The sequence below is a fragment of the Cryptomeria japonica genome, chromosome 11, assembly GCF_030272615.1.
Source record: "Cryptomeria japonica chromosome 11, Sugi_1.0, whole genome shotgun sequence".
In the NCBI taxonomy this organism is placed as follows: domain Eukaryota; kingdom Viridiplantae; phylum Streptophyta; class Pinopsida; order Cupressales; family Cupressaceae; genus Cryptomeria; species Cryptomeria japonica.
Window position 1 is genome coordinate 525,857,723 of NC_081415.1, and position 72,089 is coordinate 525,929,811.

At 34.8% G+C, this 72,089-nt stretch overlaps 1 protein-coding gene across 1 annotated transcript; it reads left to right on the top strand.

Moving 5' to 3' along the window:
* The first annotated feature begins 21,802 nt into the window (after positions 1–21,802).
* On the top strand, positions 21,803–47,098 carry LOC131860287 (uncharacterized). The gene is made up of 3 exons (XM_059214675.1): positions 21,803–22,194; positions 35,389–35,570; positions 46,773–47,098. Exons 1-3 carry the CDS (start codon positions 21,803–21,805, stop codon positions 47,096–47,098), a joined length of 900 nt encoding a protein of 299 aa, XP_059070658.1.
* Positions 47,099–72,089: the final 24,991 nt, after the last annotated feature.

Here is a 72,089-nt window from a genome sequence, read left to right on the forward strand (position 1 = left end):
AAAGTTGAAAAAGAGGCCTGAACCAATCCAACTCCAAGCATATAAGCTTAACAAAGATCTCCACCTCTATAGGAGAAAAGGGATAGGAGCTCAACAACAAGGAGAGAGCAGCAGTCAACCATCCTGCCTCGAAAAACAGGGCATCCAAAGTCCCCAATAGGTTTTATCCCACCAAACTCAATCCACAACTCTTCCCCTCAATAGAAGAATGATCCACCTCAATAGGACAGACTGAGAAAGGCTATACAAAGAAACCTTGAATAAAACCAGAGAGACATACCTTTAAAATCATTCTCCAATGAAGCATAAGGTCCAAAATCCAGACCCAAGAGAACACTATCTTAAGGCCCAGAGATATTCTTAAACGGTCCCAAAGGGTCTCAACCCTAACATGGCAACCACAAAAAGAGGGGACCGAGCAATAAAAGAAAATCCTAGACAAAAAAAATGCCCCCCAAAAAGCAAAAAGCCAAAACAAAGCCCATACTAGAGAGATTGCCAACTGAAAGAATATCCAAACCACAAACAAGAAGCCACCACTAGAGACAAACTTAGAATAAAAATTTGAGCCAACTAGAGCAACGATAAGCCAAATAGGAATATTGCTACTGGTAGGAGAACCATATTCCCCATCATTAGCAAGATTTCCCACAACCCAAACCCCTCCTTTACACACACACTCTGATTTCCCTTTGCATGCCAAGCATCCACAAACAACAGAGGCCACTGAGGTAGACCCATGAGTAGCCTCCCCAAAGATCTGTGCAACCTCAAAATCTCTATCCGCTCCATCTTCAAACCCTCTAATCACAACCCAAATTCCACTCCCACCATCACCCAAATGAAAAAATTTGGGATGGAAGAAAAGAGAGAAAGCATAATGAACACATGCCAGAGGAAGGGCGACAAAAAATAATGATTAACTTACACCACGCTCGATCCCAAAGAGATCACTGGCAACACCTTCACCATCAAAATCTCCTAAAGCCCTAGCTGGAAACACCTCCATCTGAGACCTCCAGCTACAAGAGACGCAAAAAAAAAAAAAAGACTCCGAGCCCATACTCCCCCACAGCTCACGCACATGAACCATGCATAGCCACAACTTAGAAAAAGACATCAATCCAAAAAACCAACGATGTCCAAAGAGTAGGCTTCTAGACAAAACAAGTGGGCATACGACAGTGAGCAGGCACCCCCATAAAACCAAGGCAACTTAAAGAAAGTGTGAGCCACACCAACCACAACCCCAAAGCTTCCATCATCTTCATCATCTGCTTCCTCTGCGTCTTCATCTTTAGTTGAAACCCTAGCCCCCATGCTCTTGATCCCGTTCCCGCTCATTCTGCTTTCGATTTATGTTAACTGCACCATTTAGTTATTTCTAATTTTTTTTAATATTTTTTATTTCCAGTTGTCTTTTAAAATTATTTTTTAATATTGTTTATTGCCAGTTGTCTTTTAAGATTATTTTTAAATATTATCGTGAAAGTCTAGCCCACTACGTTAGTATATAAATTCTTTGATTCAGTCATTCTTTGTAACAAATAGAGTGAGAGTGAAGAGAGAGAAGCATAAAATAGAATAGAATAGAATGGTTTGAAGAAAGCTTATACCCATTTACAGGGAAAACCAAGGCAAGCAACGAAAAACATTTCTAAAGTGGATGGAAGGATTGTTGAAGAAAACTCGTGAGCTATCTGTACTTTGCGGCTCTAGAGTTTTCATGAGAATCCATTCTAAAGAAGGGGAGAAGTTTGAAGAGGATTTCATTGGCATTCCACTTGTAGTTGCAAATGGGTCATCTTTTCTTCCTCAACAGAATCCAGTTGTTCGATTTGTATGTACTTTACTTGTTTGTAAGTTTATTTCCATGATTTTTTTTGGGTGAGCGGTTTGTATGCGCTAATTTAGTAAATGCACTATTGTCTATTGTATATGCGCTATACTATTCAATAAATGTGCCAACCTATGTATCAAATGCCCTACCCAGTCTAGGGTATGCACCACTTTGCCTTTTGTATGCACTATCTGCAAGGCTCTATAAACTGTTATTCTTAGAAAATGTGCTAATCTATGCCACCGAGGAACTATAGGGTTTTTCATATGCGCTACAGGATTTTATGTATGTGTTGTAGAACTGTCCATAAGCATTGATCCATCTGGCATATTGCTAGACTACTGTCAATTGTATTTGATCATTTTGGCTTTTTGTGATGGCTTTTCGATTTTATCTTTTGTACCAGAGGCTATAATTGATCCCCTTGAGAATTTTGAGATGGTTTACTTGCTTTGTTATGGGTTTCAGTAGTATTTGATGGTATTTTATGACATAGAAAGATATAATGCCTTGCTTGAGAGTTTATATATCTTTATGATTTTGGCAAGATGATGATGCCTTGCTGAGGGTACTTATGATTTGGTTGAGAAAGAAGGATCACACCTTGCTCATGTTTGCAGATTTGTCTTGAGGCTCTTGGTTTCCTTTATATGATTTGACATTTAGATATTATTTCATTGTTGGAAGTTTCTTATGGATGTGGTATTGTGGTTGATTTTTGAGCCTCCTTATTGTTGTTATGGCCATTATTCTATTGTTGTTGTTTACCCTAAGGTCTTGGAGCATGGTTAGGGGGAGTGAGATTTCACATGTCAGCCAAGGTCACATGAGAATAGGCCACCAAGAGGTTCCTTGTAAGGATTCTTGTCGGTCTAGACTTCCAGGAGTTCAAGAAATTTTTCCTTTTGTAGTCAAGTGATAACATTAATAATTAATTAGATGGGTTGGGTGAATAGGATTCACCCAATCAATATAATTAATTGATGTGTTGTGCATGCGCCATCTCATAACCCTCGAGGGATGACTCAAGATGAGTTTGGGAAGGCCATAGAGATGGCAAGTTGAACCCTTTGATTCTCACATAGGTAGAGATGGCTCTGCATTTCTATCAGGGGTGTGGATCACCCTTCTTGTGAGGGTAACATGTGATGACACTCTGCCCTACGTCTTTCCTTGTTACTTATACCATGGTTGTTGATATGCCTCTTGGAGTTTTATATCTTTGTTTCTAAAGCTTGTGATATGTCTTAGTTTTATGATTATTATGGTTGGTTTTCAATTATGATTGTCCAAGGTTAAGCTCCTTTGGTTGCTAGGTGTTAGCCTAGGTCTAGAGTGTGTGTGGGAACTTTGTGTCATCTCCTAGAACGGGGTTTGGTTCCTTATTGGTTCCACATGGTTGGGTGGTTTGATGCCTCTTTCTATTGGGATGTTCTTCGTTGGATTCTCTTTTGCATGGATGTGTATTATTACCTCTTCTTCTATGGATAGAATCTTGGAGCAGATTGATGTAATACTATTCATGTGGCATTTATTGATGTAATACGATTCATGTGGCATTTATGTTGGTAGTTTCATAAGATAGATGTATTCATAGATTGAATTCTATGTACCTCTAAAGTAAGAAAGATTGGATGACTTGTCTCATGCAAAAGGTGTGTTCTTTCTCCTCTCCTAGAGTGCAAAATTGTTTTGAGCATTTTGTACACTAAAAATACCTAATTTAGATGAATACCAATATGCATATGTCCAATGGGTTGTATTGTATTACATTTATATTTCTAATGTAGTTCTTTGCTAGTCTAAACAATTTAAATCTTCCATCACAAGTCAATCAAATATGTACGATAGCTTTGCACGTTGAAAAATATTAAATTCTCTTCCAAGGGAGAGTTGATTGTAAAGCATTGACGTTTAAAAATATTAAATCTTGGGTGGAAAAGATTGAAAAGAAAAAAATGAAACAATCCTAATTTGTATGGTTACAGTAGGAAACATTAAGACACAATCTGATCAAACCTGCATACTCATCCCAAAAAAATATAAAAATTGAAGCAACAAGCAAGCTGCAGTTCGACTATGGTATCCTCTTACATGCAGGTTATTTTCACTTCCTCTTTCTTTTTAAAATTTTATTTTAAAGATGTTTTTCTAATATTTATCTTGTTTTAGGAATATATAAATTTTTAAATTTTGTCATTCTTTTGTAAAAACGATCATTTATTCCAACCTCATTTATCAAAGATAATAGTTTTAAAAGAATTTAATAAAAAAATATTTTAATCCATGTACATGCATGCACTTGGGTAAATCTTTAATTGTCTTTATAATTTTGTTATCTTTAATTTACTTATCTTTTACTTCCAGTTATCAATAAGACATTTTTTTTCCTTGTCTTGAATTATTTTTTTATATCTTACTCTTAAGATTATTTTTTTAATATTGTTTATTTCCAGTTGTATTTTAAGAAAATTTTCTAATTTTATCACAAGAGTTCAGCCCAGTACGTTAAGTATATAAATTCTCAGATGCGGTCATTCTCTGCAATAAGTCGAGCGAGAGTGAGAGCAGAGAAGGAGAATAAATTCAGCCCACTACGTTAAGTATATAAATTCTCAGAATAGAGTAGAGTAGAATAGAATAGAATAGAATGGGTCGAAGAAAGCTTCTGGCCATTTACAGGGCAGACAAGAAGAAGCAGCGACAGACATTTTTGAAGCGGAAGAAAGGACTGTTGAAGAAAGCTCATGAGCTCTCTCTACTGTGCGGCTCAAGAGTTATCATCATAATCTACTCTGAAGACGGGCAGAAATTTGAAGAGGATTTCATTGGCTCATCTTTTCTTCCTCCAATTGTCCCTGTGCAGATGGATCCTCCAACACCAACACCAACACCAACACCTCTTCCATCCAACAATCTCACTCCACAAGATGCAGCAATTTTCAATGCTCTTCCTGATATTGTCGCTCTCCCCAAAATTGGTGCTCATCCTTTCTTTCAAATGGAAATGGATCCGATTCTTGATTTCTCCAATATCAATATGCAAGCACTCCACAGATGATGTTGGAAGATCTAAGCTTTCCACAGATGGATCTTTGGATCCCAGAATAAATTCTATATATATATTTTTTCAAATAAAAAGCAAGACAATTGTCTTGAATTGTTCTTATATTTAGTCCCCACGTCTTATAGTCAGTGACTACTAAATGATGCAAATTCCATAAAACACAGAACTATAAAAACTGGAATTAAAATAGAGATGGTCAGAGGTTTAGTGGTTGAAAAAAGCCAATAGAGGAAAGTAAGAAAATAAGGCTGAAGTCTTATGGAAGTGGCTTCCTAAAAAATAGAGTGGGTGTTGGAGATATTTTTTTAGAATGTTTTTTTAAGCTGGTGGTCACATTAATGTGTAGCACAGTTCTCCTTAAAAATTTAAGCCCCTAAATTGAAGGAAGCTAGTGGCAGTAGTGAAAAATGAAATAATATTTTTTTTCTATTTTCTTTCTAAAATGTTTGGTGAAACTAATCTCAACTCTTTTCTGATTCCAACCACCTCTTTCTTAAAAATAGAGCTTAGGCCCCTCCTATAAGACCCCTGCCTAACCAAATAATGTAAGTCCAGATAACACGGAAGTTGTAGGAGAATAAGATAGCTCAAATGAGAAGAGTGGCTGCTGATCAGAACTAGAAGCAACTGTTGACTAGCTAAGGCACATAGAACATCATCAAACGTGTCTATTAAAGATGCATGCTCTTGGGAAAATCTTTAATTGTCTTTATAATTTTAAGCATCTTCGTTATTTTGCTTCCCGTTGTCTTTGAAATATTGAAATATTACTTCTTTTACTTCTAGTTATCAATAAGACATGTTTTTTTATTATATATCTTGTGTTGAATCATTTTTAATATTTTACTCTAAGATATTTCTTGCTTAATATTGGACCAGTATATAAATTGTTAGTATTTACAGAGTGAGAGCAAGAGCATGGTTAATACTGTCATTTCGGGGGTTCCTTCCTCTGCAATGTTATTATACCCGATTTTAAATTGAAGATATTGGAGGTTGAGGGATTTTCTATTCGAACTTGTTATTTTGTTAGCCGCTGTCCAAAATTGAAGATATTGGAGGTTGAGGGATAAATCTCTATATTCACTCAAAAAAGAATGCTAAATGCAGATGAAGAGGTGTTCACACTGATAATTTGGAATGGAAGTCAAGGCAATAATCTAGTCTAGTTCGGGGATACAAGTAGAGATGAGAGACCATGGCTGGACTTCTCATGGTCTCTTCCCTTCACACCAACAACAAAGACCCCTTCATCAAAGCAGACAGAGGATCCAAAACCCGTCGAGGTCTCAAACCTTGGCTAATCGTCATCCTTCTAAGTTTTTTCCGAGGCACCAGAATAATCTCAATCTCAGAGGTAGCCTCCCTTTCCAGAGTTCCCTTTAGCAGGCAAAATTTCAGAGTTTTTGGCCAAACTTTTCTACGAAGTTTTAAAGCTTAGACTCCTGGGCAAAGAAAGTTGCGACTGGTTCAAACTGCATCCCTATTGCAACCTGCAACAAGAGCTTTGTTCCTAACAAACAACCCCTCTTTTCCAAACAGCAGGCCCATCGCCAAAGATTGCAAAATCGTCCTTCCCTTGCAACTGGGCTGCCCTACAGGGGTTCGTGTGCCACGGGTTTGCCCAATAGGGGTTTGCGTGCCACGGGCCTCAGAGATGCCTTCTCTTCATGGCCTACTCCTACCTTTGAGCGCAAGGATCAGAAATGGACTAGGAAATCTATGGGAAGCAAACTGTTTGTGCTCCCATCGGATTCTTTGAATCCCTCACTCGACCACCTCAAGGATAATGCCTTATTTGCAAAATGGTGTGGCACTAGTGGGACAAGCAAAGACATTCTTGATTGGTGGAAATCTTCCTTCCCAGACCTTATAGCAGTTAGACAAATGCAGAATGATTTCTTGTTCATAGAATGTGTGGATGCGACACTAAAAAAAGCAATCACAAAGGGCAGCCCTATGTTTTTTCAAGGCTCCACCTTCCACTTCCTTGACTAGAAACTAGGGTTTGATCCAGTTCAGCACAGATTTGAGAAAACCCCTATTTGGCTATCTTTAGTAGGCCTTCCATTTGAGTTCTGGTGCTCGGAATCACTCCTGAAAATTGGTGATGCTCTTGGTTTTCTGGTAGGGGTTCAAGCGGATTTCTTTGATGGTCGAAATGGGGATATAGAAAATATCTATGTAGAGATTGATATCTCCAAAGGCTTCTACAGTGAGCTGGAGAACATTTTGGAGTTGGGTAGATGGAAACAAAAGGTGATAAGATTGGGTAATGGAGTACCTGACAAATGCTTGTTAAGGAACCAAATAGTGAACAATAGCTCCTTGGTAGCGTCTTTGGGAGCCCCAATCCCAAAAGGCAGTCAGAAGTCTATTTGGGCAAAAAAAACCCCCTGCCCTGAGCAGAGGAGCCTTCAATATTTTTTCACAACCTCCAACTAAGGCTTCCAAAAGGAAAAGTTGTGTTAAGTGTAAGAACCCAAGGGGTTCCTTCTAGACAACAAAATCCACTAAATGCAAAAATGTTCATCTTTCAAAAATTTTACAAGAAGAGGAAGTTATTGAAGAGGATCTTAAAGCAGACATGGAGGAGAATATTGAGCCTTTCTTATCTAAGGGAGAGATTTCTCCTTCTTCAGACCACCCCCTCTCCAATCATCATTTTAACCTCTCTGCGGAAATTCCTTTCCCCTTTCTCCTCTCCCCGCCTTTTGAGTCCAATAGCCTAGATTTGCCTATTGATCACAATGCTTAGAATCTTTTGCAGAATCTCATGATAGGAGAGGAAGACTAGGATGCAATATTGGACACCCCCCTAGCAGTTCTCTACTCACAGATTAAGGAAAAAAGGAAGCTAGGGTTTCATTAGAACCAGAAGGGCCTAGAGAAGCCGGACTTTGGTTCATCCCCTCCAAAAAAAGGGCTGCAAATCTTTCATAGAGGCCAGATCTCAGGGTGGAGTGACGGAGAATCAAACTAAACTATTGGATCTTTGGAAAGTAGGGAAGGGGAATCCCCTTCCTGAATAACAATGAAAATCCTTTCTTGGAATGTTAGGAGTCTCAATGCCCCTAACAAATAGAGGGTGATCAAAAGACCGATTCTTTTGGTCAGTGCAGACATAATCCTATTGCAAGAAACTAAATTGGAGGAAAAGCTAGCAGTTGCCTTTGGAAATGGGATTAGCTCTTCATTCCAAGCTTCTCTCCAAATGACAGTAGCCTCAAAAGGTGCCTCTGGAGGACTAATGATAATCTGGAAACCTTCTCAAAGTAAAGTTGAAGGCAATACATATAGTAGGGATTGGATGCTTGCTAAAATCACTCATCTTCAGTCAAACACTTCTTTCTTCATTATCAATGTATATGGCCCAGTGTCCCCATTCAAAAAGAGACTCACATGGTCCTCTTTAGATGGAGTTTTGTCCACCTTATCTGAGGAACAAGTCTTTATCGGGGCTGACTTTAATGCTATCAGGAGTGCTTCAGATAAGAGGGGAGGAATCATTCGCTTAGGGAGTGCTCAACATGATTTCAGTAATTGGATTGAAAGGAATGGCCTTCTGGAAATAGACTCAGGAGACACCTTCACATGGACAAACAGAAGGAAAGGTTTTAGCAATATAGCATAAAAAATAGATAGATTTTTCTGGCGAGGGGATTTGACTCTTTTCCCTTTTACTCCCTCCTGCAATGTCCTCTCTTGCTTAGGGTCGGATCACTATCCCATTTTGCTCTCTTTGCAAGGCACTTAGGGATCATCCAGGGCTCCTTTCAGGTTTGAAAATATGTGGATGAAAGAGAAAAATTTCCTTACATTGATAGAAAATTGGTGGAAGGAAGGATCATTTGAGGGCTCAAAACTTTTCTGCTTCATTGCAAAGCTAAAACTAGTGAAACAAAAACTGCTTCAATAGAACTCCTAGCATTTTAAAAACATCTTCTCAACAAAAAAACTTATAGAAGAGCAATTAGCAGCCCTAAATGATAGGATTATCTTGGTTGGAATGGATCAAGAATGTTTTCAATAGGAAAGGTCCCTCTTATTGGAATATGAAGACATTCTCTCTAAAGAAGAAATCTTTTGGAAGCAAAAATTGAGAGAGAATTGGCTCAGAATGGGGGACAAAAACACTAAGTTTTTCTATAACGTAACAAAAATTAGAAGAAGCAAGAATTTGATATCTAAATTGCAAACTAGGCATAACCAAACCTCAGAGGATCCGGAGGAAATAAAGGAAGAGATTATATCCTTTTATTCCAATCTTCTGAACAGCAATGAAGGATCTCATCTACTGGATCAAAAAAAGTTGCTGTCAGGGATCCCCAAGATTATATCAGATGAACAAAATCAGATGCTAAATGAGAAAATAAAAGTGGAAGAAGTATTCCAAGCTCTAAACCAGTTCCCCTCTGGTAAGGCCCCAGGTCCGGATGGCTTTCTTGCGGATTTCTATAAGAAATGTTGGCATATAATAGGCTACGAACTCTCGGAAGCCTTAGAGTGCTCAAGAAGATCAGGGAAAATTCTCAAAGAAGTAAATAACACCTTCATAGCTCTCATTCCAAAGAAGGAGAAGGTAGAAAATCTTGGAGATTACAGGCCTATTTCCCTATGCAACACAATTTATAAAATCCTCTCAAAAGTGATGACTAACAGATTGAAGCCTCTCATGAACAACATCATCTCAAAAGAACAGACTGGGTTTGTTCCTGGCTGCTCAATCATTGATGGAGTGATCGTAGCGCAAGAAGCAATCCACACCCTCCAAAGTACAAATAGGCCAAGTATGATAATAAAATTAGATATATCAAAAGCTTATGATAGTGTAGATTGGTTTTTTCTTTGTAAAACCATGCAAGCTTTTGGCTTTGACAATCAATGGATAAATTGGATATTTGAGTGCATCTCAATGCCCAAATTTTCAATTCTAGTTAATGGAAAACCAGCGGGTTTTTTCTCTTCATCAAGGGGTATTAGGCAAGGGGATCCTCTTTCTCCCTTTCTTTACATTATTATGGGGGAGGCTCTGGGAAGGGCAATCAAAGCTAGTCATGTCAACCATAAGATAGAGGGAATTAAAATAACCAAAGACTTTGTAGTTACTCACCAACAATTTGTAGATGACAATCTTCTCCTGGGGACAACAAATGTAAAGGAAGTCACCCATCTCAACCAGATTTTAGAGACGTATGGAAGGGCCTCAGGCCAATTTAGAAATAAGGACATACCAGAATTCTCAAAATTTTAAACTGCAAAGAAGGATGTCTTCCATGCACTTACTTGGGTATTCCAATAGATCAAGGCCTAAGGAACTCTAAATTCTGGGATCCCTTAAAACTCAAAGTTGAACAAAGAGAAAATTCCTGGAAGGGCAAATGGCTTTCTTGGATGGGGAGATTAGTGATGATCCAAGCATTGATCTCAGCCCTTCCAATTTATCTCTTATCTATATTATCCCTAACATCTAGTGCCAATGCCTTCATAATCAAGAAGATGAGAAATTTCTTCTGGCAAAACATTGAAGAGAAGCATAAAATTGCTTGAATAGCTTGGGACAAAATTATCAAGCCCAGATCAATGGGTGGTCTAGGCATTAAGGACTTTAAATTGCAAAATATAGCCCTAGGGGCTAAACTAGTATGGAAATTCATAAAAAACCCTAATGCTTCATGGGTGAGAATGTTGGCAACAAAGTATCTCGCAAATCAGAATTACCTTAACATCCTCAGATCAGGCAACTTCCCCAAGGGGTCCAAAACCTGGAACTTCATCATCTCCTGTAGAAATCTGGTTTCAAATTCAATTTCTTGGGACATACATGAGGGCTCATCTAGTCTATTTTGGGAGGACTCTTGGGGTGGTAATCCACCTCTGGAAAATCTAATCCACATCCCTATTGCAGAATACTGGTTCAAACAGAATTGGTGCTCTCGAGTTAGAGACTATTTGGAAATGGTTGATGTGTCGAACCCACAAAGCTGGAGATGAAAATCAATGGAGGGCTTGCCAATCCCAAGGGAGGATCTAGTTGAGCTTCTAGGACATCTAGCAGCAAGAAACATCAGCCCTAGAAGAGGAGAAGACTCTCTTATCTGGGCGCCCTCCAAAACAAGATAGTATAACTCAAAAGATGGATACGGAATTCTAGTCAGCCCTACAGAGTAGAGTAACCATGATATCCCTTCGAAAATGTTTTGGAGTTCCAAATTCACTCTAAAAGTGGGCATCTTTGCATGGTTGGCAGTCCGGAAAAAAATTCTAACTGTAGATAAGTTTACAAGAATGGGCTATGAGGGTCCATCAAGATGCATTTTGTGTAAAACCCAATCAGAGTCAGTGGACCACCTCCTCTTGAATTGTCCTTTTGCTTCCAACTATTGGAGATGGCTCTGTGCCAAATTGGATTTGATCATAGCCTTGCCATATGAAATCAAATCTCTATTCCAAAGTTGGCCCCTTCCTATTAAGGAGAGCTCCCTGAGCCAAATTTTGGAAGTGTCCCCATCATGCTTAATATGGGAAGTATGGAAAGAAAGGAACCACAGGCTATTTGAAGGTAAAGCTAGGAGACAGGAATCAATTTTGAACTCAATTGAATCGGCAATAGTGGACTCAGTTAACTACAAAACAATTTTTTCTTTAGATCAGTCCAAAGTTTTTACTTCATGGGATGAAAAAATCAGTCTAAAGTGGCAAGGCATTACTATCCCCTCATCCTCTCACCAAAAAACCAAGGCAATAAAAGATGCAACCTGGTCTCCCCCAAAGCCAGATTGGGTTAAATTGAACTTTGATGGGGCCTCTAGAGGCAATCCTGGCCCTTCCAGAATAGGCTATGTTATCAGAGATCAAATAGGAGCAGTTATTGGAAAAATGACAAAGCCAATTCCTCCAAACACTAATAACATAGCAGGGTTCATTGCTCTGCTACTTGGCTTGAAGGACTGCATCGACCATGGCCTTAGAAATGTCTTAGTGGAAGGAGACTCGGAGATAGAAATAAATGCTATAAGGAAAAAGAAAACCCCCAACTGGAGACTCCAAGCATTATTGGAAAAAATCCTAGGAAGTTTGAACATACTTAACATTTTGAGGCTAAACATATCTATAGGGAAGCGAATGAAGTGGCGAATGCCCTATCAAAATCAGCAGCTCAAGGCTCGTTCACCCATTGGTGGTCCCAGGGAATTCAACTTACTAGTAATGCAAATCGGACAAGCTAATAAGTTTTGTCCATACAGTTCTTTGGGGCCGCTCTCTGTTAGCAGGATGGTGGATTGCAGAATTCAAATTTGAACTTTTTTGACCTACTCTGTTTTGGCGATTTATCCTAACAGCTATTTCCTTTCTTCAAATTTAAGTGCTCACTTAAAACTGGGGCTTATGGTGGGGCCAAGTTAGCCATGCTACCAATCCGCTAAATCTAACTTTGCCTCCACATATATGGGATTCTCGAAGCTCCAGTTGGTTTGCAGCATCACCCAGTACCTTTTGCATGAGTTGTCTGCAGGTTAATCCTTTTATCCACAATTAAGTAGATTTGGCTCGATCTGGGCATTTATTCTTTGCCACCTTCGTGAGAGCCTTTATTGCCCCTCTTTTCTTCATTATTACTTGTTGAGACGTGCGCCCGATTTTCTTACCGAAGCGTCCTCTTCTTGCTTCCATCTCTTCTCCTTGCATATTCTGGTTTTTTCTCTCTGGTTCGCCTTCTCGCATGCCCTTTTTTCCCTCCGGCCACCATGTCTTATGAACCTCTATTTGGTTTTATCATGAGTGTTTACTCGAGGCCTTCTTCTTGCTTCGGTGCAAACACCCCCATTTCACTCGCCGCCTCCACTCATCAGGTCTCTTTCAGAAGGATCACAGATCTGAGACTCAAGTGACTCCTCATCCATGCAGACCCTCTAGTTCTTCTTGCAGTAAAAATGATCTTGGGTAGTACCCATTTGAGCAGGGATGAATACCCACGAGACAACACCAACATCTCCTCCAGGTTTGTGGCTTCTCTATTGGACCACAAGCTACCTAAGCAATCTGTTTGGAATCTTACCAAGGAGCTCTTTCCTGAGGAAATTCTCTATGAATTTCAAGAAATTTTGAATAAGACCCTCCATGATTTTGGTGCCAATGCACACAGAGAGCTCATCAAATACTATCCATTTCTACTTGATCTAAAGGGTAAAGATCTGGATAGATATAGAGTCTTTGCCAGTGTGGGTCTGAGCTGTCTCAACTGGAGGTTCTTGGGCAATGACCCAAAGGTTCAAGGAAAGGAGAAGGATCTCTTTCAGTTTGCAAAGATGAACATAATCCTGCCTATGAATGTAGTAGAGGTAGAAGCAAAACCAGAGTAGAGTTGCAGAGGTGGCTCGAGCAGAGGCCATAGGAGCGCGGGTCATGGCCGAGGTTGTCCAATAGGTAGAGGTCGTGGAAGAGCAAGAATGGAACCGCCGCAACCTAACCTTCCTACTACAAGCTAGGCCCTCTCCTATTGATATTTCATTTTCCCTACCTGATACTTAGTCATTAATTTGTATATATTTTATTTTAGTTTCATACTTTCATGCTTAAAAAATCTGTTCTAGGCAGTTGGAAATCTGCCATTATCGTTTATAGTCCTATTTTCTACAAACTATTATATTTTTTGATGGCTTTGATAAAAGTTCCCAGCCCTTTACGGGAACCATGTTATGCTAGATTCTCTGAGAACAGGTTTTTTGATTGTCATGAATCTCAACGAAGAAATCTCTATATTTAACCTAAATCAATACAAATTTTGGCTCTGCCTTTACCGATCAAAAAAGCAAAATCTAGTCTAGTTCAGTTCAATTATGCAACAACATACATTGAAATTTGAATGTCTTTATGCTCACCTTTACTTTGTCATGTGTTAATTCTCAATTTTCTAGAGAATCTCAACTAGTTAAAACATAAAAAAGAGGACATTATGGAGAATTAAATTTAGATATTCGATTAAGATTATGATTAAGATTATTGTATCACAATGGCATCAAAGCTAATGTTTCTTGGCATAATCATATAGATTAAGATTAATTTAGTCTATATTTTCATCCTTTTAGTTTTCATTTTTATAGACTATTATGTCCATCAAGAGTGAAAAGTGATTTTTTTGTGTCATGGAAAAGTAATTTTTTTTTACAACATGGCACAAAGTTGAACATTAATGCTTTACAATCAATTGTCCCTCAAACAAATTTGAACTTTTTTTTATCAAGCAAAGCTATCTCACATATTCCATTGAGTTGTGTTGAATTTTTTTTAAGCTCATACACTCTAAATAGTAATTAGATTATAAAATTAAATGTGCAAAAAATCTCATTCAACATTATGTATATTGGCATTGTCTAAATTCACCATTGGGGGTGGTTTGAAGAACATAACCCCTGCCAAAGGGCATTGTGTGCACACTTAGGTGTTCATGGGGAACTAGATTTATGTCATGCATTCAATATTTCACTTTTTGCATGATTTTAATCAAATGCACCAATCCTTAACAATGTAGTTGAGTTTTCTATCATTAAAAAAGTTTGAAGGTATTATTATAAAATTGAGTCTCATACATAATCTATGACACGTTTAGATTAATGTTATGTTTTATAAATTATCAACACCCATAAAGTAGGAGCATCTAGAGATCAATTGTAAACATAGAGGATATTATGATTAATATTCAAATTTTTAATACATTAATGTTGGAACTTTTCAAAGATAATAAGTTGAACTTAAATAAGATTTTTTATTGAAACAGAAGAGGTGAGTTGTTCTATAAATCTATTTAATTATAATAATTTAATGGATCGGCATTGTGCAACACAAGGAAAATAACAATAGAGAATGGTAAATGAAGTGTAAGTTGTAGGTGATAAATATTATTTTTGTCTAAAAACATAGGAAGAAATTATAGCTTGAGACTCTTGAAAAGAGAGTTGTTGACACCTTAAGGGTTGTACTCATTTGACTGGGCATGCCCCATAGTATTCATGGTTCCAAGTGATTGCATTTATTAAATGACTCCAAAAAAACTATTTTTGATTGTTATTTATTTAAAAAGATTATGTAAAGCCTCTTCCCAAGAACCCAGAGAATTAGACAACTAATAACTCCATTTCATAGAAATTTTTTTTTTTCTAATTAAAGTTCTAACTTAATGCATAAAAGTATATTCTATGTTCATTTTAAAACACCAAAATAATGATTCCTATGATAAGCATATATTAATAGTAAGAACACATGCAAAACATATAAACTTGTAAACACACAAAACATCCATTGATACATGTATATTTCTACAATCCCTTTGCTTTTGGAATAAGATAAACAAATCTTGATTACAAATACAATTATGCAAATTGTAACATGTCTTTTAAATTGTGTTGGAAGATACATTACAAATTCTATCATAAAGGTAGATCATCTCATAACCAAGATATGAAGACACTAAAACATATGGAATAAGTCAAATAGCCACTCACATGTAAGTCCTCCAAGGTATTCCCAATGGGTAGAAAAAGCATCACCACGCAACCATATGGTACCCATAGGCCCACCCCTCGTGCTAGGAGATAGATATAAGGCCCCAAACACAAACAAACATGCTAGGGTGGATAATCAAAACATGCATACTTCCAAAAGACAAAAGATACCATAAAAAAAGAAATGAAAGTATAGATAACACACAAAACCATCAAGGGGCATCTAAAGAAATTCCTAGAGGGTTTCATGTAAGATTGACACAATAGGAAAATAGGAGACGCAAAAAGGAAGAGTGTCATCACATAGCCTCAACATGGGTTATCTTGGTAGTCTCTTTAGAGCTCGACCCACATTTAGCAACTCATGTAGAACCGTACATTCCTTTCATGAGGACAAGGCAATGCACAATCTTGCCAGCTCAACATCTCAACAGATGAACAGGCCTTCCCAAAATCACCCTCTGCCTATACGACCACATGAGGCATGAGTGAGGAACATAATTATCTCGTTAATGTGTAAACCTAACCCAAAGTTAATTTATATTATCACTTATTATTAAACTCACCTATGGGTTATCTTGGCAACCACTTCTGGGCTCGAGCCCCATAGTGAGCCACTCCCCCTAACTTTTCCGGGATAACCTATCTCCTAAGGTTTAGGTAATATTAAATTCACAAATAAAAGAACCAACATAGACATAAAATAAAGCTTAGTTTACAAAACTAAATTATGACTTTCATGCAAACCCTAATAGAACACAACCTCATATGATAAATATAATTCAATCATACCCCAATTTCCCCGAATAACCTTTTGAAATCAAATTACGTAAATCAAGAGTAAAACAAATACCTACTTGAAAACTTGTGAAAGAAAAAGAGAGAGAAGAGAATGTCGATGACAAATTCTAAAACACAAAATCTTTTCAAATTAGCAACCAAGTCTTCAAAATATTCGAGCTCAAGAAATTCCAACCATGCTCTAACGAAAACCTAAAACTACAAATTCTTGTCCGCAAATTTTCTCCCTAAAGATGCAATAAAAATTATTCTTTCAAAACTTCAAAAGAAAATAATAATAATAAAATCCCAATAAATTCTCATTAAAAAACTAATAAATAAAACATGATTACCTAAATAAAGCACACAAAAATAAAAAAATGCTAAACCTAAAAAAAATAATATTTTTATATTATAAATCGAGAGACCAAAAAAGATGTTTATACAGATGAGTTCAGGGGAGGTAGGGCCTCAACAATGAAACCAAAAATAACTAGACAAGTGTCATATACAATGCACTAAAAGAAAGCTCCAAAATAAAGTTGTGCTTGCTGCCATAAGGAACTAAAGGAGGATTTCATCCTAGTCTTCTAGCCATGTGGTCCACCCCTGGTTCTGATGGTTATACACCTTTGTTTTTTTAGAAATGTTGGGATTTTGTGGGTAATGATGTTCTTTTGGCTCTTGAAGAGGCTAGGCGAAATAGGTCTATTTTGAAAGAACTAAATACTACTTTGATTTCTATCATTCCTAAGATGGAGAATGTTAAGTCTTTTGTGGATTTCCGGCCTATTTCCTTGTGTAATACCCTATATAAGATATTCACCAAGGCTATCTCTTTAAGGTTAGCAAAGATTTTACCCAGGCTTATTTCCTTGGAGCAAGGGGGTTTTGTTTCAGGGAGGGAAACTGCGGAAGGAGCTATTGTAGCGCATGAGGTGTTGCATTCTATCTCCTCCAAGAAGTCCTATGATAGAGTAGAATGGCATGCTTTGTGTAAAGTGTTGTTGAGTATGGGTTTTTCGTATGCTTGGGTAAAATGGATTCGCTCTTGTATATCTTCTGCTAGATTTTCAGTAATCCTCAATGGTTTCTTCTCCTCTTCTAGAGGTTTGAGACAAGGAGATCCACTTTCTCCTTTTTTGTTTATTCTTCTGGCTGAATCCTTTAGTTGGGAAATCAGGGCTGCTAGATTACAGGGTTTTTGGCAAGGTATTAGGATACATAATTTTCCTCAAGCTATCTCTCATTGCCTCTTTGCTGACGATACCCTGTTGTTTGGGCATTCTTCTTTGTCAGAGGCTAAGATTATTTCAGGTGTTATTCAAGAATATACCTCGTTCTTGGGTTAGAAAGTTAATATTGATAAATCTAAAATCTTTTTTCTTAATACTTCACTATTGGTGCAGCAGAGGTTGCAATCAAACTAGGGTTTTCAGATTGGTAATCTGCCTTGCTCCTATCTTGGGATTCCCTTTTTTGTTAAGCAAGATAAGCTTGGATTTTGGGATAAGTTAACTTTGGCCATTTCAAAAAGAATTCATTCTTGGAATCATAAATGGTGGACTTTAGTTGGAAAACTGACACTTATTAAATCTATTTTGAGTTTTGTTCCTATTTATTTAATGTCGGTTTTAAAGTCTCCCAAGTCTGTTATTGTAAATTTGCAAGATACCCTTTGATCTTTTCTTTGGGATAATAATAAAGATGGCAAAAGGAGGCTGCCTTTGGTTGCTTGGGATAAAATTTGCCTTCCTCAAGTTTCAGGGGGTGCTGGTGTTCGTAATTTGGAAAATCAAAATTTAGCATTAGGGGCCAAGTTGGTTTGGAGATTGTATGAGAAGCCTAACTCTTTTTGGACTCAGATTATGTTTGCCCAATACCTCAATAATAGTCCCAAAGAGAGTATTTTCAAATACTTAAATTTACCTTCCGGTTCAGTCATTTGGAATTTCTTATGTAAATGTAGATTAGTTATTATTCCCCGCCTTTCATGGGTTGTTCATAATGGAAGGAAAGCTAGATTCTGGGATGAATCATGGAATGGTCATTGTTCTTTGATCATTATTAGAGATTGGTCTCCCTTAATGGGTCCTCTCACCTCTCTTTGGGGTGTGTTTGTGGCAGATTATTTTGATATTTGTTCAGGATGGTCCTTTGAAATTAGCCAAATGGAAGTCGACTGATTTCCTTGATGTGGATTTGCATTTGAAAGAAGAGTTTGTTAAGATATTGAGTGAAAGTTTTATTTCTTTCTCGGATTCTGAAGATGAATTTATTTGGTCTGGGAATGCTTTTGGTAAATACTTTGTTAAGGGAGGATATATTTCCCTTTTATCTACAACTTCTGACTCTTATTGGCCTTATAAGTTATTCTGGCATTCAACTTGTTTATCCAAGGCTGGTTTTTTTGCTTGGTTGGCTGTCCAGAATAGAGTTCTAACAGGCATGCGGTTGGATAGGTTAGGCATTACTGTGGCTTTTCCTTGTGTTCTTTGTAATAAGAACCTAGAGTCTTCCTCACATCTGTTTCTCCATTGTGATTTTGCTTATGATTGTTGGAATTGGCTGCTTAGTAAATTGGGCTTATCTTTTGTGATAGGTAAGGACCTGGCCTCTCACTTTCATTCTTGGCCTCTTATGTTTGCTTCTTCTTTTTAGGCATGTCTTTGGGTTATCTCTCCATCTATTATCATTTGGAATATTTGGCTGGAACGGGATAACAGGATTTTTAAGAAGGTTGGTTCCTCGGTATCAGAGGTTTTGTAAAAAATAGAAGCTTCGATTTCAGAGGTTGTTTTGTCTTATATATATAAGAACTTGGTAAGTCAATCTTCTTTCTCGCATTGGGATAATAGGGTTACCAGAGTTTGGGGAGCCCTTTCTACTTTACCTTCTCATGGCTCAATTTCCAAGAGTTACAACTCTCTTGTGAAGCGGGCACTGGCTAAATGGAAACCTCTGCCTTGGGGCCATTTTAAACTTAATTTTGATGGAGCTTCCTAGGGAAACCCTAGGAAGGCAGGGGTGGGGATGGCTATCTTTCATCATAACGCGCATCTCATTCTTGCAAAATGCCATGATCTTGGATATAACACTAACAATTTTGTTGAGTTTCAAGCTTTGTCTTTAGGGTTGGATATGACAATTTCTCTAAAGATCAAGAACATAGTAATTGAAGGTGATTCAATGGTTATTATTCAGAGTGTTATGAAGAAGTGATCTAATTGTTGGAAGTTGCAGTATTTGCTGGATCAAATTTTACAAAAAATAGATTCTTTTGATTCATTCCTAATCTGTCATTGCTATAGGGAAATTAACACAGTGGCTGATTTCCTGGCAAATCTTGCCATTGAGAGTAAGGCTCATTTCCGGTTGGTTGATTCATCTGAACTTCCTTCGATAGTTTGGGAAGGTGTTCAAAATTCTTTGCTTTTTGGCTGATTGGTGGTCTGCCCTCCTTGATTGGTCAAGTTCATCTTCTTTTTCACTTTACGAATGACTTTGTATGTGCCTCATATTTGATGTAGAAATCTTACTTCTATTTTAAGTATTCGTCATATATAATGCCATTTATAGGGTGAGGATGTGGCTAAACATGATATATTCAATGGTGGCAACATGTGTGTTTGAATGTATTTTGTTTTCGATCCTTCATAGTAATGTGGAATGTGTGTAACTTTTTAACGTGCGAAACGTTCTTGGGATATTATTGTTTGTTGAGGTATGGTATTGCATCATAGTTCGCCTTGTGTGAGTTTTTTCGGCCATGGCAGATTTGGTATTATGCGATGATCATTTGTTTGATGGTGGCATCCTCTCCTTCTTGATTTTCATTCATGATTGTCAGTTTTCAGGGTTGTTAATCCGTGTGAGATGTCCAAACCATGTAAGTTTGTAATGGATATTTTTGCAAATCCGTTCTCATCATTATGGTTAGTTGATCACAGTTTTTATTAATACTTCCATGTGTTTATCTCATTTTATTATGGGAAAAGCTGCATTTTGTGTTATGGTTTTGCAGTTTTTTGGAGTTTCTTGTTTCTGCAAATGTCGTCTTCCCTGTCCTCTGGTATATACAGAGTGGTGCCAGAAGCTGGGGTTTCGGAGGATGACAATGTGGCTAATTGTGACAAGCTTGGTAAGGTCTTTAATTTGTTTTCTCTTGCAATGGCTTTTGAATCCCGCAAACTTCTGGGTGTCGTTGGCTGGAGATTTGCCCTCATATTTCTTATGTTGAGATTTTGTTTCAGTTGGTTACAATCTGTTATGATGTTTTACTTGACGATGATTTGGTTAGCCTCTTGGTTTCCACGTTCATTTTTCCGGCAGTATGTAATTGGGATATGGTTTCTTCTGCATTGGTTGATTATCATTTTGATGTGGGGTCTTTTTATTATGGTGGGTTTCTTCCTCGCCATGAGCTCATGGTTAATGGTTGGTTTGGTCAATTATTGTATGAATTAAGAATGGGGCTGATATATGACACCATGGAAGATACACGACCTTCTATGGATTTTCTGATGTATCTGGTCTCTGATCAGTATGTGGACAAAGCTTGGGTTGTTTTTGAGGCCTTGCATTCACTGCTTACTTTGGGCTTCTTGTTCACTGCTCCTATTCGTTTGGCATTTCCATTGAGGGTTATTCCTCTTCCGGATACAATCCATGATCCTCCAGAGGAGAGCACTAGTTCTTGGTTTTTGTATAACTGACGACTTTTTATCTTGGAGTTTTTTGGTGGTATGGTTTTTTTTTATGCAGATATGTAGTTTTTTTGGCTGTTGTTATGCTGGAGTTTTTCCGGAGGTTTTCTTGCAGGTTTTTTTCCTACCGGTATGCCTTTCTGAACCTGATGTAAAAATATTTTATGAATAATAAAAAAGTTTAGTGGCTTGCCCACTTTTATTGAAAAAAAAACAAAAAATCATTAGCTTTTTAACTAAATACTGAAATTTAATTTTAATATTTAATTATCAAATTATATTACTAATAATTAAGAAAATCCAACAAACATAAACATTTAGCTTGTTTAATTAGTTTATTACACTTATAACTGAACTATAGACACATGATCAAATCTAATATTTAATTATCAAATTATATTAAAAATAACTAGAAAAATCCAACAAATGCAACAAACACAAACTGAATTAGTTTATTACACTTATAACTGAACTACAGACACAAACTGATCAAATCTACATACTAAACAGTCAATAAAAAATGAGGAAAAAAAAGGAAAAAAAAGTAATGACTGCTTCTTGCTGGAGCGTGAAGTACTGTATTACTTATTATTTTTTATATTTTTAATTTTCAGTTGTCTTTTAAGATTATTTTTTAATATTGTTTATTTCCAGTTGTATTTTAAGATTATTTTTAATATTGTTTATTTCCAGTTGTATTTTAAGAAATATTGTTTACTCCAATTGCATGAAAGTCCAGTCCACCAGTAAAGTATATAAATTCTGAGATTCAGTCATTGTTTGCAACAAATCGAGCGAGTGTGAGAATGAGAGCAAGAGCAAGAGCAGCATAGCATAGAATAGAATAGAGAGCAAGAGCAGCATAGAATAGCATAGAATAGAGTAGAATAGAATAGAATAGAATAGAATGGGTCGAAGAAAGCTTCTGGCCATTTACAGGGCAGACAAGAAGAAGCAGCGACAGACATTTTTGAAGCGGAAGAAAGGACTGTTGAAGAAAGCTCATGAGCTCTCTCTACTGTGCGGCTCAAGAGTTATCATCATAATCTACTCTGAAGACGGGCAGAAATTTGAAGAGGATTTCATTGGCTCATCTTTTCTTCCTCCAATTGTCCCTGTGCAGATGGATCCTCCAACACCAACACCAACACCAACACCAACACCTCTTCCATCCAACAATCTCACTCCACAAGATGCAGCAATTTTCAATGCTCCTCCTGATATTGTCGCTCTCCCCAGAATTGGTGCTGATCCTTTCTTTAAAATGGATCCGATTCTTGATTTCTCCAATATCAATATGTAAGCACTCCACAGATGATGTTGGAAGATCTAAGCTTTCCACAGATGGATCTTTGGATCCCAGAAGATATAAGCACTCCACAGATGATGAGGCCTTGCATTCACTGCTTACTTTGGGCTTCTTGTTCACTGCTCCTATTCGTTTGGCATTTCCATTGAGGGTTATTCCTCTTCCGGATACAACCCATGATCCTCCAGAGGAGAGCACCAACACCAACACCAACACCTCTTCCATCCAACACCAACACCAACACCTCTTCCATCCAACAATCTCACTCCACAAGATGCAGCAATTTTCAGTGCTCTTCCTGATATTGTCGCTCTCCCCAAAATTGGTGCTCATCCTTTCTTTCAAATGGAAGCACTCCACAGATGATGTTGGAAGATCTAAGCTTTCCACAGATGGATCTTTGGATCCCAGAATAAATTGTATATATATTTTTTCAAATAAAAAGCAAGACAATTGTCTTGAATTGTTCTTATATTTAGTCCCCACGTCTTATAGTCAGTGACTACTAAATGAAGAAAAATTATGCGAATTCCATAAAACACAGAAGTACGATAATAGGAGAGAACCCTTTTATGAGAGTGGGCTAATAGCAATTGCCTAAAGATAGTAATTGGCTGATTAGAGGGGGACTATAAAGACCTATTCAACATTCGGACATACTGGAATTAAAATAAAGATGGTCAGAGGTTTAGTGGTTGAAAAAAGTCAGAGGTTTAGTGGTTGAAAAAAGTCGATAGAAGAAAGTAAGAAAATAAGGTTGAGGTCTCATGGAAGGGGCTTCTTAAAAACTAGAGCTGGTGCTGCAGATATTTTTTAGGAGCAGATTCCAAATAATCCTGTAGCCTAAAAAAAATCTCCAAAAAAAATCTCCATGGAACCACTTCTTCCTTAAAAATAGAGTTTAAGTCCCTCCTATAAGACCCCTGCCTAACCAAATCATGTAAGTCCAGATAACATGGAAGTTGTAAGAGAATAAGATAGCTCAGATGAGAAGAGTGGCTGCTGATCAGAACTAGAGGCAACTGTTGACTAGCTAAGGCGCATGGAACATCATCAAACGTGTCTATTAAAGATGCATGCACTTGGGAAAATCTTTAATTGTCTTTATAATTTTAAGTATCTTCTTTATTTTGCTTCCTGTTGTCTTTGAAAAATTGAAATATTACTTCTTTTACTTCCAGTTATCAATAAGACATGTTTTTTTATTATATATCTTGTGTTGAATTATTTTTAATATTTTATTCTAAGATATTTCTTGCTTAATACTGTCAATATATAAATTGTTAATACTGTCATTTCGGGGGTTCCTTCCTCTGCAATGTTATTATGCCCAATTTTAAATTGAAGATATTGGAGGTTGAGGGATTTTCTATTCGAACTTGTTATTTTGTTAGCCGCTGTCCAAAATTGTTCTTGTAAATTGAAGATATTGGAGGTTGAGGGATAAATCTCTGTATTCACTCAAAAAAGAATGCTGAATGCAGATGAAGAGGTGTTCACACTGATAATTTGGAATGGAAGTCAAGGCAATAATCTAGTCTAGTTCAGTTCTGCAGCAGCATACATTGAAATTTGAATGTCTTTATGCTCACCTTTATTTTGTCATGTGTTAATTCTTAATTTTCTAGAGAATCTCAACTAGTTAAAACATAAAAAAAGAGGACATTATGGAGAATTAAATTTAGATATTCGATTAAGATTAAGATTAAGATTATTGTATCACAATGGCATCAAAGCTAATGTTTCTTGGCATAATCATATAGATTAAGATTAATTTAGTCTATATTTTCATCCTTTTAGTTTTCATTTTTATAGACTATTATGTCGGTGAAGAGTGAAAAGTTATTTTTTTTGTGTCATGGAAAAGTGATTCTTTTTTACAACATGGCACAAAGTTGAACATTAATGCTTTACAATCAATTGTCCCTCAAACAAATTTGAAATTTTTTTACTCAAGCAAAGCTATCTCACATATTCCATTGAGTTGCGTTGAATATTTTTTTAAGCTCATAGACTCTTAATTAGATTACAAAATTAAATGTGCAAAAAATCTCATTCAATAATTCAATTACAAGGAAAGATGCAATCTGGTCTCCCCCGAAGCCAGACTGGGTGAAACTGAATTTTGATGGGGCCTCCAAAGGTAATACAGGCCCCTTCGGAATAGGCTATGTCATCAGAGACCAATCAGGAGCAATCATCGGGAAAATGGCAAAACCAATCCCTCCAGACACTAATAACATAGCAGAGTTTACCGCTCTACTATTAGGCCCGCAAGACTGCATCAACCACGGTATCAAAAGTGTTTCAGTGGAAGGAGATTCGGAGATAGCAATTAATGCTATAAGGAAGAAGACAACCCCCAATTATAGGCTTCAAGCTTTATTGGAAAGAATTCTAGAAATCCTAAACAGTTTTGAACACTTCGAGGCAAAACATATTTATAGAGAAGCAAATGCAGAGGCAGATGCTCTATCAAAAGTTGCAGCTTTAGGAACCTTTATTCACTGGTGCTCATAGGAATCTTAGCATCTGCTAATTTAGATTGACCAAGCTAATAAGACCAATTTGATAAGGTGCGAGACACTGCTTGCTAGCAGACTGGAGGAATGCATAAATCAAATTCAAAAATTCCTTACCCGCCCTCCTCTTGGCGGTTAACACCAATGGTCACTTTCCTTTTCAAACTAACCATTCAATTAACCTTGGGATGCAAGGTGGGTCCGGTTAAGCCAAGTAGACAAACTGACAACATTAATACGAGACCTACGAATTTCCAGTTGGTGAGCGCCGCCTCCTTGTCCTTGCATGAGTTGTCCATAGGCTAATCTCTCTGTCCGCATTTTAATCTCCGCCACCTTCGCGTGAGATTTAATTGCTTTCTTTTTCCCCATCATTGCACATTGAGTTGTGCGCCCATCTTCCTACAGAAGAGTCCTTCATCGCTTCTCTTTTTCATTTCGTCTCCACAGGTTGTTCTCTGGCTCTCCTCTTGCTTGCCCCTGCTCACGGTCACCATGTCTTCCGAGCCCCGATTCGGTTTCATTATGAGTGTTTATCCCAGGCCCGTTTCTTGCTTTGGCGCAGACACCCCCATATCACTTGGTGCTTCTACTCGCCAAGTTTCTTTTAGGAAGATTACGGACCTGAGACTCAAGCATCTCCTCATTTACTTAGACCCCCCAGTTCTTATAGCAGTCAAATTGATTCTGGGGAGCGCTCATTTGAGCAGAGATGAATACCTAAGAGACAACACCAGCATTTCATCTAGATTTGTGGCATCTCTGCTAGACCAGAAGCTTTCCAAGCAATTAATTTGGAACCTTACTAGGGAACTCTTCCCAGTTGAAATTCTTCAAGAGCTCCAAAAAGTTATGAACAAGGCCATCTACGACTTTGGTGCGCCCAAACCTAGCGATCGAATCCTTTTTAACACTCATTGAGCTCTCATCAACTATTACCCATTCCTTCTGGACTTGGAGGATAAAGAATTGAATAGGCACAGAAAGTTTGCTAGTGTAGGGCTGAGCTACCTCAAATGACATTTTTTAGGTGAAGATCCGTAGGCTGAAGGGAAAGAGGAGATTCTGTTCCTTTTTGCAAGGATGAATGGTTTCCTGCCTATGCTTGCTGTAGAAACAGATCCTAAACCAGAACAGAGTTGCAGAGGAGGCTCTAGCAGAGGTCGTAGGAGCAAGGGTTGTGGTTGGAGCTCTCCAGCAAGCAGAGGCCAAGGCCATCCTAGGAACCAACCTCCTCAACCGGACATTCCCTCCTCAAGCTACGCTTTCTATGGATACCTCCTTTAGTTTACTGGAAATGCAGTCATCCTTGTATATTTTTATTAGACTTAAATTTTAAGTTCAAAAACTCTGAGACTAGGTCGTTGAATTTGGACATTATCAGTAATTATGTTTTTTGCTTTTCTAGACTATCAAACCTTAAATGGTTTAGAAAATGGCTAAACCTTAAGTTTAGAGGTTCTGGTTTTCGAGGGACCTCTGTGCTCTTTAAGAGTAGACATTTTTTGAATATCTTGAAATTCAGTGGTAATCATATGTATTTACACTAATTAATACAAATATGGCTTTGCCTTTACCGACCAAAAAAAAACATTATGTATATTGGCATTGTCTAAATTCACCATTGTGGGTGGTTTGAAGAACATAACCCTTGCCAAAGGGCACTGTAATCCCTATGAGTGCACACTCAGGTGTTCATGGGGAACTAGATTTATGTCATGCATTCACTATTTCACTTTTTGCATGATTTTAATCAAATGCACCAATCTTTAACAATGTAGTTGATTTTTCTATCATTAATTTTTTTTGAAGGTATTATTATGAAATTGAGTCTCATACATAATCTATGGCACTTTTACTTTAATGTTATGTTTTATAAATTATCAACACCTATAAAGTAGGAGCATCTAGAGATCAATTGCAAACATAGAGGATATTATGATTAATATTCAAATTTTCAATACACTAATGTTGGAACTTTACAAAGATAATAAGTTGAACTTAAATAAGATTTTTTATTGAAACGGAAGAGGTGAGTTGTTCTACAAATCTATTCAATTACAATAATTTAATGGATCGGCATTGTGCAACACAAGGAAAATAACAATAGAGAATGGTAGATGGAGTGTAAGTTGTAGGTGATAAATATTATTTTTGTCTAAAAACATAGGAAGAAATTATAGCTTGAGACTCTTGAAAAGAGAGTTGTTGACACCTTTAGGGTTGTGCTCATTTGACTGGGCATGCCCCACAGTGTTCATGGTTCCAAGTGATTGCATTTATTAAATGACTCCAAAAAAACTATTTTTTATTGTTATTTATTTGAAAAGATTATGTAAAGCCTCTTCCCAAGAACCCAGAGAATTAGACAACTAATAACTCAATTTCATAGCAATTTTTTTTTTCTAATTAAAGTTCTAACTTAATGCATAAAAATCTATTCTATGTTCATTTTAAAACACCAAAAGAAATATTCCTATGATAAGCATATATTAATGGTAAGAACACATGCAAAACATATAAACTCGTAAACACACAAAACATCCATTTATACACGTATATTTCTAAAATCCCTTTACTTTTGGAATAAGGTAAATGGAATCTTGATTACAAATACAATTATGCAAATTGTAACATGTCTTTTACACCATGTTGGAAGATACATTACAAATTACATCATAAAGGTAGATCATCTCATAACCAAGATATGAAGACACTGAAACATATGGAATAAGTCCACTGGCCACTCACATGTAAGTCCTCCAAGGTATTCCCAAAGGGTAGAAAAAGCATCACCACCCAACCATATGGTACCCATAGGCCCTCCTCTCATGCTAGGAGATAGATACAAGGCCCCAAACACAAACAAACAGGCTAGGGTGGATAATCAGAACATGCATACTTCCAAAAGACAAAAGATACCGTAACACAAGAAATGAAAGTATAGATAACACACAAAACCATCAAGGAGCATCTAAAGAAACTCCTAGAGGGTTTCATGTAAGGTTGACACAATAGGAAAATAGGAGATACAAAAGGGAAGTGTCATCACATAGCCTCAACATGGGTTATCTTGGTAGTCTCTCTAGACCTCGACCCCCATTTAACAACTCATGCAGAACCGTACATTCCTTTCATGAGGACAAGGCAATGCACGATCTTTCCAGCTCAACATCTTAATAGATGAACATGCCTTCCCAAACTCACCCTCTACCTATACGACCACATGAGGCATGAGTGGGGAACATAATTATCTTGTTAATGTGTAAACCCAAACCAAAGTTTATTTATATTATCACTTATTATTAAACTCACCTATGGGTTATCTTGGCAGCCACTTCTGGGCTCGAGCCCCATAGTGAGCCACTCCCCCTAAGTTTTCCTAGATAACCTATCACCTAAGGTTTAGGCAATATTAAATCCACAAATAAAATAACCAACATAGACATAAAATCAAGCTTAGTTTACAAAAATAAATTATGAATTTCATGCAAACCCTAATAGAACACAACCTCAGATGATGAATATAATTCAATCAAACCCCAATTCCCCCAAATAACCAATTGAAATCAAATTACATAAATCAAGAGTAAAATGAATACCTACTTGAAAACTTGTGAAAGAAAAAAAGAGAGAAGAGAATGTCGATGACGAATTCTAAAACACAAAATCTTCTCAAATTAGCAACCAAGTCTTCAAAATATTCCAACTCAAGAAATTCCAACCATGCTTGAACAAAAATCTGAAAAACTGCAAATTCCTGTCTGCAAATTTTCTCCCTAAAGATGCATAAAAAATTCTTCTTTCAAAACTTCAAAAGAAAATAATAGTAATAATAAAATCCCAATAAATTCTCATAAAAAACCTAATAAATAAAACACGAATACCTAAATAAAGCACACAAAAATAAAAAACCCTAAACCTAAAAAATATTAAATAAATAATAGATAGATATTAAATAATATTAAATAGATTCCAAAATAATAATTCCCATAAAAATAATCAAATAATATTAACAAATAATAAATCACCAATTACAAATTCTATAAAAAATTAACTCCTCAAAAATTTAAAAAAGAATAAATAAGTAAATAAATAATTAAAATACAATTATCCACACAATAAGACAACTAGTTTCCCCCTAGATCCAACAATTAGTTCCACATCAAAGTAAAATAGATAAGTAATAAAATAACCACTTGCAAAATAAATAATAAATAATAAATAATAAACAATAAATAATAAGCAATAAATAATAAACATTAAATAATAAATAATAAATCAAAACAATAAATAATACACAATAAATAAAAGAACAATAAATAATAAACAATAGATAATAAACAATAAATAATAAACAATAAACAATAAACAATAAACAATAAACAATAAACAATAAATAATAGCTAATAAACGATAAATAATGAATAATAAACGATAAATAATAAACAATAAACAATAAATAATAAACAAAAGATAATAAACAATAATAAATAATAAATAAATAAAAATAATAAACAATAAATCATAAATCATTTATGAAATATTATTCAATATTAAAATATATTTTTTAAATCAAAATTTTATTTAAAGATGTAATAATCATAAATTAATTTTAATTTAATTTACAACACATAGGCTATAATTAATATTAATAATTGCATAAAATACATCACACTCAAATAAATTAAAAGTAGTGCCAACATGTAAACAAGAGTCTCGACTAACAATTAGGTAATCAAGTATTGTCCACATGACAAATTTCCCAGGATAAAATAAAAATTAGGTAATTGTCCATAAAATAGGACAATGGCCAGGGTTAGGTATAATTTGGGTCTTGCACTATCTCCTTTTATGATTTGGAATTATAAAGACATACTCAGACCTGTGGAACTAGGTGGAGTTGATGTCTAGTACCTACACCACAACATGTATACAAACATACATATATACATATAAGTCTCTAATCCCAACCAGTGATAGGAAATCATGATGTCGTATGCAGCTCACGATTGAGTAATACAGAATCATTCCTATTACCGTAAACTGCAAGAAAGCAATACATATAATTTTACATCATCAGTAATCAAATGATATCATCAGAACATAAATTTACATCACATAATGCATCATAATGAATCATCAAAATAGAATCCATGTCTAAAGTATCTCAATTTCAACATTAATATCCAACTCAACGAAATATAGCAATAATCATGCCCTGAAATTCGTAAGTAACATATCATATTTTAACAACAATGATAACGTGAATGCAATCATTCACATAGATAAGTGAAATGAGCCACACAAAATGAATCAATCATAGATAAGTGTACTTGGTGTTATTGTATGTGGATATTATTTCGATATCTTGGTTACTCAAAATAGTACAATATTTTCACATCATGTAACTGCTTTTGTATTAGTATTTTGGTGTTTCTATTTACTAGATCCTATGCTCTCTTGGTACTTCATCTCCAACAATGGCCCACATTTCATTAACTTGAGATTCATAAGCATTATAAATAAGGTTTTACAAACTTTAATTGATCTTTCTAATTATCTTCATGAAAACTTTCATTCAATACAAACCCCCACTTAGCTTTCTGTTGATGTTCCCACTAACTTCTAAATAGTGCAATTGCTAGTAAATAGCTTATTATGTTGTCAAAATCTTTTATAGTGCAATAGCTTATTGATATTTTCTTTTGTGGGAAAAAAGAACGCTCACATATATCCTAGGAGTGCAAATTAATTAAATCATAATAATAAATGTCTTTATCCTAGCACATGCATAGTTGAGAGTGAAATTGACGAATATGTGTAATAAACATAAAAATTTAAATTAGAAAAATAATGGTACTTAGCTCTAGTTTTGATATAAATATGATTATGATGCATATTATAAATAATTTTCCATATGTATGAACCTTGCTATTGGAGTTGGGTTGTTGGTCATGTATTCCTTGATTACATGGGAATTCAAATTCAATTTTTATCTCTTTTCCCTATTTTTATTTTGTTAATTTTAACTGTCAAGGTTGTTTTAGAAAATTGTTTAAATTATGTTTTACATCTTGTTCTATACTCCATCAGGCAATTGTGCTCATTATCAATTTTATGTTCTTGAATTATTATTAATTTATTTGCTTTTTATTTCCTATATGAAGAATGATTACAATCTAATGCTTGTCTATTTGATTATAAGAAGATTCTGATTTGTCTGGAACCTAGTGTTGTAGTGGTTGAATAAAATTTATTTTTGTGATGTTTACATTCTTATTTTTAAATAGTTTTATCTACAAGATGTGAATTATAAGATTGTTAAGCGGTAGTATTTCTCTCCATAGTTTTAGATTGACTATTCTATTTTATAAACAAAAATGGTAAAAATGAATGTAGAATGTAGTATTAAATCATTGACATTTTTAAAAGTTGAAATATTTTATTTTTCAATTGGAAATGTATATTATAGTAAAAAATAAATGAAAAGATAAAAAATAAAAAATATTTTTCTGTATTTTTGACATGTCATACCCATATATCCGGCCCAAGGCCTCCAATGTATTTGTTCCTTGAGATTGCATCCACTAAGACAAGCTTGACAACTCTCCCTATAGAAACTAGATAATTGACCACTTCCACTTTGTCTACAATATCTCCCCTTGACCCTAGAGCCCTAATTTCCAAGACCATGCAGAGCCATGGTCTTCTCAAAAAGGGCCCATCTTAGAGCCTCATACTGGTCACCTAATTTGGGTGGGGACCTAGATCCTGTGTCGGCTCATGATAGAAGTTCATTTTATTTTTTGACCAACAAGTATAAAAGGAGGTCTACCCCTCTCATTTTAAATCTAATCAATCACCTAACCTCATTCAAGATCTCAATTACACTCTAGCAAATTCAAGTGAGCAAGCAAATAGTCTTCTATCAAGCATTGGAGCAAAAGTGAAGTCAAGATTCAAGCATAGAGATGACATTCATGTTTTATGTTTTATGAAGACCATCTACATAAAACCATAATTCCATGTGAAAACAAACAAAGCTTCATTAAAGATATATCATTACATTTTTATTCATTTCCAGCCTTTCCCTCAAAAGGAAAGCATTTTACTATAGTACTTCATTTACTTTTTCAATTCAATTTCATGGTTAATTTCAAAATCACGGTTTGAACTAAGGAAAACCTCTATTCCTAACAATTTACCCCTTCTTTCTATATGTAGGAAATAGGTACAAGGTTCTGTTTGGGAGGATCAACAAGATTCACAGAGACGAGCTGGTTCACCTTTTAATGGCAAGAAATTTAGAGGATGAAGGAGAGGAGCAACACGGTCTCAAAAAATCAAGTCAAACTTCTAGGAACAAATTTGATTCATCCTCTTCTACTTGGATCCAGGTTGGTGGCTACGCACGACATCTGTAGCTAATTGTTTCTGTCAAATTGCTTCAATAATTCACTATTTTGTCCTAATATTTACCAATTTAAATTTAATTTAATTTAGGGAAGAAAGACCCCACTTAGGAGGCCTCAAATTTGATCAAAATATTGACATTAAGGTCAGATCTATTAGATTCCATCTCTCCCCTAATGTAATGGTAAAATAGTTCATTTAGTGGTTTTATTATCTTAATTTAATCATAACCCTAATTCTCTCACTATTACACATTTTATGCTCTTTTATTTCACAATCAACCCTCAACCAACATATAAAAAGATAAATCCCCTAGACCAGATGGTTTTCCTATGTTTTTCTTTCAAAATTTTTGGCATATCATGGAGACAGACATCTGCAATGGTGTTAAAGAATTCTTTGGCTCTAGAAGGCTCCTAAAGTAACTGAATGCTACCTTCATTGTCCTTATTCCGAAGATCTTAGGTGCTGACTCTTTGAATAAGTTTAGACCCATTAGTGTGTGCAACTTTGTGTACAAGATTTTATCCAAGGTTCTAACCTCTAGGTTGTTGGAAATTCTTCCAAGAATTATCTCTGTCCAGCAGAATGGCTTTGTCCTTGGTAGACAGATTCTGGATTCCATCATATTTGTTCATGAAAATATCCACTCCTTTAAAGTGGCGAATAAACAAGGTTTCTTCCTGAAGTTAGACATGGCTAAAGCTTTTGATAGAGTGAACTGGCAGTTTCTCCTAAGGATCATGAAAGCGTTTGGTATTGGTGAAAAAGTTATTCAACTTTGCTCTCAAATTATGGAAACCTCCTATTTTGCTATTATTGTCAATGGTTCCCCATCTAGTTTCTTCAAAAGTTCTAGAGGACTTAGACATGGGACCCCATTTCCCCTGTCCTATTTACCATTTTAGCTGAATGTTTGGGTAGATTTATTCTTAAAAATGTGGAAGATGGCAATCTTAAGGGTCTGAAACCATCTTCATCCAATGTCACTTGCTCCCATGAATAGTTTGTTGATGATTCTATTACTATGGGGGAAGCTACCATCTTAGAAGCTAAAAACATGAAGAAGGTGTTGAATACTTATGAATCTGCCTCGGGCAAAAAATTAATTGGGAAAAAAGTTCTTTGTTCTTCATTAACACCCTTGTTCAAAGGCAACTGAGGATTGAAAGAATTCTTGGTTGCAATATTTCTGAGCTTCCCTCTTCTTATTTGGGGCTTCCTCTGTGTATTAAGCTTGAGGATTCTTTCTGGAATAAGCTGGTGGATAGATTTAACTCAAAACCTTCTGGTTGGAAAGGGGTTGTCCTTAGTCAAGCGGGCAAAGTTACTCTTCTTAAAGCCACTCTCCAAAACCTACATGTCTATGCTCTCAGTTTGTTCAAAATCCCCAAAAAATTTGTAGAAGCTATTGAAAGAATCCAAAAAAAGTTTCTTTGGTTGGGGGTGGAAGTCAAAAACAGAATTCCCCTAATTGCATGGAATAAAATCTATTCTCCTAAGGCCTCAGGTGGGTTGGGTTTAAGGAATATTAGCTGCATGAATAAGGCTTTATTAGCCAAACAAATTTAGAGAATGAAAGGGGAGGAAAGAGAATGGAACTCCATCTGGAATAACAAATATCTCTATATGCAACCTTCTGAGGAAGAATTCTTAGATGATTCTTTTATTGTTGAAGGTTCAGCTATATGGAATGCTGTTCAATCAGCTAAAAGTTGGGCTGCTGCTGGATGAACTTAGAACCTTGGGGATGGTAGGAGAATCAAATTTTAGGAAGATAGGTGGATTTTGGACAAACCTCTAGAGGATGTTCCAATCATTAATGAATGGAAAGATTGGTTCAAAAGCAGGTTTGGGGAGTTGGTCAGAGACTACTGGAGAAATGGGAATTGGATTGATTTTAACCAGCAGTGTCTGGGGCTTAAGTCCCTTCAGATTGCTCTCTCTACTATAGTTCCTAGAGACAACAAAGATGATAGACTGATATGGAGGGAAACCCCAGATGGGAAATACTCTATCTCCTCTGTTGTGGCTATCCATAATGAATATGTGGAAGAAATTCCTATTTGGGCTAAAGTCTGGAATAAGAAGTTAGTTCCTAAAGTTAATATCTTTTTTTGAATTTTCATCCAAAACAAGGTTTTAACCCTGGACAACCTTCAAAAGAGAGGTTTTGTTTTTCCTAATAGGTGTTCTCTTTGTTGCAGGGAAGAAGTGACTGCCTGCTATATTCTTAATCAGTGTACATTTAGTCAGGATATATGGAAAATCATCTTAAGTAGGTGGAACTTGAGCTGGGTTTTCCCGAACTCCCTAGGGGAAACTTGGCAACAATGGCACTGCCCCAACTCTAATTCTAAGATTGTGGAGACTTGGAGACTTACTCTTCCGAATGTTATCTAGAATATCTGGAAAGAGCACAACAATAGGATTTTTAGGGATAAAAGTGCTACTCCTGATGTGGTGGTGGATAAAATTTATAGGAGTATATTTGAATGTATCTATGGCACTGATCATGGACCAGTTGCTAAAGATGACTTCAAAGATAGGTGGAACCTCTCCACTACCACCTCTAGCAAGGAAAAGGGAAGAGAAGGTCTCTTTTGGTTTTTTCCTCCTCATGGGTGGATTAAGGCCAACTTTGATGGGGCCTCTAAGGGGAACCCGGGTAAAACTGGATATGGGGGCATTGTCAGGAATTCTGCTGGAAGTTGCTTAGTGGTAGTGGCTGGTCCTTTGGGGAGTCAAACAAGTCATTTTGCCGAAACCTCTGCTACCCTGAACACCTTAATTATAGCCAAGAATCTTAATCATGATAAATTATGGCTTGAAGGAGACTCACTTAATATTATTAAGTGTCTGAAGGGGGAGTCAGAGCCATCATGGTCAATTGAAAATATTATCTTGCAAGCTAAGGAAATTATTGCTAGTTTTAAAGATATTATAATTCAACATGTCTTTAGAGAAAAAAATACGGTGGCAAATTGTCTGGCGAACCTAGGGGTTAACTCTGATTCCCTAATGATTTGGCATGAGGAAGATGTCAACATAAACACTAAAGAGCTCCTTAGAAGGGACATATATATGGGAAGGGAAGGACCGCATAATCATGACAAAGCATATGATTAATTCTTGCTTTGATGGAAAGGTAATTATCACCTCGAAAAGTGGTAGATCCCCTACCATTTCTTATAATACATCGCATGCTTTATAGGTCACCCAGTTCAAAATCTTGAGTAACTACAGGAAAGGAGTGCTGAGTCTGCAGAGGAACAGAGTTGATAATCCGAATTCGAAGATGGGAGGAGATTTAAGGAGGGAGGAACTTGATAAGCCATCAACATGGAAAGTGATGCCGAAGGTGTGGGTGAAACTAGAAAAAGGATCCCTCACAGGCTTTATGGAGAAGCTTGCAGATTATGATAAAGGTAGAGTAAATCTTGCCATTACCAAAATTTTTGAAAATTGGTGTAATGGTTCCTTTAAAATCTATGGAGTTAAGTTCAAGCTGGATGCATGCCTCATAGCTATTGTGATTGGGATGCCCCATATTGGGCTTAATTTTTTTAGAGACCTTAAATTCTCCAACAACGCGGTTAATCTGTTCCCGTAGAAGGAAAAAGAGGGACAGAATCGGCAAAGCCACATGAGGTTACTATGAAGCTGCTAATATCAAGAAAATATGGGGCTAGATTTTGAACACTATAATGGAATATATCGTAGTTGAGGGCCATTTCTCCAAGGCCCACACCTACCACTTTGTTCTTTTAGACCATTTTAGACATGACAAGAAGGTATCCCTGCCCTACTACCTTTTCAGGTCCCTTTCCAGGTCCCTCAATAAACATAGTAGTAAAAAAAGAAAGAATGCCCTTGGGATGGAAATAGAGGAAATGGAAAAAGAAGGCAGTGATATGGAGACAGATGATTCCGATGGTGATGACAGCTGGAAAGATGAGGACGTGGGTATTGAGGAGGAAAGCGGTGATAATGAGTCTGACAATGAAAACCCTATCCACAACGAATGCCCTGGCAAGGACAACAACCATCCCATGGAGGATGTGGATTACAAGGATAACGAGGAAATAGATGTGAATTCCAAGAGAGAAAGGAACAAGGAACCTGAGAAGAATATGACTAAGGAAAGTTTAAGCGAGGACAACGAAAACAATGGGTTATTCTTGGATAACCTCAAAAAAATTACCGAGGCGAGATTGGATTATGACAGATGGACCTTTGAACTCTTGAAGAACCTAGAAAAAAAGGAGAAAAATACGGATGAGAAGAAGGAGAATGACGACAGGGAGCAGATAAAATGGAAGCATGATATGGAGGAGAAGGTTAAATCACTGGAAGAAGGGAGAGAGGCCATGAAAATTTTGATGGGTATTATCCTGAATATCTTGTCAGCTGTCACTAAAAATTTGGAGGATATTGCTAAGGTCTTCAATCATACTAGCTCTCCTAAGCCAGTGGTGTAACTTGACATGGATGATGAGACTATCTAGATTGGTAGTGGTGAAGCTACTCCAATTGGTGGTGCTGCCAAGAGGACTAGGGCGAGTGTCAAGAAAGTTGTGGCTACTTCTGCGAAGGATCTCCCAAATCTCAGGGACAACATCAAAGAACTGCATGAGATTAGCAACACCCTGGATAATGCCCTGAAAAAAATCAATTAGTTTTTCTTCTTGGGTTTGGCCGGTTTTGTTGGCTTTGTGGGGCTTTTTCTGTTAAAGCTTAAATTGTAAAGGGTTTCGGGGCCCCTTCAAAACCTTTTTTTACCTTAATCAAAAACATATAAAAAGATTTCTTAAGATTACCATCTCAAAGTGATCATGTGATCTTTATTAGAGACAATCCAATAAGAAAAGAATAACATAAGGTCTTTCTCTTCTAATAATTAACATGTTTATCAACTCAAACACCATAAAGTGTCTCACAAATCACCAATTTCAAAACAACACATATATTCTTTATTTGAAATTATATTCCATTGGAAAATAACTAACAAAATATTGCTCTCCACCCTATCATAATAGCATCATAGAGCCTCATGGTGTAGTTTCCCTCCTTGATTCATTATTTATGATAGGATGTGATTGATACTTATGGACTTGTTTATGATCTTGATGCCTCTTGTTTCATTCTTTATATTGACATTCTCTTTGACATTAGTGGATTCATTATTAAATTACTATGGCGATGCTGACTCTATTCTCTTTTTAATTATTGAAGTTAGGTTTAGGATTAGCTTCGTGATTATTTTGCTATTTAGGACATGTGGTCCATGTTTATTTCTTATAATTATTTATCTTTTGCTATAAATTTCATATTGATAGTTGATACATTATGGTTTTATGTAGATGATGATATCATGTTATGTACTAACCCTACTTCATGCTCATATTGGATATGTTGAGGTTATTGATGGTGTTGCATCTTCCATGATTGTAATACTGCTGCAGATGTGGAAGGGACGATGTTATACCACTCTTTTATGAGCAAGGTGTGATGTCACAACTCTCTTTCACCTATTTGATTATCTATGACATATGCAAGTGTGTGTTTGTGTGTGTGTGCGTGTAGGTATATATATATATATATATATATATATATATATATATATATACTTGTGGTGTTTCGCAAGATGCAGGTACTAGACATCGACTCCACCTAGTTTCACAGGTCTGAGCATGTCTCTAATCCCTATATGTGTGTGTGTGTGTGTGTGTGTGTGTGTGTGTGTGTGTGTGTGTGTGTGTATGTGTATGTATATATATATATGTATATATATATACATATATATATACATACACATACACATACATATACATATACATATACATATACATATACATACATACATACATACATACATACATACATACATACATATATATATATATATATATATATATACTTGTGGTGTTTCGCAAGATGCAGGTACCAGACATCAACTCCACCTAGTTTCACAGGTCTGAGCGTGTCTCAAATCTCAATGGCAAGTTGATCGAAGATGGCATGAGGTCTTATCACAATCTAGGCTTAGTTGGTGTTTTGTTAGTTTTAGTGTTAAGCCTTAGTTCTTTTGTTGGGTCCTCTTGTGGTTCTAGATTTATTATTTATTTATGATTGAAGTGATAATATATATTGTTGTGCATAGCCTTGTGTGAGAGTAATTAGTTATTCATGTGGGAATATTTCAAGTCCTATATTATTAAGGTAATAGTATTATTTTATGGATTATTATATTGGGCATTTTTAATATTATAGTATGTTTGTATGTGGGAGATATTAATGGTATTGATTTTAAATCATATTATTTGAGTATTTATGATTACATATGAAATTTTTGATTATTTATTTTATTGGTTATTTGGAGTTGTGGAAATTAATTAATTAATTATTATGTATAGCTCATTGGTGTAAATTATTAAATGATGGTAGTTACTAGTTGTGAATAAATATAAATATATATTTATTTTGGGAGCTTATAATTAATTGATGATTATTTGGTGGAATTATATAGGTTACGTATTTATGCTTATTTATACATTTATTTTTTTATTCATTGTTTTATTCATTATTTATTGATCGATTTATTTATTTATTGTTTTTGGTTTATTTATTTATAGTTTATTTATTACTATTTATTTAATTATTTATTGTTTTGAATATTTAATTAATTAATTAATTATTTATTTATTTACTTACCCCATGTTATGATTGGCCTTTTGGGTGTTGTGTTTGTGAGATAATATTATTTAATTATTTATCTATTTGTTTATTTATTTATTTTACTTACTCCATTTTACTATTGGTCCTTGGGAGTTGTATTTAGAGATTAATATTATTTAATTTTTTTTATCTCGATTTTTATGAATGGTTGGTAAGTTTTATTATTATTTTTATTATTTTTTATTTGGGCTGTGATGAAGTATGATTTTTTAATAATTTTAAATGTGGAGTTTTGGAGATTGCCAAGAGGTTCTTTTTGGATGGAATTTTTTTGGGATTTCTAGATTATGGTCTTGGAATGGATTTCCTGTGAATACGTGAGGATTGAAGTTTGGTTCTTGTATCTGGGGTTTTTGCTGTGATTGTGTTGGAAGGATTGGCTAGTTGTGGATTATTTGGCTTGGATGTGCTTTCCCTTCTACACATTTACTTTGTCCATTTCTTCGTTTACCAGGTTGGTGGTTCTAGACGTCTTTATGCATTTTTGTTTCAAGAAAAGATTATTTTCAAAATATTGTTTGTTGTATGCTTGAGATAATATTCTTGTATTCTAGAATTTTATGGTTCCCTACTTTAAATCCGTTGATGGATGAAGGGTGTGAATTCTATTTTCATGAAGGGATTATGTTTTAGAGGGATCATGACTCTATGATTATCTTTCTTGCATCTGTTGTTTATATGGGAGGTTCTATAATCTCTTTTCCTAAGGTTTCTTTGTGGTGGATTCCCATGAAATTGTACCTTTGGAATTTTCGTTCCTTAATCCGGTTTACTAGTTTTTTTGAGTTTTGGATTCTTTTATGTTGGGTTGGTTTGAGATTAGCATTTGTGAATTGTACCTTTGATCGAGATGTCATTATTAATCTATATTGGTTGTAAGTGTCATTTTTTATTTATGCTCAGAGCCGAATTTTTGTATCTTGAGATTTTTTGAGTTACTCATAAATTTCTACTTGCGTCTAGGACATTTATATTCCCTGTTACGTATGCGCTATTTTATTTATTTTAAATATGCTATTTTGAATAGTATATGCACCAGATAAATATGTTAAAGCACTAAGATGTTGTGCAAATGTGCCAATTAATTCTTTAATGGTGTCCTTTTGTTGTCACTGATCTTTTCCTATTGATTTTTTGAGTCTATTTCACACTAGAGGCTTGGTTTTGGATTCACTATGCTCCCTTGTGATGTTTTTCAGTTTTTGATTAATTTGGTTTTGAGGATTTGATATATGTTTCACATTATGGCTTAGAGAGAGACCGCTAAGAGATCCTTTGAAGTGGGTGTCAGGGTCTTGAGAATGACTATTATATCCTTGCTGTGATTTGTTGAAATAATATTTTGATGTATCATATTTTTGATATTATCGATCCCATGGTTGGATTATTATATTGAGGCTATTGAAATATTGGTTTATGGGTTGAATTATGATTATGAACTGGTTTTGGATATGAAGCCTTTGGTTGGATATATATTATATGATTCTTTTGGAGATCCTTACATGTATGTTTATGTTTATACCTAGGTATAGGAACATGATAGGGGGAGTGGATTTCAAGTGGGTGTCGAGGTCATGAGAGATAGATCACCAAGAGATCCCCTATAATGGGTGTCGGGGTCTAGATTGTTAGGAGATCTCATTGGAAGTTATTTTGTAAACAAGTGATAATCTTAAATAAATTAATCTAGTTGGGTTGGGTAGTAGGTTTTCACATTAATAAGATAATAAATGATTTGTGGTGTCCCACCCATGGCCTAGAGTGCTATTCCAGGCTCAGGATGAGATTTGGAAGGCCTTGGATAGGCATGAATGAACTCCTTTGATTCTCTCAAAGGTTGAGACAATTTTGTATGGGTATCATTGGGTGCCAAGGAAATATACCCCAAGAAATCCCTTTTTGTTTTGATAGCATGTGATGAAACTCTTCCCTATATGTATCCTAGTGTTCTTTATGGTTGAGCCTTGTGTTGTGGATTTGGATATTTTTTTATAGCTAGTCTTCAGTTATGTTCATGTCCTTTGGTTGTTAGGTGTCAACCTAGACTTAGGGTGTGTGTAGGACCTTGTGTCATTCTTTGGAGAACATGGGGTGGACCTTATTGGTTCCACATGGTCGGGTGGTATGATGCCTTCTTCCATTTGGATTTTCTCTTCGTATATGTTTATGTGCATGGATGTGGATTATTTATTTCTTCAGCTTGTGCTTGGATTCTTATGCAGATATCATGTATCCCTTGTAATTGGAAAATATCATTGTAATATTGTGTACTTTAGATATTAATAATGTAGCTTGAGACCATGGTTCATTATTAGAGTAGATATTGTATATAGGTGACGATCCTTTGAGTAAGACATCTTCTATAATTGGAATAATGATTCTTGTAATTAGCGATTATGGTTTCATGTTGGAGTAATTGATGATATTTGTATTAATTATAATAGGAGTTGTGAAATATGTAAATACTGATGTGGTTGTTGCTATTGACAAATGGTTAATGATAATGCTTAGAGTTGTTATGGATGTCTAGTGGTTGAGATTATTGAGTAGGAACATTTGGTTTGGGTGCATTAAAATGAGCCTTTCATATTAGTAGCATTACTATGTATTAAATTAATGAAAAAATGATAATGTGGACAATGGATATTGTTAATGGGTTATATTTCATGAGAGCATAATGGTTTAGTTAAATGACTACTTGGTACAGGAACACCCTTGTGCTCAAAATGGTCAAAGTTGTTTTTTTGTTTCATTTTATATTTTTTCATATTAATAAGGAAATCTTGGGCCATTAGTGTTCACTTGGACCCATTTTTTAAAGTTTGGGATGAATCGCTTCAAAATTATCAAAGTTGTCAAATATTGTCAAAGTTGTTTTGACAACTTTTTGCATTTTCTTGTCAACTTTTCAAAAAGTTGTTAGATGGTAGTTTGGGTTATTTTGAATGATTAAAAATGATTGTATGGGCATAAATAGGCCTACATTTTACAACCCAAGGGTTGAATGTTTTGTTTTTGAAGTTTGAGCAATAAAAACATACAATTTTCTGCACTTTTCCACGTTTTGTGTTGCTCTATTGCATGGTACAAATTTGTATGGATTGGTACAGTCTTGAGGTTGATTGGGATTGATAGAGGGATGAATCATCTTTCATTTTAATTTTTTTGGGTGGTTTTTCATTGAGTTTGGAGAAATTTATGGTCATTTTATCATAGGCAACCCTATAAGACTATTTTTTCTAAAGTTACAGGCTATTGCACCAAATGGTACATATTGTACAATGAATTAAATGATCTAAGACCAATTGGGAATAAAATAAAATTGAATCTACTTTCCATTTATTTTTGCCTCATTCAAATTCATTAAGAAATAAGCTAGTTATAGTATTTTCTTCTCAGACTAGTATAAACCCTACCTAGGGTAACCAATGAACAAGAAAAATGCATAACTTTGCCTTTCATCAATAGAAAATCCTAAAACTTGGTGGAATGGCTTGTTTTTATGTTTACTATGATATCTTAAACTTTAAGGGATAGATGTGGATGTTTTCACATGCAATTATATTTTGAATGGTTTGATATCTTCATGTATCAGTCAGAGAAGAGTAGTAAGGTTGAAGAATTTGCATTGTAAAGGATGAGAGACTAACTTGCCTTGTGCTTGGTGATTGTGGGATGTGTAAGGGACCCTACCAACCTAAAAGACACTTGTTTGAAGGTCATAGTGTGAAGAGGAACCAATGTGTTTGTTGGTTCCCAAAATTGCAGATTGCTAAACCCTAAAGGTATGACATGCCTTATTCTCACGTTTAACAATAATTTTGGCAAACGAATAGAATGAACCGAAATGGTTGCAATTCCCTGTTCTTCAGGCTTTGCTAAACCAAGGTAGGTGTACCTTATCATCAAATGTTATTTATCCTTTTGTAATCCATTAATAATGTTCGAGCATATTATGATTGTAATATTTCTTTCTTTGTTCAATTTCAAACTAGCTTAAAGGTTTAAAATGATTTGATTTATTTGTATTTAGATTGGGATATTCCTTTGGAATTTCTACATGTAATTTGTCCTCATGTACATGTGTGAGGACAAGTCATTTCTTTTATTAAAGAATATTAGTTTATCCTCCTTAATAGGATGTTGACACATTGCACACACATATTATGAATGGTGGAATTCATAGATATGGGAGTTACTTTGTATCTCCTCTCCTCATCTCTATTTAAGAGATGTTTCTCCTCTCATTCTTCACTTTGGATATCATTGTATTGAGCTTCTTTCTCTATCTCTCTCTCTTTTCTCTTTAGGCTTTGCCTTCATTCATAATACAGAAGGGGTTTTTTCTTTGCTTTTCCCCTTTCAAAAGCTCTTGTGTCTCCTCTTCAAGTTTTGGGTGATTTCTCTCAAGTTGCTCTCTACTTTGGTAATATTACTTCAATCAACAAACTTACTTGGATTTATTTTTCATTTTCTTGCTCTTGTATTTCTTTGCATGGTATCAGAGTAGGTTACTAATCCTTGTTTAAGTTGGAGTTGATGAAGGTTTCCATTGTTCATTTTGGAGCTCACATTTTTTTGGAAGCACTCTTTGAGAGAAGAGAAGAAGTTTGTTCTCTAACCCTTTTTGTGCAGGTTTTCATTTTAGATTTTAAATTTTTTTTTTAGGTTTAATCTTTTTAAATTCTAGTTTAAAGAATTTTTTTTAAGCTTTGGAAGGCTTGCCACCAAAGTCTTGTTTGTAGTTTGAGTTTTAGTTTTGGAAGGCTTGCCACCAAAACTCTATTTCTAACCTCTTTTTTTGCATTCTTTAATTTATATTTGTTTTGGAAGGCTTGCCGCCAAAACTTTAACATCATAAATTTGTGTTTCTATTTTATTTGCAAACTCATCTTAAAAATCTCCATAAGCTCTGTGATTTTGTTTTGCTAAAATCTCATAATTTATTCTTCAGTAGAAAAGATTTAATATTAAATAGTTGTTCTTATTAGTGCAAATTTCATCAATGTTGATATTCTATATTTTATTGATCTCTATTTAATATCAATCTATTCTTTATATATTATATTTACCATTTTTTTATCATATTTCACCGTCTTCACTTCATTGCATGTCATTCCTCACTTTGAACAAGGGCCCCTCTTTGTCTCTTTTTTGGTTCGTATCTTCTTCTCCTCTTCAAACCTTTATCTTATCCTTCGTCTCTGTCTTTTATCCCTACATTATCCCTCTTATTGAACGCCTTTTCTCTCATATCATATTTTATTTATGCATTGTATTATAACATAACGTCTCTGTTCTTTGTAACGTTTTCTACAATCTGTGTGCATTTTTTCGCTTATTCTGACCTTTACATTTTCCTTCTACCTTGAAACATATTATGTATTCTTGTCACGTGCTTTGCTCTAATGTTCCTCTTTATATCTCTTTTTCTTACGTTTCTTTCTTATTATTTCATATTTCTTTATTGAAGTTTTAAAAGTTTAAATACTTTAAAACTTTCACATAGAAATTTATATTAAAAGCTATATTTAAAATAAGTTATAAAGTTTACTTTATTTAGAATATAAGTATAGTTTTCTTTTAATATTAAAATTTTTAAAGTTTTTTAATAAAATATATATAAATTCAAAGTTTTTTCTATAATTTAAAAAAAAAAAAAATATCAAGTTTTTTTTAGTGTTTTAAATTAAAGATTTTTTAAGTTCAAATTTATTATTAAAGATTTGAAAATAATAGTTTTTGATTAAAAAAATTAAAAATTATTAATGAAATTTGATTCAATTTTAATCAAGGTGGTTAATTTTTCGTTTTTAATACAAGGAGGTATTTTTTCAATTTTAGTAATAATTTGTTCATTATTTTGTTATCATGTCTACATTAATTCCTGAAATTAAATTAAATAGCAGTAATTTTCATTCATGGAAAACACATTTCTTTTATTTTTCATTTCAAGCACCATTTGGATGTTGCTACTGATAAAAACTCATAGCTTGCTTCAACTGCTCCTCAAGTCGATTAATACAGATGGAAGACTCAAAATGAGGAAGCACTTGGTTTAATTGGTCTTTTGATGGTTCCTGAGTTGTATGTTCTTATTGGAAATTGTACAAAAGAATATGAAGCATGAGAAATTTTAAAAACCACTTATGATAGCTCAAATGAATCCTGAAAAATTCAGCTTCAAGATCAACTCGAAGATGTCAGGTATACAAATTTTAAATCCATGGATGAATTCTTATTAAAGTTTGATTCTATTAATAGTCAATTAACTAGTTTAGGAATTAAACTAGTTGATATACGTTTAATTCATCTTATTCTTAAAAAATGTCTTCCTCATCAATTTCAACAATTTATTACTAATATTCATGCTCAACTTGTTATTCCTAGTTTAGCTGCTCAATCAACTTATGATATTTTACATAATTTATTGCATCAAGAGGAAGCTAGATTAATTCAGTTTTGTACTCTTAAAAGTAGTGAACATGCTTTTATGTCTAAAACTCAAAATCATAATAATCATTTTAAATCTAATAATAATCATTATTTTAATAATAAATTTCATTCCAAATCCTATAATAACAATTCTAATAATAATCAAAAGAATAATTATTCTAAGAGGCCCCATTGTACGTATTGTGGTAAGGATGGTCATGTGACTAATAATTGTTTTAAGAAACAAAATGGTAAAAAGGCAATGAACCAAAATAATCAAAATAATCAACAACATAAACCTAATTATAAGAAAGGTAATCATAATGGTAATTCATGTCATCATGCATTTACTTGTAGTTACAATGTTTCAAAGCCTCTTGAATGGATTATTGATTCTAGTGCATCTCAACATGTTACTTCTCATAAAGAAATTTTTGATTCTATGCATCGGGATACTTCAAATAGTCCTGTTCAACTTGCTAACAATTATACTTGTAAAGTAGAAGCTATTGGTGATGTCAATGTTCCTAATGGTAAATTAAATGATGTTCTTTATGTTCCCAAATTAAAATCAAATTTTCTTTTTGTTGCTAAGCTTTGCCAAGATTATAAGATTGAATTTTATAAGGATGTGTTATGTCATTGATCCAAATCATAACCAAGTTATTGCTAATGCTAAAATGGACAATGATAACTTATGAGTTTTCTCATTCGAAGTTTTCTTTGCTTACTACCATTGATTTTAATGTTTGGTATGAAAGACTTGGCCACATAAATTCTAATAATATTGCCTTGATGCAAAAAGCAAATATGGCAGATGGATTGCCTAGCATTATTCCTTCTAAGATTGTATGCATAGGATGTATGTGTGGTAAGATGCATAGTGAGCTCTTTCCTCATGGTCAATCATGGAGGTCAAATCATAAATTGTACCTCGTTCATAGTCACCTTTTGGGAACCATAGAGAATACCTCCATCCAAGGATCAAGGTATGCACTTACATTTGTTGATGATTTTTCTAGGAGAACTTGGATTTATTTTCTTCATAGAAAAGATCAAGTTCTTGATGTTTTTACTGAATTTCATATTTTTGTTGAAAGGCAATCTGGTTTTAAGATTAAAATCCTTAGAAATGATAATAGTAAGGAACATGTTAATAATATATTTAATGGTTATTCAAAATCTTTTGATTCCCTATACACCTCAATAAAATGATGTAGCGGAAAGGAAGCATAGAACCATTATTGAAATGACTAGATGTTTATTGTATGCTAAGAATATTTTGGGCTGAAGCTATGGCTTGTGCTACTTATCTTATTAATAGAACACCTACCAAAGCATTACATGATATAACTCTTAAAGAAACTTGGTTTGGTAGAAAGCCCAATTTAAAGCATTTAAGGATTTTTGGTTCCATTACTTATGTTTATAAACCTAAACAAAAAGGCACAAATTAGATTCTAAATCTTCTCCATATATATTTGTTGGTTATGATGAACGGTCTAAAGCATATAGATTTTACGATCCTATCACTAACAAAGATAAAGTTGCTAGAGATATTTGTATTGTTGGAAATGGTATTCATGATTGTTCTAATGTACAAGATAATGAATTTGTTGAAAGTAAGGTTGTAGTTGTGGAGGACAAACCTCCTTCTCTAAATCCTACTTCTTCTCTCAACCCTACTCCTAATTCATCTATTTCTAAAAGTGATAGTGATGATGATCATGATAATTATACTCCTAATGATTCTTCTTCTAGTGATGATTCTATTACTTCTTAAAGGAAGCCTAAATGGTTTAAGACATCAATTCAAGAAAGTGATGATTATTTAGCTAGAATGGATAAACTTAAGGTTAGAAGAATAAATTATTGCAATTATGCTTTGATGTCTACTATTATGAATTTAAATGATACTAATTATTTTGAGAAAGATAAAAATCAACCTCATTGGCAAAAAGCTATGCAAGAATAATATGATACTTTGCTTGTTAATAAAACTTGGGATTTAGTTCCTTTACCTTAAGGTAAAAATATTGTTTCTTTTAAGTGGTTATATAAAACTAAATTGAATGCAAATAATGAAGTTACTAAGTTTAAAGCTAGATTAGTTGCTAGAGGTTTTTCTCAAATTGAAGGCCTAGATTATAATGAAACTTTTTCTTTTGTTGCTAAAATGCCTACTATTAAGCTTGTTCTTGCTTTAGCTTCTTTTATGAATTGGCCTATTCATCAAATGGATGTTAAAAGTTCTTTTCTAAATGGTTATTTACATGAGGAAATTTATGTCTCAACCTCTTGGTTTTGTTAAGGTAATGAACATTTAGTTTGCAAGTTAAAGAAATCAATTTATGGTTTGAAACAATCTCCTAGAGAATGGTATTCTAAGATAAATGCATTCTTTCTTTAGTTTAAAAGTAATGGTATTTTTCTATCTCAAAGTAAATATGCTCAAGATCTTTTAGACAAGTTTAAAATGAATGATGCTAATCATGTTTCTACTCATTGTGAATTAGGAACAACGTTAATGCTTGATAGGAATACTCCTTTAGTTGATGGTACTTTATATAGACAATTATTTGGAAGTTCAAATTATTTAACTCTTACTAGACTTGATATTGCTTATAGTGTGGGTTTAGTTTCTAGATTTATGTCTAAACCTCAACAAACTCACTTTAAAGTTGCACAAAGAATTTTGAGATATATTAAAGGAACTCTTAATGTTGGTTTATTTTATGATGCAAATTGTGATTTTAAAGAATTTACAGATTAATTCAAATCTAGGGGAGATCCCAATGATGAGAAATCTACTTGTGGATATTGTTTCTTTGTTGGTTCAAGTGCCATTTCTTGGAATAGTAAGAAACAACAGTCTACTTCACTTGGTTCCACCGAAGCTGAATATAAATGATGCACTAATGCCTCTAAAGAAGCCTTATGGCCTAGAAGATTGCTTGAAGATTTGGGGCTACCTCAAATAGATCCAACACCTTTGTATTGTATCAGAGCCCATGTTGCAAACATTGGGATCTCTGGTGTCGCGTGTGCCCTCTATTTGTGTGAGGTGTATCGACCTTATGTGTATGCTTGTCCTCCTTTTGCATGTGAGTGATTGAGCAGACCTTAGCTGGTGTGTAACGTGTGTGTGTTCACACCTTATTTTTGCCTTCTTGAAGTTGGTGTTATGTGATGTATTCTCTTATGTTTCCTTTATTCAGTTTTATCATGTATGTTTAGCTTATGTTAAAATGGTTAAGTGGATAAATGGGAATTAACTATCAATGCTTATATTCAGTCACTTCGTAAATGCCATGTTGATCGAATGTTTAAGGGGTTTAGATGAGATTTATCGTTGATGCTTGTATGTAATCATCTTTTAAAATGCAATAAGTTGGAATATGGAAGAATGTAACTTAGAGTAATGAATTATACTCAGTTGTTGTTAAGGAATTTAAATATGCTTGGAAAGATCTCTTATGTTTATGATGGAATCCTAGTGTATTAGAATGTTAGATGTATGGTTTGTAATTTTAAATGAAAAGCTTGAATGAAGATTATGAATGAATCTTAATGGATGAATCTTTGTGGTGATTTATATTTCCGTCCTTTGAAAGAAATTATCCTGATTTTGAATTATCTCGTTATTAAGATATTCAGCTTTTGGATTAATTGTGTGAGTTAAGTGAATTGTGAAATTTAAGTAATCTCGTTGGGAAACTCTTTAGGTGTTAGTTGATGTCTTCCGCTATGTAATCTGAATCTTTGATATCTTGTTGCATCTTATGTGTTGTAACTTTAAAAAAAAATAAAAATTTGCACTCTATTCTTGTGTTATGGCTTAATCCCTTCGGGGTTTCCTGGCGGGGCATTACATATTGTGATAATAAAAGTGCCATTTCCTTGGCTAAGAATCTTATCTTCCATGCAAGGACCCAACATATTTCTCTCCAACACCACTTTATTAGAGAACAACTTGAAGACAAGAAAAGTTTCACTTCTATATTGCAAAGGCAAAGATCAAGTTGCAGATATTCTAACAAAGCCACTTTGTAAAGAAAAGTTCTAGTTTCATTGTAAAAATCTTGGATTGCAACCCATTGAAGGGTTTGATGTAAACTCCCCGAGTAAAGCTTAAGAGGGGGGGTGTTAGAATATTTAATCTTTACTTGGCTTAGGTTTATTTGTATTTAGATCGTGATATTCCTTTGGAATTCCTACATGTAATTTGTCCTCTTGTACATGTGTGAGGACAAGTCATTTCTTTTATTTTCCTTTATTAAGAAATATTAGTTTATCCTCTATAAGAGGATGTTAACACATTGCACACATATTATGAATGGTGGAATTCATAGATATAGGAGTTACTTTGTATCTCCTCTCCTCATCTCTATTTAAGAGACACTTCTCCTCTCATTTTTTACTTTGGATATCATTGTAATGAAATTCTTGCTCTCTCTCTCTCTCTCTCTCTCTCTCTCTCTCTCTCTCTCTCTCTCTCTCTCTCTCTCTTCTCTTTAGGGTTTCTCTTCATTCATAATATATAAGGGGTTTTTCTTTTCTTTTCCCCTTTCAAAATCTCTTGTTTCTCTTCTTCAAGTTTTGCGTGATTTCTCTCAAGTTTCTCTCTACTTTGGTAATATTACTTCAATAAACGTACTTACTTGGATTTATTTTTCATTTTCTTGCTCTTGTATTTCCTTTCAATTCTCTACTTTTACGAAATAGATACTTCAATTAATTCTGACAATGCCTTATCTTGCGCATCCGTTCATCCAATGTATTAAAATAAAACTACTCAACAGTACCCTTGTTTATGCCTTGAAAAAATAGACAAGTATGATGTCTACACCTTGTATAGATGTGCAGGTATTTAATTACTAAATTGTAATTACTAATCTTATTCCTCCCTACCACAACATTTCTTCAACAGGTTGTTTAACTCTTCCTCGAAGAGACCAACTTGAACAGAACACATAGAGCTTTAAAACACAAAGATAAATTTGCATATTATACTTTGGATAAAATAAATAACTGTAATGAAATATTATTATCCCAATCCATCTTTTACTTGTTATAATTTTCTTATCTCCACCCATTTTAACTTCTTTTATGAAAATGCAATCTCATTCCCATGCAAGAGTGCTATAACACTTTTATGAGAAATGTGGTATATATATATATATATATATATATATATATATATATATATATATATATATATATATATATATATATATATATATATATATATATATATATATATATATATATATATATATGGGGCAACTTGTCTGCATTTGTATTTTCTTTTGGTAACCTCTCAATTTTTATAATATAAGTATTAGCTTAAGAGGTCTTTTTAATCTCAAAACATTTTATGCCTTTAGGGTGATCAATATTTTCTGAAATAATAATTTGATTAGAATCTTTATGCTTAGTCTCCCATCATTCTTCATTTTAGGGCTCAAGTATGTTCCCATAGAGATGCAATCTCTTTGAATGCCAAATGGTTCACAGGTTGTATCTGTGCATTCACATATTACATACAAGTCTACTGAGGCATGCTGGCAAAAAATGTTGAATTTAGTTTTACACTTGCTAATTATTTTTGCTTGACAGTTTCTAAAATCCTTTTACGAAATTCATTCTTAGTGTTTCCTGCACAACATTTTAGGGTTTCTTATTTTATCGATGAGATATTATGTATCCGTGAGATATTTAAATGTATCTCCGATGATTATCTGTTTTGGTAATCTTTTGCTCATGATGGTGTTGGTACGTACATATAAGATAATGGCACTTATTTGTGCAATTCAGCTTTAAACCTCAAACGGTTCATGTGCCTCGATTCACCCTCCACATTATGCATATATCTTTTCGTTGTTGTAAAGCTTCCATATTGGCGCATGCAGGAAGGATGTTGGCAAAAGTTATGAAGGATGGGCAGGCTGAATTCGCTATCTTATTCCCCAAAAACAATATGAATTTTAATATTCTTGGTGAATTTAAATCATAATATTGATTTAAATTATCAACTTTTGAAAAGTGAAATATTCACCTTTATGTGTATGATTAAATCATTAAAATCAAACTGCAAAATGAATCTAGGTCCTGCTTGTTTCCATCCCTCGTTCTTCGTTTCCTTCGTTCCCTACTTCCCTCCCCTTAAAGCCATTATGTTGTCCCGGTCATTTGAAATAATCTTCATATCACCATTTTCTAACAAAAATTATGTTGTCCCGGTTGTCCCGGTTGTTTGAAATAATCTTCAGATCATCATTTTCTAACAAAAATTATGTTGTCCCCCTAGGCAGTGTGTTTCAAATAACTGTATGTATATAATTGTCGATTAGTGAAGGTTAAGTCCAGGGGAGGTTACACTCTCTTTACATCTCTATTTTGTAGATGAGACCTACTTTCCCACCTTGTTAATTCTCTGTTTTCATCTTTGTTTTGTAGATGAGACCTACTTCCCCACATTGTAGGGTAGGTGCCCACTTAGAAGAATCCTAATAAGTTATTAATGCACAAGCAGTGACCAGGAAGGCACTTATTTGACCAAGAAAGAGAAGGAAGGGCGATCCCGGGTGGTGGTGATGCAGACTGGGCCCAAAGGGCACCTGTGACCTATTGCAATAGTAATTTTTCCTACTCTTTGAGGCAAACAGTTTCACCCGCATGAAAGATAGGGATAGGGGCAGAGGCACAGGTATCATGGGGTCGTTGGCATCAGGGATTAAAGCAAATCCAATTAGCAGAGGTCATAAGCAAAGCCAGTTCGCTACCCAGCTATAGCAATCTGATCAACCGCTGCTTCGGATGCTGATGGTTCCAAAACCTGGGTAGATAACTGGATCAACTTCATCTTAATATCCGACTCGATCCGCTTCTGCAAGATCCGCTTGCCCCTCTGCCATTGGATATGGATACGCTCGATCCGCATCTGGAGGAAATGGAATTGACTGCATCTAGATTTACAACTGGAGAATCTGCTGGGGCCCCTGCTCTATTCGGCTTTGTACCCAGACACGCTGCTACATTCATTCATCCTATAGGTGCCTTTGCCTTTGTCTCTGCCCTTGTGGGCCTAGCCTGAAATTTTTTTGTTCTGACCCCACATACAGCCTGAATATATAATCCACTACTTAATATGAATTTTAATACTCTTGGTGAATTTAAATCATAATATTGATTTAAATTATCAACTTTTGAAAAGTGAAAAATTCACCCTTGTGTGTATCATTAAATCATTAAAATCAAGCTCAAGAATGAAGCTAGGTCCCCTTGTGGGCCTAGCTTGAAATTTTTTTGTTCTGACATAATTTGCTAATAAATCCATTTGAACCTGTGTCAGGAATAATTTGAGAAATTCATCTAGGGGTGCAAGATATTCACTATCAAAGATGGCCTCCAACTATTTTCTGAAGATTTTAATTGATAAAACATTATAAATTGTTTTTGCTTTTGATCTTGAAAACATGTCAAATTGATTGATGAAGTTCTGCAACCCGACACGAGTACATTTTTATATGGAAAATCATGGGGACCAATCCATTTGAAGTGATATTTATCCAATTGGGAAATATAAATTTTCAAAGTGGGCCTCTGACCAACCTTCAACTTTTGTACAAATAACAAACTTAAAAAAATTCATTTGGTTTTGATTTTGAAAAAATATCAAACGGGCTGTTGGGGCTCTAAAAGTTTGCACGTGAGTCTATTGTGATATAATCATTTGCATGGATCAATTGGTTTGGTTTAAAGGTCATCTGGGTGTGAAATATTAATTTCGATAGAAGGCCACTTTGGTGAATTTTACACTATGTAAGTGATTAGTTGAATAAATTGCAAATGGATTGGGCTTGGGAAAAATAGCAAATAAGGTTCTAAGATTTTGAAAATGGGAAAAGGGGTACATTAGCATAGGTAAAACTGTGCAAAGCAATTATCTTGGTGGGAAATTCCTCAAGCACTAAGTTATTGACTTTGGAAAGTGGCTTACTCGAAATATTTTAAGAAATGCACAATAAAACTACTTCAAAACCCTAAAACTTTGTGCCTCAAACATATGTCAAATTTGACTATAGGGTGTTGGAAATGGATAAACATACTTATTTATGGTAGAATAACATGATTTTAGAGTGAATTTTCTTGCTAGTCATCAGATCTAAGGAGGCATTTTTCGGGTTATCACTAATTGATAAGACCAATGTGATGTGTAAAAACCTTGTATAGGGTCCTCCAAGTAGGTTGAGAGGGTTCCAAGTAGAAGATAATTGATTTGGCCTTGTGTCCATCAATGAATGTTGACCCAATTGGAAAAGACTTGAGACCGAAAATTTTGAATGTGTGGCATTGTTGAGAGCCAACACTTATGTGTGAACCTTGTCTTCACAAATCATGATCAGTTGCCATGATATTTGACTCTGTCCTAATAATAATGGTTCAATTCATATTGGTTGTCCCAAGCCTAGAATCCAAGTAATGCATCCAAGGGTGTCTAGAAGGATGGAATATATGATCATGTTGTCTTTCTATGTTGAAACCATTGTACATTCCTTTACCTCTGCATCATTAATTTTGTATGATCTTAGTACAAATGAATATTAGGATTAATGTAGGAAAAGATGTGGTATAGTTCTATGATGCTATTTACACTCTTAATGTTATGCTAAGTAATGACGTTGGGATACCCTAGGGAATGTGAATCTATGTGATGTAAGTTATTTCTACTTGCATATTTATGTTCATATGATCATACTTAACTGAATGCAAATGTTATTTATTAGTTCCATTAAAAAAAAATTATCTCTATTTTCTTGTTTAGTTGATTAGTTTCTCTAGGGTATTTTGGCAGGCATTACGTGGACTCTAGCCATACCCCTAAGAAAGAAGACTATTATATACCCATATCAAATTCATGGAGTCTTTTCATATACCACTAAATGAGCAAAGATAACATATTATCAAAAAATTTGTATGACCACTACAAGATTCACATAAATCTAAGTATGTCACTCACTCAACATCCAATATTAGATTTTGTTCCTATCAAATTTGAGATAACCTTAGAAAAATATCTCAATCTTACAAAACATAAAGAAGAAGGATAGAGGGATTAGGGAATAGTCATCTCTCCGAATCTATGCAAAATTTCTCCATCTTTACATGCAAGGCTCTTTCCTTCTCTCAAATCTCTCATCTTTTCTTAAAAACCTACAAGAGTTTTCCAAAATGGAGAAGTGGGAAACACCCTACTCTCTCTTCACAAACCCAATATAAGGGAGATTAAATTGGAATAATTGGATGAGGAGGTGACATTTTTCACCTTACCATCCTCTCCTTTATGAAGTCTTTTTCTCATTTAAAAGGGGACAAAATTTAGGACACCCCATTCCCTAATTATTTTATCATAAATGAGGTACGAGAGGTCAAGTTGGTACCCTCAATTCAATTGTCCTCCAAATTAGTCACTCATCTTAATGAGGAGTTTTCGAGAGTTAAAACATGCCTTCAGAATTTAATTTCATATCCAATAGGCCCCCAGCTCAAGGGTATAGACCCTAGGGTTCTATTTTTGTAATTCAAACATAGAAATTGACTCACAATGATAAACCTCATAAATGAATCTATATCAAATAATAAAACCTCATTTCCTTATAAGTAAAAAATGGTTGAACTTATAACTTCCCATAGAGGAAATTGATTTTCAATAGGTGTTTCTCCCTTCTCCCAGAGTTATTGTTACTTTCTTGCATATAGCCAACACAATCACAAGCATAGTTAGACCATAATAATCATATTATTTGCTATAAATTTTCGATCAATATTACTATGGAATATCAAGCATATTGTCATACAATAATCTCATTTATAATCCCCCAATCTATCTCACTGTCTATTAAAAAAACATGTAATAGTTTATGGTTGTATTAGCTATATACAAGTCAGGGTTTTACATAGGAAATAGTGCTATTAAATGATCAATACAAGACTATTGATCCAATCTGAAAATATTCTTGTAGTGTCATAAATTGTACACCCTTGCTAGGGTGGTATAATTTCACACTTAGGTTAGCACCCACCTTAGTGTGTCTTTCATCTTGCATTTCTAATTCCCCTTTAATAATTTAATTAATTAATTTAATTAAATCTAAGGTCATGTCTCATCACTTTACACATTATAAATTTGGACCCTTTAACCTAAGTGTGCCCCTTTTCATCTTATTCCTCCAATGAATCATTTAATCATAAACCCTAATTATGTCTTATTTTGACTGTTTAGGCCCGATTTCACATATCAAAACATCTCAAAATCAGATGTAACTTTGGGATGCACTCTAATATCATCATATCTAATGGCCCCAAAAATTTGGTGAAAAGTTGGTTGGATCGTGGCGAGAATGTACATGGTCTGCAGCTTTTTCCCTGAAATTTTGGGAGCACAATCTTATGATATAATAATGCTTAACCCCAAAATATCAGCGGGAAATTCAAATCCTAGGTTGGCCTAAACATGAAATTAAGATCTAGGGTTTCACACTTAAGAGCTTTCTTTCTTCATTTGAAAGGGCCGGCTTATAAGAATCTAAGAACGTTTTTTTTGGAGCATTAGAGCCTTCTTTGCAGTGAAAGAGTATCTCTTTGAAGTCTTCAACAAAATTCAACATTCATCCATCAAACATTCATAAAGCATCATTTTATCAATTAGGAGCTTTGGAAGATGTAGAAGAACAATAGGAGGTCACCGACTGACTATTGGCTTGTACCTCTCCCTTGGGGTTGGGTATCATTTCATGTTGTTTTCATGTCTTTGCATAAGATTCATTTTAATTCATATTGATGCTTTAGATCACTTTGCATCGTGGATTTAGATCATTTACTTTGTCAATTATAAGCAATTAGGGTTTACTCTTTAGGGTTGCTCTAGGTTGTTTACTTTCATTCTTAGGATCTTGCACACACACAAGGTTATTCCACAAACATTTTCAATACATTATCAGTTACTCGTGGAGGTGTAAATCACTAACGTGGGGGTTTCACAAAGGTAGAACCCTATATAGCCACCCCAAACCCTCTTTTTTAACTTTAGGTACAGGTTTGAATCTGAGCGTCGCTAGAAGTTTTAGGACCGGAAGAGCACACAAGGACAGTTTTGGGTTGTAGATCTTGGCAAAAACCCCAAGGACAAGGGCACGGTGCCCTGGTCCTACCCTCTATCAGCAGGACTTGGTAGAACAACACTTTGCAGGTCTCAAAATCCCTCTTGTCAGTTTCAGCTCCAGAATTGCAGAATTAGGACAGTGGCATGGCACCCTGGTCCTGGACATTTCTGCTCAGATTTTAGACATAGGTGCACCTCTGATTTTTCCTCCTAATCTGTACTTTTCAATAGTGTATTAGTTGTTCTTTGATCTGCATTCTTAGATTAGGATTTATTTGCTTACTTGCTTTCTAGGTTAGATTGCATTTTGTATCATTCCTCTCTCTCATTTACAACAAAGGAATATAAAACCTCAAAGGTAATCCATGACTCTCTCTTTCTCATAAGAAGTATCCAACATGCATTACCTCCCTAGGCTCTTTCCTATTCCATGAGTGTGTATGAGAGTGGGATTAGGGTTTCCATACTTAGTCTCACTTTTTCCCCTACACATCTTTGGTGAACCCGACGTGAATCCAATTTTATTTTCATTGCATTTCATTGTTAGATCTAGATATAGTTTATTTCATTTTCTTTCAAAACATTAAAAAAAGATAGGGTTTCTTTCATTTTCCTTGTGTTGTGTGTTTAAGTTTCATGCAATTTTCATTTCAAAATGTCAGATTTCTATTTGCAAGATGTTCATGCTTTTGATGATGTATGCAATTTTGTTGATTATAAGTTTAGTAAGGATGAATTAGATGAATCTCTAGATGATTTTTTGAACCCTAAGCCTTCTAAACCCTCATTTTGCCAAAAATTAATCAACCTTGTTACTATGCCATTCTATGGTGATGAGAAAGATAAGTTGAATGATCCCTCTCATGGCTACATTCCTATCAACTCCTCCAATAGATCTAGCAACATAGTCAATTCCTATGATTCCCTCTACGATGTTATGTCTCCTTTTGAGTCCAAAGATAAGCCTTTCAATCACTATGACCATGCTTTATTGGATGATACCCTTGATGACTTTATGTCTTTGCCTAAACTTTCAAACAACAATAATGCATCTAAAAGGTTAATAAATATGATTAATGTGAATGAACATAGAAAACCACTTTTTGTTGTCCAAGGTGCTTGTCCTTCTCCAACTTCACCTCTTCCTAATCAACCTCTTTTCACGATTCAAGGTGGATATGGTCATGATTCCTTTAGCACTCCAAACAAACTTATCATTATGGTTCAAGGAAAGAATCCCACTAAAAGTCCTTATAGCTATGCTAGACAAATAACTAAGGAGAGTTATTTTTCAGATGCCCATACCTATAACACGAGAAATAATAGGCAACCTAACCCTCCTCCATTTGTTCCGACTCCACTACCTCATCCTCAACTCATTCTTCCTCAAGCACCTTGTATTTCACAAACCCTTGGCAAGGAATATGATCTTGTCAAACAACTTAAAGCTACTCCTGCCAAGATATCCCTTTGGGATTTACTTCAAACTTCCTCAACTCATCATGGAATGTTACAAGATTCCTTGAAAACATTGAATGTCCCACCCGCAGTGACATCCAATAATATGGCTTCCTTGATTCACTCTATTACATCACCAAAGGCTCAGATTGTGTTTACACAAGGTGAGTTCCCCTCTACTGAAATTCAATAACATTATGATCCCTTAATGATTGTGGTTATCATAAATGATAGTGCGATAAGGCGAACATTAGTGGACAATGGTTCTAGCCTTAATGTTTGTAGCATTAACTTATTGCATAAGATCAATGTTGATACATCTCTTATTAAGCCCGATTCTCTCACTATCCGTGGCTTTGATAATGTTGCTAAATCTTCATTAGGTACCATCACCTTGCCTATTAAGGTAGGTCCTGTTACTTTACCCACAGCTATCGATGTCATGTCTAGAGAGTTGACATACAAATTGTTGCTACAGAGACCTTGGATTCATAGCATGCAATTTATTCCCTCTATATTGCATAGGCAAATAAAGTTCATTCACAACAATACAACATACACCTTGTTAGGCGACACAAGATTTCAAGCTTGTTTACAAACATCAAGTTCTAAATCCTCTTCAATCAATTATTCCCCAACTATCTTAGACAATTCCTCTAAATCTTCTACTTCGATTAGTGTGACCAATTCATCAAACCTGTCTCCTATATCTGGATCGATCCCCAATACTTCCTCAAGTAGACCTAAGGTTCTTGAGGAAGGGTCTTCTCAGCTTGATTCTATAATTGAGAGCACTTTCTCTCCTGAAAAGATTCTTGCAGAAGATGATTGGGGATCCCTTGATTTAAATCCTACTTTCGTAGGGGAATACAAGATCCCCCTTAGAGAACCCAAGGATGAAAAGAAGAAAGAAGAAGAAGAACCTAAAATTAAATCTAATTTGTCTGGGCCATTGAGTAATAATTTTTTGGCGGCTTCTTGGACTTCATCTCCCTTGGTTTCTGGTCTAGAGGATTTTGATCCTTCACTTTTTGAAAATCCTCCTTCTTCTTCAGAAATGAATAACCTTTATGGTCCTAGTTTTCACATCCTGGCTAGGTGTGGATATAATGGAAATGGATGTGGTGCTCAAGAACAAGGGATTAAGGTTCCCTTGGTAAACAAATTTTGTGATATGACATTTGGGCTTGGTTATGATCCTTTCAAGCATACTAAAGCTTCTAAGAGACCATCTATTAGTGTTAATGTCATTTTTTCTTCTCTCTCACTAAAATATCTAGAATATATTCACTGTGAACCTTCTTGTGTCTTTGCTTTGGATGTCTTTTCTACTAATGATTCCTTAGTTGAATTTGTGGGAGTTTATGATAACCTTCCTTGTTATCACCATAACTATAATTTTCCCTATTGTCTAAATGTAGAAGCTTACTTTGGGAAAGAAAGAGATAACGATGAGATAGTTAAAGAATTTCCTCAATTAAAAGACACTCCTCAACAAAGCAATCTCCTAATAAATGACACCATTGATATAAATATGAATCCTTGTGTTGAAGATAAATCATCAAGATAGGGAAATGTCTTGATGAAGAAGAGAAAAAACAATATGCAGAGTTGTTACATGATTTCCCTGAGATCTTTGCTTAGATATATTCTGACATGCTTGGAGTGGATCCTAAGATTGTCACTCATAACATTGTCCTAATTCTTGATTCTAATCCCATGAAGAAATAGATTCAAAAGATTCACCTTAAAGTGGCATTACTTGTTAAAGCTGAGATTGAAAAATTGTTGGATGTTGGATTCATCTGTCCTATCAATTATTCCCCATAGATTTTGAACACTATGGTTGTGACTAAAGTAGAAAACAAGATTAGGATGTGTACGTATTTTTGATATTTAAACAATGCCTCTTTGAAAGATGACCTTCCTCTCCTGAATATTGATATGATAGTGGATTCGGTAGCAGGGCATGCTTTACTATCCTTTATGGATTATTTCTTAGCATATAATCAAATCTTCATCAATCCCCAAGATCAATATAAAACTTCTTTCACCACTCCTCCAGTTATGTTTTGTTGGATTGTGATGCCTTTTGGATTGAAAAATGTAGGTGCAACCTATCAGCGTGCTATGACTCTCATCTTCCATGATTATATGCATAAGACTTTAGAAGATTACGTTGATGACATCTTAGCAAAATCCATTCTTCTTACAGATCATGTTAAGATCCTTCATCAAATCTTTGAGAGAATTTGTAAGTATAACATGCGTTTGAATCCCTGAAAATATGTTTTTGGTGTGGATAGTGGCAAATATTAGGATTCATAATTTCACATCATGGCGTTGAGGTGGATACAAAGAAGATAGATGCTATTGTCAACATGCCACCTCCTAAGAATGTTTCTCAACTAAAAATTTTGCAAGGAAAGATCCAAGCTATTTTTAGGTTCGTCTCTCAACTTGCGGATCGTACCTTTCCCTTCACACAATTGCTTAAAAAGAATATCACTTTCCAATAGAATGAGGATTATCGTCAAGCATTCGAAGACTTAAAAAATTATTTGGCCAATCATCCCATTCTTCAACCTGTTGATCCTACTAAGCATTTCCTTCTATACACCGATGCTTCCCCTCAAGCTCTTGCGGCCTTATTGGCACAATTTGATAAGGATGGTAGGGAATGACCAGTTTATTACATAAGTCACACTCTACTCAATTACAAAGTCCAATATTCTGCGATAGAAAGATAGTGCCTTGCTTTAGTCTTTGCAACTCAAAATTTGTGGAATTATCTCTTGAATGCCGATATCCGTGCTATCATTAAATTTGATCTTCTTAAACATTTTTTCTCCAAAACTGGTCTTTCCAGATGTTTAGCTAAGTGGGTTATGATGTTGACTCACAAAAGGCAATAAAGGGTCAAGTGTTGACTGATCACTTAGTTGATGCTCCTTCACCCTTCTCCCTACCTAATCCAGAGACTTTTCCTAATGAATACATTCTTTCCATTAAGGTTGATGAGACTTGGGAACTGTACTTTGATGGCTCCAAGTGTCGTATAGGATCGGGGGAAGGGGTGGTCTTAATCTCTCCTAAAAATAATCCTATTCCTATATCATATCGTCTCAATTTCTTATGTAACAACAACATTGTTGAATATGAAGCTCTTATAGCTAGAATTAAAGAAGGCTCGGCGTTGAGTGTGAAACATCTACATATTTATGGAGATTCTCAACTAATCATAAGACAAGTGATAAGAGTTTATCAAGTTAAGCAAGACAAATATCACAATATAGAGATCTAGCTATATCCTTGTTGTAAAATTTGATTCTTATACCATGGAGCTCATTCTTCGAAAAGATAATCGACATGCTGATGTGATGGCATGTGTTGCCTCTCTAATGTCTCTAGAGGATCCCATGGTAGATCTTAAATTCATTATTCACAACCTCACTACTCTAGCTATTGTTGATAATCCTAGTGGTGTGGCATATTGTTGCATTATAGATTCTGACGAATGGTACTTGCATATCATGAGATATTTGAGTGATGCTACCTTTCCCGACTCTGCGAATAAGAATGCTAGGGCTAGGATTCACAAATTGTCTACTAGATACATTAGCCTTTCTAATGTTCTTTATAGGAGGGGTTATAATGGTCTTCTTCTTTGACGCTTAAACAAGGCTGAAATCGATATTGCTCTTGAGGAAGCACACTCAGGTGCTTGTGGGGGGCATTTTGGGGGTAATCTTTAGTTCAGAGATTGATACGAATGGGATACTATTGGAAAACCATGGAAAAGGATTCCTTTGCGTTTGTTAAAAGATGACATCAATGTCAGTAACATAGCAATTTGATTCATGCCCTTGCCCAAGAACTTTGATCATAGGTAGCATCTTGGCCCTTTTATACATGGCATTTGGATCTTATTGGTAAAATATATCCTCCTTCATCTCAAGGACATACTTTCATCATAACTGCCATTGATTACTTTACGAAGTGGGTGGAAGTCATTCCTCTTTGATCCGCTACCACTGAAGTAATTTGTCAATTCATTTTGGAAAACATTATTTCTCGATTTGGGATAGCTTCCGCCTTAGTTTCAGATAATGGAATGTCATTCAAAAATAAGGATGTGAAGAAGTTTCTTGAGGAATATCATATTCAACATAAATTTTCTACACCTTATTATCCCCAATCAAATGGTCAATTTGAGTCTTCTAATAGGATAATTGAACAAATTATTCGAAAGACTGTAAAAAAGTATGGTAAGGATTGGCATACTCAATTAAGCTATTCTTTGTGGGCTTATCGCATGAGTGTACGTGTTTCTCTGGGTTGTACTCCTTATAATCTTGTTTATGGTGCCGATGCAATTATGCCTTTAGAGTTAGAGATTCCTTCTTTGAGAGTCTCTCTTAGGGGTATAGTGGATGATGATTCTTATAAAGAGAAAATACTTCAACAACTTGAGATGCTCGATGAACGATGTATAAATTCTCTTGAGCATATTCAAGCGTATCATAAAACCTTGCAACGAAGCTACAATGATAAGGTTATTCAACATTCCTTCTTGGTAGGGGATTTAGTTCTTTACAAGAATTAGCACAACGTGAATGCTTTACCTAAGGAGAAAGGAAAATTTAGCCCTAATTGGCTTGGACCATACATTGTTGTCGAGGTCTATGGATCAGGTGCTTACAAGATAGCAGATATGGAAGGTATGCCTCTCAAAGAACCCATAAACGCTATGCACTTTCGTAGATACTATGCCTAATTCTATTATTCTTTCCATCTCTTTCTTTCTAGTCTACTTTTTGTTCTCTTTCTATGTCTTTTCTTTCTTCAAAACTGGGTAATATGCTAGCATGTCTTCATTAAAGTATGTAAGATTAAATGAGGTTATATTATTTGGTCTACATTACTTCATTCTTGACAAGAATGTTTCATTACTGTATTGTTTGTCTTGGCTTATTTTATGTAAATAGTAATAGATTTACATTTCATATGTGCTAGCATATTATACAATTTCTTATGTGTTAAGTAGAATTATATCATGTTATGTTTAATTGGAGTTAATTAAATCACATTAGTTATATAGTTCTCACGATTAATACATTCTTCGTTTACATCATCAAAGTCGTATTTGATTAAATACTTAGTTATTTAATTAAATCACACATGTATCAATTTAATCATGAAGCATTGAGAAATCAATCACATGGAAATTAAAATTAGATATACATGCTCATTACTCAAAATGTTACTTCTAATCTAACCAATGCATATATTGTTCAAGCATTAAAATAACATAATCATGAGTGTCATCATATTGAGCCCTCCTCAGATGTATCAAGTCCCTCTCTATCGCCTAACTGTCTCCATGGTTCGGGGTTCCCTCTAGAGAAATCTACTAGGAAAATGGCTCCAGGGTATGTGCTCCCCCACCATGTGATGTACCGTTGGTGCGCGCTTGAATCATCTCTATAATCTATCGCTATGTCCTTATTTGACCCTTTTGAATCTGTGATGTTGATTTCATCACTGGTAGGCCAAGGAATGGCTCCTAGCCTTGGCATCACGCATGAGTTTTAGATGTATACATGAACATTAGTAGGAACACATTTCTCAAAACTGAACTGTTGCCAAACTAGATCAAAGTAGAAGGGAACAACTATGTGGTTGTATTGTCCCTCTAGAATACAGTTTCTCTACATGTTGAACATTTGTCGGTGTATCCCTGCCCACATGTACATCCTGAGGTAGGGTCTATGTATGACTTTGCCCACTGTCAATCTATCCAAGCTCAACCTCCAATATAGGAGATCTTCAAATCTCCACTCATGAGTAAGAGGATAAGAAAATACCCTTGGTTGCTCTGGCACTAGCTCTATTGGGGCTCCATCGGGCCTAGTGCAGTTAATATGCTCAAACATCCATACATGTAGTAGCATGCATGTCATCAGGTTGCATCCTTGTCCAAACACATACTCCCCAAGGTCATGATATAAGAGATGCACAAGAATGTTCCAACCCCAAGAGTATACTCTCATTTGTCTCTCCATAGCTCATGTGGTGTAGATGAGTCCTCCATGCATATGTGTAATGTTCCCATTAGGGCACATAGCTAATGCAAGGGTCACAATCATGAGTCGCCTCAATAATGAAACCTCGCCAGTAGGGTTTAGGAGCCAGCTAACCATGATGCGGCCCCTTGTCTCACTGCACATCACTCTCCCCACAAAAAATACCTACTCTCTCCTGTAATCCTCCTTTGTTTGGCTGGATTGGTATCTCACAGTCTCTCCTCTAATGGGAAGGCGCAGAATGCACTATACATCCTCAAGGGTGACCATCATCTCCCCCACGGGTAGTGAGAATTTCAAGGTGTCTGCATCCCACCTCTCCATCAGTGCCATTAGCATCGCAACATGGAATTGGATGGATGACATGGTCATCGTATCCCACAAGCCCATTGCATGTAGCAAATTCCTCTCTCCCATTATCAGCCTTGGGATCTGCTCTGAAAGGTGAGACCAGTGGTATGCTCGTGGATTTATGGTAGTGTCTGCAAAATGCAAAGCAATCTATCATCAGTAATCAATCAATCATCTATCATCTTCTAATCAATGCAATCATTCTATCAATTCTAGCATTCATCGCTTGATCCTATGTTGTTGTTGGTCACCCCGAACAAGGACCAGGGCACCCTACAGGGACCATGGTGCCCTACTGCAACCATGGCGCCCAGAGGGGACCATGGTGCCTAGAGGGGACCATGGTGCCCCCTTGAGACCATGGCACCCTAGGAGGACAAGGGCGCCCTAGGACCCCTAGGTATCCAAAGGGAGGGCCCAGGCATAGACTAGATGATGACATCATCACTTCTAGAATTAATGAAAATATGAAAAAGTCAAATGGAGTCAATGGATGGTCAACTCACCTCATCAAGCGATCAGTCGGTGAGTATGGACTGGCACAAGATCTCCATCCTTGTAAGTCGCTCAAGTCAATGTGGAGGCATGTGGCTTGTATATGGGCTCCTCTACAGTGAATAGTGCCAAAAAGTTAGAAAGTAACAAATGAAGATGTCACTTTCATATTCATGTGTTATGCACTTTTTCACTTTATGTTTTTAAGTTAAAACCCTAATTTATGCACTTTTTCTTCAATCTATCATATCTTGAGCTAGGAAGCTCTGATTCTTGCACCGTCAGTGGTGTTGGAATCATGAGTTCTCCCTCTCACTCCGTATTAGTTACATAACGTGCTTGGATAAGTAATCAAGCGTTATTGTGAACTTGCTTCGTCAAAATATTTTACAATTCGTTGTGGAAAACATGATACCTTGTTTCACCTCACTAATAAGCAAGTTGAAACACGGGGGAATATAGCTATCCATGAATTTCATCACCTTCCTTAGTAAGCATTAGGTGATTTTGTGATCTAACATGTGGTTTTGTAGGGTGTGGTTCCTAACTGTGTACTGCAGATACCGTTGGGGGCTTCGTTCGACAACTTATGGATATATCATTTTTTTAAACGATGTTTACTTTTTTGTACTTTAGCTTGCATATGCACGTAGTGTCATATGATCACTAAAGTGGGGGCTAAATGTAGTATCATAACATGTACACCCTTGCTAGGGTGGTACAATTTCACACTTAGGTTAGCACCCGCCTTAGTGTGTCTTACATCTTGCATTTCTAATTCCACTTTAAGAATTTAATTAATTAATTAAATTAAATCTAAGGTCATGTCTCATCACTTTACATATTATAATTTGGGACCTTTACCCTAAGTGTGCCCCTTTTCATCTTAGTCCTCCAATGAATCATTTAATCACAAACCCTAATCATGTCTTATTTTGACTATTTAGGACCAATTTTGCATAGCAAAACATCTCAAAATCAGCTGTAACGTTGGGATGCACTCTAATATCATCATATCTAATGGTCCTAAAAATTTGGTTGGACCCTGGCGGGAATGCACATGGTCTACGTATTTTTCCTCAAAATTTTGGGAGCACAATCCTATGATATAATAATACTTAACCCCAAAATATCAGTGGGAAATTTGAATCCTACGTCGGCCTAAACATGAAATTAAGATCTAGGGTTTCATACTTAAGAGCTCTCTTTCTTCATTTGAAAGGGTCAGTTTCTAAGAATCTAAGAACATGTATTTTGGAGCATTAGAGCCTTCTTTACAACGAAAGAGTAGATCTTTGAAGTCTTCAACAACATTCAACATTCATCCATCAAACATTCATCAAGCATCATTTTATCAATTAGGGGCTTTGGAAGATGTAGAAGAACAATAGGAGATCACCGACTGACGATTGACTTGTACCTCTCCCTTGGGGTTGGGTATGGTTTCATGTTGTTTTCATGTCTTTGCATAAGATTCATTTTGATTCATATTCATTCTTTAGATCACTTTACATTGTGGATTTAGAGCATTTACCTTGTCAATTATAAGCAATTAGGGTTTACTCTTTAGGGTTTCTCTAGGTTGTTTACTTTCATTCTTAGGATCTTGCACACACATTTTCAGTATATTATCGGCTAATCATGGAGGTGGAAATAACCAACATAGGGGTTTGACTAAGGCAAAAACATATATAGCCACCCCAAACCCTCTTTTTCAACTTCAGGTACAGGTTTAGTTCCGAGCATCCCTGGAAGTTTCGAGACCGGAAGAGCACACAGGGACAGTTTTGGGTTGCAGATCTTGGCAGAAACCCCAAGTATAGGGGTGTGGCACCCTGTTCTTGCCTAGGGCAGTGGCATGGCACCATGGTCCTGCCCTCTGTCAGCAGGACTTGGCAAAACACCACTTTGCATGTCTCAGAATCAGGATAGTGGCGTGACACCCTGGTCCTGGACATTTCTGCTCAGATTTAAGACACAATTGCACCTCTAGTTTTGCCTCTCGATCTGTACTTTTCAACAGCCTATCAGTTGTTCTTTGATCTGCATTCTCAAATTAGGATTTTCTTGCTTACTTGCTTTCTAGGTTAGATTGCATTTTTTCATCATTCCTCTCTCTCATTTACAATAAAGGAATAAAAAACCTAAGAGGTAATCCATGGCTCTCTCTTTCTCATAAGAAGTAGCCGATGTACGTTACCTCCCTAGGCTCTTTTGTATTCCATGAGTGTGTATGAGAGTGTGATTAGGGTTTACATACTTAGTCTCACTTTTTCCCCTACACAATTCTAATATTTAATGAAACCATTTTCCAAAATAATACTATGTATATAGTAAAAGCATTGTATATTGTAAATAAATAACAAAAAAATAGATTTTTTTGAGTCAATTTACAAAGGATGTCACTTGGAATCATTACCATTGTGGTTCATATACCATGGGATTAGAACAAACCTTAAGACATCAAAAAACAATCCTTCCAAGAGACTCAAACCCAACTTATCCTTACGTGATTGGATAAAAACAACATTTCACACCTACAACTTAACTTGTACTTACCATAATATTTTAGTTTTCCTTGTGTTGCACAATATCCATCCATTAGAATTTTGAATCTTGTAATTGAATAGATTTATAGAAGAACCCACCTAGCTTCCATTTAAAAAAAAAAAAACTCCTATATAATTTTTAACTTGTTATTTTTGTAAAGTCTCAAAATTACTGTATTGAAAGTTTGAATATCAATAATCACCTAATCTATGCCTATAATTGCTCTCTAGGTGCCCCTACTTTATGGTTTTAATCAGTTTGATAATTTCTTAACCATAACATTATTCTAAATGTTACATAGATATGTGTGGGACTCAATTCCATGATAATATCTTCACCCTCTATTAAACAATACAACAAACCAATTGATTTCTAAAAATATTGGCATGTTTAGTCAAAATCATGCAAAAAGAGAAATAGTGAATACAATTCAAATAAAAGGTCAACTAAAGAAATAGAATTCACAAACCTAGTATCATGAAAAAAGGTGTTTTATATCTTCTCTCCTATATTTCAAAATTATCTTAAGAATTGTATAGACTAAAAGTACTTAATTCAAATAGTATCAATATACATAATGCCCAATGGATTTTATTTTGTCACATGTATAATTATAATGTATTTACTAGAGTTCATAAATTTTTTAAAAACTCCATCACAACTCAATCAAACATGCAAGGTTTCTTGAAATAAAAATTAGATTGTTTTTAGAGGAACAATTGGTTGTAAAGTATCAATGTTCAATTTTATGTTGGCTTTTTCTAAAATCATTATTTCCTTCATGATGGGATGCTTTTCATTTTTTTCATTTCCTTATTTTCCTATGCTCAACTTCTATAAATATTAATATTAAATCTTAGGTGACCATGCTTGATAAAGTATCTTCACTAAAAAACTATCCTCTAGAAAAGGATCATAAGCATGAAATAAAAACTTAAAAAATCTTAATTGATGGGTTTATTTTAGGCAAAAATTAGCTTTGATGCTATTGTGATGCAAAATGAGAATTTCTAAAAAGTTGTTGAAAGAACTACTTAATATGAACTTTGTTATCACAAGATTTGAGATGCAAGCCTTATGTATGATTGCTAATAACCCCCAACCTATACCCTTGGCTTTAAAGTCTTGATAGATTTTCTAAGCCCACTCAAAAAAATCTTATAGTATCATTGTTGAAAGCCCATACCAAAGATGAATAATTTTATCTAATTGGCATAGTTGTTAAAAATGGTAGCCAATAATCAGTAAGTATAATACGCAAGTAGCACATGCCACCCTTGAAAATATATAAAAAATAGGAGCCAAGTACATTGGATTATTAATTCAAATATCTACTTTTAATTTTAATATTTTGGAACTATCTTGATCTATATAATAAATGAGTAGGGAAGTCCAAGAAACATAAAATATTTACCTCATTGGACCCATTTTCTACTTCAAGTCCTCAAGAGTTAGATCAGGAGGTCTTTTTTATTTCCTCTCAAAATTGGCTTTTAATAATTGAATATTGAATCTCAAACATTCACAAAAGTCTCCACAGGGTCCACAACATATCTAGGAAAATATTTTTCCTTAGAGTTAAAGGATAAGAAATGATAGATACTATTCACCAACTAACAAGATTGTTCCCTTATATGAAAGATGCCCTTTTATGGTGCATATGGTTGTATATCAGTAATTATGAAAATACCTAAAGCTACTGATGAAGATAATTATCACATGGAGAATAGAACAAGACCTAAAGCACAATTTAAACAATTTTCTAAAATAGACTTGACACTAAAAATAACAATTTAAGAAAAATAGGAAAAAATATAAGAAACTAAATCTAAATTCTCCTAGGTCAAGTGTCCAATCCACAAAATGGGCTGAGCTAGACTCAACCTCTAGTAGTAGGGCTCATTGTCTATAGTTGCTTCACTATTAAGGTGCAATCTTTTCTATGATTTTATTAATAACATTCTTGTATGTTAGAATATCAGCATCATATGAATGCTTGAGAATTTGAATCCACATTTAACAATGATGTTAACTTAATTATCACACTTATAACTAGATTAAAAATGTAAATTTATCATGTCTACATACTCAACAAAATAAGAAATTATAAAAAATTATATATATATATAAAATTAATAGAATGTCTTTTTTCTATATTTCTACTTACAGGGTTTCATCCACCATTGCCTCTCATCTTCTCTATCATGTAGATAGGCATACAGGTTAATATATTCTTTTTGTTTGCTTCATGTCCTCTTTTTATGTTTTGACCACAAATTCAATAGAAAATAGAGAGTCAATACATAAAAAAGACCTTCCATGTACTCAAACACATCGCATCACATAGTTATCCTATTTCACCATTATCTACAATGGCTACTTAATTCCATATAAATATTCTATACAATAAATATAAGTGTTAAAACTTGTAAACTAGCTAGTATACCCCCATTATCCAATGAGCATTTTAGATGGCTTCACTACATTCAATATTTCCTTTTTGAACATTTTTTCATGTGCACATGACTATAACACTACCTCTTTTTCTAGGGTGAAGATTCTACTAGCACAACATTTTCTAGTGAGAACTAAATTGTTGTCAAGAATACATACACATATGGTACTACTTCATTATCAATTAAATTTTAGTTTAAATTTTTTTGTATTATTATTCAAACCATTTAAAACATTTAATTCATGAATACATAAAAAATACATTGAATTCTCATTGTGTAATACTTTTGTGCTCTTCTATGACTTGTAATTTAAATGTATAATTCAAATCAAGTTAGAACCTACAATAATCAATTGTTTTATTTAGAAGGCACCAGTTAATAGATTCCAAGATCTTGACATGGTGAGAACTAAAGATAAATACATTTTTTTCCTTATTTAAATTTCTACATTTATTACTATGCTTATTTATCAATTTCACCCTCAACTCTATGTGCATGCTAAGGTAGATTTATTTAATTAATTTACCAAAACCTTCACTGCTTGAAGTGTTGTGGATGCATCGAGACTAAAGTGGAGATTTGTATTAAATGACAATTTTTGTGAAGATAATTATGAAGAATAATTAAAGTTACAAAAGAATATTTACATTGTTTAGTGAATCTCAAGTTTATGACATATGGATCATAGTTAGTAAACAATACCACAAAATGATTGAAACATGACTCTTATTGGGCATGGCCTATGGGATACACAAACCTTAGGATATTTGCAAGACTTAGATTCCTTTCACATTTTTCTTCTCAATTCTTGTTGCCATTCGATTTAGATTGGAATTGACTTTTGTTTTTAAGAGGCTTAATTTCTCACTGCGAGCTGATATGAATGATCAGCTTCATTCGACCCTTCAACTTCACCTTCATTCGAAAACATTTTGAATGCATTTTAATTGTTTGATTCTCACTTCATGTGAGTTCAACAGCTTTACACATGTCAATTGCAAGATTCTAATGCCCTTTCAATTAAAGCCTGCGATAATTTCACATCTTTGTAAGCTTCCACATCGAAAGAGTGAATATCCTCCATGAAACTCACCCAAATATATAATACAGTAAAAATATATAATTTTATAATTGTTTAAATAAACACAAAATAAAATATAAATTGGGACCATTTAAACCACTAACTCTAAATAATTTATTAGTCAATTGAATTGAATGCTTTTTTGAAGTCTAGTTTGGATACAAAATTTTTAACTTAACTTTTGTAATTTGTGTATGATTAGAGCCCATGTCATTTTAATTATAATTTATGTACAATATCTAATTTCATCTTCCAATAGGTGGAACAGAGACAAACTCTACATTATTGATGTACATGACACATCTACATAATTATCAAACTTGATGATCACACATAATTGCAAGTCAACCAATCAAGTGCATTTAAAATGGATTATATTCTTTATAATACAAAGTTTTAATTAAAGCAAAATTTCAATAAAGTAAGCCAACATCTACCCATATTTACACATCACCATTATGCATTGAGCAACACACGACACTACATAATTGTCTAAATGATTGTCACCATCCTTATATGATTTTTTATGCCTAGAACATGTAGATGTATATTATGTGTAATTGGTGTAGTTAATTACTTCAGCATGTTCTCTTATTCTAGAGCATGACCATATTAGTTGTTGCATATAAATGCACCAGAACATCAAACACTTCACATTCCTCAACACTAAAAGAGATGTTTGTTAATCTCATGAGAACTTGTCAATTGTCATATGTCATTGATGAATTTTTAATTTTAGTTAAAATATGTCTAATTTTGACTTGTTTTGGTTCATGTCCTTTTGGAAGACAAAGAAAGGCTCTCAGTTGGATGACTAAGAACTAAGAACCATTTTAAGGTTAAATAATTTCTTGCTTGATAAAAATTGGACAAGGGACTTCATTTTTAATGTTTATTAAACTTTAATTAGTAAGTTAACAATAAGTATGAATAGAAAAACTGGTATAACTTAACAAATATGGCTAGATGAATTTGTAATTCTTGATCTTTGTCTTTTTAAATCCATATGATTGAATTATTTCCAAATGTGGGAGATGTGCATGACTTCATTATATTCTTCTTAAGCTAGGATTATTGTTGTTGTTGTCGTTATTATTCTTTTCGACATTAAGAATTATTGAATTGGTTTCATC

Bases quoted from the DNA above. Each gene is read 5' to 3' on its own strand.
- LOC131860287 (XM_059214675.1), top strand. From the start codon at position 21,803: ATGGGTCGAAGAAAGCTTCTGGCCATTTACAGGGCAGACAAGAAGAAG. The intron at 22,195-35,388 runs GTAAGCACTCCA...GAGTAACTACAG, and splicing joins GATTTCTCCAATATCAATAT to GAAAGGAGTGCTGAGTCTGC. The intron at 35,571-46,772 runs GTAGAGTAAATC...GGCACAAATTAG, and splicing joins GCTTGCAGATTATGATAAAG to ATTCTAAATCTTCTCCATAT.